Source organism: Colobus angolensis, unplaced genomic scaffold, assembly GCF_000951035.1.
Source record: "Colobus angolensis palliatus isolate OR3802 unplaced genomic scaffold, Cang.pa_1.0 Scaffold295, whole genome shotgun sequence".
In the NCBI taxonomy this organism is placed as follows: domain Eukaryota; kingdom Metazoa; phylum Chordata; class Mammalia; order Primates; family Cercopithecidae; genus Colobus; species Colobus angolensis.
Genome location: NW_012116210.1, coordinates 2,681,687 through 2,753,775, shown reverse-complemented (window position 1 = coordinate 2,753,775; position 72,089 = coordinate 2,681,687).

Genomic DNA, 72,089 nt, shown 5'->3' with positions numbered 1-72,089 from the left:
CAGAGATGGCTGGTTACTCTTCATCTCTATTAGAATTTTTTAAAAGCACAGGAAAGGACTCAATGTATAAACCTAAAAAATTTAAGCAATGCTATAAATTAAACATTGTCAATTAAATCAATTTAATTTAGCTTGAGTTCCTCACTCATACACGTACCCCACCACACTCTCTCTCTCTCACACACACACACACACACACACACACACACTCAGAGAAATAATTAATAGGCAGCATGTTTCTTACAGAAAAAGAAAAGTGGGATTAAATGAGCAATGACCATAATTTGGAGGAACTGAAGCTTGCGAGAAATATGCTGGAACTTCATTAAGGACAAGATAGGAAGAGCTTTACAATATAAAGGCGGCAGTAGTTTCTGAAATGTGGGGAAAAATTGAGGCAATAGTTTATTTAACATTAGTAACTTCTTTCTCACTCACACGGTTTGGCTTTGTGTCCTCACCCAAATCTCATCTTGTAGCTCCCGTAATTCCCATGTGTTATGGGAGATACCTGGTGGGAAATGATTGAATTATGGGGGTGGGTTTTCCTATGCTGTTTTCATGATAGTGAATGGGTCTCATGAGATCTTATGGCCTTAAAACTAGGAGTTGCCCTGCACAAGCTCTCTTTTTGCCTGCTGCCATCCACATAAGATATAACTTGCTCCTTTGTGCCTTCTGCCATGATTGCAAGGCCTCTCCAGGCATGTGGGACTGTAAGTTCAATAAACCTCTTTCTTTTGTAAATTGCCCAGTCTCGGGTATGTCTTTATCAGCAGCACAAAAGCAGACTAATACAGTAAATTGGTACCAAGAGTGGGGCACTGCTGAAAGGGTACCAGAAAATGTGGAAGCCATTTTGAAACTGGGTGACAGGCAGGGGTGAGAACAGTTTGGAGGGCTCAAAAGAAGACAGGAAAACGTGGGAAAGTTTGGAACTCCCTAGACATTTGTTGAATGGCTTTGACCAAAATGCTAATAATGATATGGACAATGAAATTCAGGCTGAGGTGGTCTCAGATGGAGATGAGGAACTTGTTGGGAACTGGAGCAAAGGTGACTCTTATGTTTTAGCAAAGAGACTGGCAGCATTTTGCCCTTGCCTTAGAGATTTGTGGAACTTTGAGAGAGATGTTTTACGGTATCTGGTGGAAGAAATTTCTAATCAGCAAAGCATTCAAGAGGTGATTTGGGTGCTGTTAAGGGCATTCAGTTTCAAAAGGAAAACAGAGCATAAAACCTTGGAAAATTTGCAGCCTGACAATGCAATAGAAAAGAAAATCTTATTTTCTGAGGAGAAATTCAAGCCGGCTACAGACATTTGTGTAAGTAGTGAGGAGCCTAATGTTGACCACCAAGGCAATGAGGACAGTCTCCAGGGCATCTCAGAGACCTTTGCAGCAGCCATTCTGATCACAGGTCCAGAGGACTAGGAGGAAAAAGTGGTTTTGTGGGCCAGGCTCAGGGTCCCAGTGCTGTGTGCAGCCTAGGGACTTGGTGCCTTGCATCCCAGCCGCTCCAGCCATTTCTGAAAGGGGCCAGTTCAGAGCTCGGGACATGGCTTCAGAGGGCGCAAGCTTCAAGCCTTGGCAGCTTCCACATGGTGTTGAGCCTGCGAGTGCACAGAAGTCAAGCACTGAGATTTGGGAACCTCCACCTAGATTTCAGAAGATGTGTGAAAACACCTGGATGCCCAGGCAGAAGTTTGCTGTAGGAGCAGGGTCCTCATGGAGAACCTCTACTAGGGCAGTGCAGAAGAGAAATGTGAGGTGGGAGCCCCCACACAGAGTCCCCACTGGGGCACTGCCTAGTGGAGCTGTGAGAAGAGGGTCACCATCCTCTAGACCCCATAATGGTAGATGCACTGACAGCTTGTACCATGTGCTAGGAAATGCTGCAGACACTCAATGACAGCCCATTAAGGCAGCTGGGAAGGAGACTGTACTCTGCAAAGCCAGAGGGGCGGAGCTGCCCAAGACTATGGGAAGCTACCTCTTGCATCAGCATGACCTGGATATGAGACCTGGAGACAAAGGAGATCATTTTGGAGCTTTAAGATTTGACTATCCCACTGGATTTTGGACTTGTCTGGGGCCTGTAGCTCCTTCATTTTAGTCAATTTCTCCCATTTGTAATGGCTGTACTTACCCAATGCCTGTACCCCGATTGTATCTAGGAAGTAACTAACTTGCTTTTGATATTACAGGCTTATAGGCAGAAAGGACTTGCTTTGTCTTGGATGACACTTTGGACTGTGGACTTTTGAGTTAATGCTGAAATGAGTTGAGACTTTGGGGGACTATTGGGAAGGCATAATTAATTTTGAAATGTAAAGATATGATATTTGGGAGGGGCCATGGGTAGAATGATGTGGTTTAGCTCTGTGTCCCCAACCAAACCTCATCTTGTGGCTCCCATAATTCCCATGTATTGTGGGAGGGACCTAGTGGGAGATGAATGAATTATGGGGGCAGATTTTTCCCATGCTATTCTTGTGATAGTGAATAGGTCTCATGAGATCTGATGGTTTTAAAAACAGGAGTTGCACTGCACATGCTCTCTTTTTGCCTGCTGCCATCCACGTGAGACGTGACTTGCTCCTCCTTCCCTTCTGCCATGATTGTGAGGCCTCCCCAGCCATGTGGGACTATAATTCCAATAAACCTCTTTTGTAAATTGCCCAGTCTTGGGTATGTGTTTATGAGCAGCATGAAAACGGAGTAATACACTCACTCTCTCCGAAAAATTAGAAATCCAAACATCAGAAATGCTGCTTCCAAATATAAGAAGAAGAGGAAAAAAAATGAATTATCAATAAAATAAAATAAAATGTAGGTAAGTTAACTGCTGAGGGAGAAAAAAATGACCTTAGTTCTCGCCAGAGTCATTCCTGCTAAGTTGGAAAGGTCAGGGTGTTCTGCAGAAGTCTCACCACAAAGGGAATCAAGGTCTCTAACTTCTTATCCTGTTTTGGATGGGCCTCCTACTCCATTTCACCGTCTTTGCCTCTCCTCAGAAAGGACGTCATCAGAGTCTGCCTTTTGTATCCAGCAAGTTGGGTAAAGCATTAAAGAAAATGAAGAAAATAACTCATTTAAGAGGAAGTAAAGATGTTAGAAAGAATCTGCATATTAAAGTAAGAAATAAATAGTGATGCTTTAGAGTTTCTTATCAATAAGAAAATAAATAAAAATAAGTTGTGTGACCAACAGTCAAAGGATAAAAGCCACAAAAACCAAAAATATCAAGTCAAAATACAGACAATGATACTGAGCTTTTTTGGCCACGTGATGAATCCTATTAGGGAACAAGGGAAAATGCTATGCTATTAGTACACTACTAAAGATAGCCTAGCTGAAGTGGTATTTATTGTATGTGACAAGACAATTACACAATGTAGATTTATTAAAAATGAAATTGTAGGAGTCACTTATCAGTTCAGGAAAGCTCCCTTGGAAGTTAGTTGATGGCACTGGTTTTATTAACACCAATATCTGTCATTTTTTCTCCCAATATTTCATATGGTCTTTCAATTGTCTTGTTTCATAATTTTAAGGGGACACATTAGTAAAAGCCTGCCTATGCTGCTGAACGGCAAAGATACTGAGAGGAATCACAACCGATAGAAAAGATTTTGTAATCATTTTTAACTGGTGAGCTGGTAACTGAATAATTTTGTGATGACAAAAGCTAAGGCAACGATAATTGAAGAACATGATTCAATGAAATTACAGCCTATATTTCAATCTGATCCTTAGTGAATACATTAAATATACAGGATAACTCCAGTGTGAAGCCACAGGCAATCTCCATAATGTTTCTACCATTGCTTGCACATCTCAATTGGGCTTGGTTCTACCACATAAAATTATTGCAGCTAAATATTTAAAAAGTAAAACATTTGAAGAAAGCCAGTTTTCTTCCTTCTACTCCCAGTAGAACTGGTATGTGGCACTTTCTGGATATTTTTGGGGAAAATGAATGGATGAAAATGGAATCAGTGAGCTAAGACTTGGAAATATTCTCAACTCATAAAGAAATCACGCTAGAGTATAATAAGCATTGTGCCAGGTACCAAGTATACAGCTATGACTAATTGTGCTCAGAAACTCATATATACATGAAACACAGTAATATAAGGAAGGTATAAACAAGGAACCATAGGAAGACCCAGAAAATAATTCCTTTGAAGAAGTTAGTTTGTGGAAGAAACTCTGTATTATAAAAGATTTGATTTGTATTTGCCGTTTAATCTCATTTAGTCGTAAATTTCTCCCCCATAAAGTGGGAGTAATATTAGTAATTGCCTAACTTTCACACAGGATTTGCAAATAACTCAAGATGAAAACTGAAAATTCTTCATAATGTGGAAAGAACTACACTCACTTCCAATTGTATTCACATGTTGTTCTAGCAAAGAAATTGTACTTATTTTGTTCTCAAGTAGGATTATGAAATGATGTGGAGGAGAATATGAAATAATTTTGAGGTAATGTGAGTCAAGGAATGCTTGTTAGATTTTTTCTCATTAGTGTTTTCAATGTGTGTTTCAAATTACTTTCACTTTGAAGGTTTTGCAATCTATAATGAAAAAAGAACTTGCTTCTTTCAGTTTCAAGAACAAAAAAAAAAAAATCATCGTCAATTCCTCGTGTGCAGCATAATGTTCTTCCTGTGTTTCCTGAAGTTTGTCTTCTCCCTTTATTCTGCGACTTTTAGATAATATTACCAGAACCACACTAACTACATAGGTTCAATAAACTCAGTTTTATTGAGAAGTAGAAACGTATGTAATTTTAAAAATAAAAATAAACCCTCGACCTAGTATTTTTTTTTGAGACGGAGTCTCGCTCTGTCACCCAGGCTGGAGTGCAGCGGCGCGATCTCAGCTCACTGCAAGCTCCGCCTCCCGGGTTCATTCCGCTTTCCTGCCTCAGCCTCCCGAGTAGCTGGGACTACAGGCGCCAGCTATCAAGCCCGGATTTTTGTTTGTTTGTTTGTTTTTGGTATTTTTAGTAGAGACGGGGTTTCACTGCGTTTGCCAGTATGGTCTTGATTTCCTGACCTTGTGATCTGCCCGCCTCAGCCTCCAAAAGTGCTGGGATTACAGGCGTGAGCCACTGCGAGTGCATGTATTTTACAGAGATATGGGGAAAGATGAACTAACAGAAACCTGTTTCACTGAAGACTATAATAGACTAGAAGTAATTGATAGCACGTTTTAGGAAAGAAGACCAACTATTTACATTAGGAAGCAATATTCCATAATGAATAATATCATGTTTTGAGTCATAGGATGATACTAAACTTCTTGCCACAATACTTAGTAACTATGATAGTGGGTAATTTGTTTATTCTCTTTAATTATAAAATTGTGATAATACTTCAAAATGTTACTTTACAGTTTACATTTATAACCTTCAACAGATACTTATTTGGCACCTATTTGTTCATTATCCTTCTAGGCACAGTACATCCAGCAATGCACAACATAGATAAAGGCTCCGCTGTCACTAGATATTCTTTCTAGAAGGAGGGGAAAGCAAAAAGCAAACACTTATTAGATGCTGCAAACATCACAATGTAAAATAAGTCCTGGTGAAATTATAGAGATGAAAAACAGATCAGTGGTTGTCAGGGATTTGAAGAGAAGGGAGGATTAATTAGGTGAAGCATAACATTTTAATTTTGGAACTGAAAATCCCAGAGATAATACTTGTCTTCACCAAAAAACTTGTCTTCACCAAAAAGCATTTGGCACAAATGTCTTTGTCTTTCTCATATCATTTGAACTTTGTATTTGTAAAGGAGAAGGTAATATGTTTTTGACTTTGGTGTTACATATTTGTATTCTAAGTATGGTGTATCTGTAATGAAATAACATGATAAATATTTAAAGTGTAGAAAATAGCAATAATAATGTATCATTATTGAATTAGAATGAATTAGAATGAATTATTATTGAATTAGAATGAAAATGTCCTTTCATTCTCTATTATCTTTCAGAGATTTTATGCAATTTTTTTTTCCTCTTTTTTTGGTCTGATATTTGACTTACAAAATTTAGGGAGTGATATGTTTTTCTCTCAGCCTCTACTCGGAGTTGTGGGCTTCCCAACCAAATGTCTTTTATTTTCTGCAATGAGAGTCCTCAAATGTGTTAATAGTTTTGTCCCTTTTTTAGCTGGATGTTCTACCTTAGCTACACATTCATTCCCCAAGCTAAGAATGGCAGTCTGGGGAGGATGTTTATCATGGTATGTAAAAATTTGTTCAATGGTGTTTGATGTACTGATCATACTAATATGATGACAATAACTTCACTGTAGCTTGGTGGTATGCTCTAGTATTTTAACATCAAGTGCTAATAAAACAGTAGGGTTTAATATAATAACATTATATTTAATTGAACTGGTTATCAATAAATATATTATGAAATAATGCAACATATCAGTTATATAATGTAATAAATTATAAGTTATATAGTTGATAGATTATATAATATAGTTGACATAAAAATTTATTTTACATATAAATTGATATAAAATATAATATATTGGTTTATATATATATAAATTGATATATAATACACATATTAATTTAATTACTATGTATGTAATAAATAGTACTGAAACAGGAAAAACTATTTCCCTTTAAGAAATATTTATTCATTATTCACAACATCACAAATATCAGGATGTGGGGCTGGGCTTTAGACAAAATTGATACATTTTATAGTTTTTCTGCCATGCAGGGGCTTACTTTGTGTAAGGGAAATGCATAAAACCTCATTAAATATAAACTGGTTACTACTAACAGATTTGATCTGGGTTCTCTGAGAATACATAGAGTCATCTTTTCCTATCAGTGGTGTAATAGAGTTCCCAGATGAAAAAGACAAGAGAAAACAGCAAAAGACACTGAGCAGTGAGCTCTGCATAGAAGAGTGAGCAAGAAGTCACGGATAAGCTCTAGGCCTCCCACTGCCAGGTGATGGATGGGGGCGCCATTCATTGAAGGGAAAAAGACAAAAGAAGGTTTGGAAGATGGATGACGAATTCACTCGGGGGCATGCTGAATTCAGGATGACTTTCGGTTAGGTTGGCTATTTAATTTGTCATCCAGACTGAAAGCAAAAGTGAAATGCCATTGATAATTGCAGTACTTTAAAAGGTGGAATTTGGGACTATCCTGGAAACTGATCTGTGTGAGCCTCAGAGGAGACTCTCCAGCAACAGTCACAAGGAGCAGTGAAACAGGCATTTAAGTTCATGGATGATTTGGAGTATAAATTTGGTGTTCCTGATAGTACTAGAAAAGATCGATGAAAATTATTAGAAAATTAAAAGCAGGATTCAAGCTGGGAAAGCCATCTGTAGATGATGATGAATGTACCAGTTGAGACAAAGAAACATAGTAGACAATATCAAAATCTTTAACACTTCAAAATAGTAAAAATCAAGGGTACAAATGGAGAGGTTGCTGTTGAAGATTAAAGATAATAACACAGGAAAGTATTTCCTCAGTTTTGTCTGATAGACATGAAGTTGAAAGTGTACATCTGATATAAGGGAAGTTGGTATATCTTTTGGAGCTTAAAGGGTATGGTAAATATCTGAATTTTGACTGAGACAAACAGGAACTGGGAGCTTAGGCTACTGAGGGGAAACTGTTAAATAATTTGGCTGTAACACAAGGATTTATTCAAAGAGAATATCTCCATATTTCTCTAAGTCCCAGCTACTTTTATGCCATATTTCTGGAAAATACAGTCAGTGGACTTTTTAAAATTTGACATGGGTACCTAATCTTCTCAATGGTTTGAGAATATAAATCCATTATCAGTAGGTATAGGAATTGCTTATGCCTTCACCCTTTCTCTTTGCAAAAACAAGTGAAATTGGAGAGTATTTCTAATAGATGGTACTTTTAGAAGCATCAATACTCAACTGAAGTTCTCTAAGGGAACATTCTAGATGCCTTGAGGCACATTGCAAAAATCATTGTACCCCTAATGCCTATCCATAGTCAGAGGGAATCTTCACTTCTTAGAAGACACAGGCCTTTAATTACATTTAAATTACATAAAAATTGTATTAGCTATTCCTAGTAGCAGTTTATCTGGAGTTTGGTAGAGAATTTTTAAGTGGCTTCTATTTCAGACTCCCAGGAGCATAATATTGGGAAACCAACTTTTTGCATTAAAAACGTCAGAATAAGAGAATAATAACTTCACAGTTGCAAGAAATGTTAAATGGAAACATATGACCCACGAAGAAGTAGGAAGTCAGATAGTTATTGGACAAATTATCTTCCCTCAACACTTTTCCATCTCTTGGTTCCTTAGAAAAAAGTTAATCAGTTGGAAGAATTTGTTTTCAAAAGTTTCTTTGCACATGTTCTTCTAAAATATTAAACATGGGTTATTACATGTTTAAACTTATGACAAAATCACCAAGCTAAATTTTAAAGTCAATACAATATCACCTACAAATTCACAGTTAATACGGAATATGTTGAGGTGAATCCCAAACCTTCAGTTGTTATATATATGATAAATGTATCTATAATAATACAGATAGGTATCTTAAATGTTCTGCAAGTTTGTGGCAAAACTTTTCAAAAAAACAGGTTGGCATAAAGAAAAAGTATTATATTTTAAAACTCTACTTGAAAATCTGATAGAAGTAGGTATATTAATACAATATAGCAAATGTATGACTCCTATTAATTGTTAAGTGCATAAAGACTATAAAAGCTACAAGATTATTTAAGCTAAGACTTGGAATTTATCCTTAACTAGGTATCTTATACTCTCAGTTTGGTCATCATAACAAAAATGATTTGAAAGGATCTTTACTTATAGCCAAAAAAGAGAAGTCAGAGCTGGGCACTGTGGCTCACGCCTGTAATCCCAGCACTCTGGGAAGCTGAGGCGGGTGGCTTACCTGAGGTCAGGAGTTCAAGACCAGCCTGGTCAACATGGCGAAACCCCATCTTTACTAAAAATACAAAACTTAGCCAGGTGTGGTGGCGGGTGCCTGTAATCTCAGCTACTTGGGAGGCTGAGGCAGGAGAATCATTTGAACCCAGGAGGTGGAGCTTGCCGTGAGCCAAGATCACACCACTGCACTTCAGCCTAGGCAACAGAGTGAGACTCAGTCTCAAAAAAAAAAAAAAAAAAAAGTCAGAAATAGAAGAGAAGATAATGAAAACAGTATCAACAGACACGAGCTTCCAAAGTTTATAATCTTAACTAAAATCCCTCATTCATGGAGAATGCTATAGAATATCTTCTGGTAAGGAGCATGTAAATTCAGTAACTTTTTCTTAATCGCAAAATACTAAAAGCTCTGAAATCAGGTACATTTTACCTATATTATTTATCAATAAAACCTGACCTGTAACTCATTTGAGGCAAATCCCTAAACTACTTAACACATTTAAAAATGTTAATCCCCCAGAACATGAAGAGTAAAACATTATTCTGATTGAATATTAAAATGAGATTATAAGAGTATTCCAGACCCTACTGGAGTATATAGTATATGCATTATATTACCTTTTGTAGTAAAAATATTATTGAATTCTAAAACCAACGTAGTACTGAGAACTTAAGCTATGGAATTATGAAGCTATTATCAACTTCTCATGGCTATACCGGGATCCAGGGAGGTTTGTGTTTTGAAGGTGTCTGTCTTGGGTGTCTTTGAAAGAGAAAAATTCTGCTTTCTTACTCCCTTTCTTTTGTATATAAAATTTTCTGTCCAACTAATTAGGAACTTCATTATTTCTTGAATTAACATTTTATAATAATTAAATTGCATGCTGGAAAAACCTTGGTGTATTTTTGGAATAACCCAAGGCTTAAAATGTTACAGAAATGAATGTACTCCTTCTGTAATACTTACTAGGTGTATGATTATGGGAGAGTGACTTAATATCTTTTAATCCCAGTTTTCTTTTCGTTCTACTTTCACCAAGGAGGGACCTAGTTATATTTTGCATAATGTGTAATACGTATCATCTCCCAGGCACAGGACCCAAACCAGAACACTAATAGCAAATTTTGATTGAACACGCCTATGTACCAGTCAACTTTCAAATATTCTGCACATATTATTCATTTAATCCTTACAAGAACTCTTAAATAGTACTGAAATAGTTATTGTGATATTATGCAAAAAAAATTGGTGTTTTTAATAATTATGCTAGGATAACTATAATAAACTGAGAGTGCCTGGAAAACCAAGGTATAAAAGCATCCTATCATATATATTACAAACTAAAGCAGAAAGCTACTAAACTGAATGACAGACCTAAGATTTTAACCCAGACGGTCTGAGTTTTGAGACTTCACTTTTCATCATAGCACTAGAATATTGCCAACACATTTAGTTAAAAGTCTTGTAAAAGGTAGTTTTTCTTCCTTTGAATATATAAAAACAGTGATCCATATTCTTTTTATAAATATATAAAAATGGAGAACAAAGAAGTATAAGTCAAAGACATAAGGCTATATACTTCTTGGCTTTGAAACCACATCCATCTGGGAAAAATACATACACACATATACCATAATGAAGCTAAAGCACTTCACATGAGACTTGAACATTTTATATCTTTAAAAATTGTTAGTTCTCATCCCCTTTCCCAAGTTTGAATATTTCGTACAAGCTGGAAACTGTGTCCTATACCTCATAAGATTATGTCATAGATCTGCACTCAATTCACTCCTGGTTGCCTCCTGTGAATCTGTTAGCTCGGTTGTGATGGTTGAAGTAAAAACCCTGTGGTCCTATGTCCACTCATCCAGACACGACTGTCTTTTGGCCAGCATTATCCATGGCTGATACATTAAAATCTGAGAATTGCCACTGGGTCTAGCAGAATCAACTGCATTACTCCGGCTTCTGTTTTGGACCCACTGGGATGAAGACCCTCAGCAGGCCTTCAGCTGTCATGTTTACAGTGTTGACTTCAGATGTGGAATGATCAAGCATTTATACATACCAATGGTGAGCGGAGATGGTTGCTGAAAAGTTAACCACAAGGTCACAAGGGGATGACAGGATATTTAAAAATATACAAAGGATAATATTCAGAATCTGAAAGCTCCCACTGTTGACTACATGTTATAGAACTTCAAAGCCCATGATTTAACACTAAAAAATTCAGCTGTAGAGTAATAGATTTTCCAGGATTGAAATGACAATCATAAAAATATATATTTAATTATGAAAATGTTTTTCTAAACTATTAAGTTTTAAAATTAAAGCATTCAGGTATTATTTTTAATCAGCCAAGTTTACTTTTCCTACATTCTTAATAACACCCTATAAGCTAGTTGCATTACTTTTACTTCACCGAGATAAACATGTTCTATTTCATAACGACAGATTCCAAAGGAGAAATGTCCCTGAGCAGGCAATTGTGTTGAATTTATACCATTGTTAGCAATTATAGTGCATGTACATTGTATTATATTACACTCAGCTCTCAGGAAATGCTGGTTTTAAAAAATATTAATTGACAAAAAATATTGTATATATGTAAGGTATACCATGTGATGGTTGTATAATGATGATCATGATCAGATTATTTAACATATTTATTACCACATATGCCATAAGTTAGTTCCCCAGAACTTCTTCATCTTTTAACTGAAAGTTTCCACCCTTTGACCAGTATGTCCCCATTTCTCTCTTCCCCAACCCTTGGTAAACACTGTTTTATTCTTTGCTTCTGTAAATTCACAATTTTTAGAATCACATATAAGTGAGATCATACAATATCTGTCTGTGTCTGGCATATTTCACATAGCATAATGTCCCCCAGGTCCATTCATGTTATTGCATGTGCTAGGATTTGTCTTTTCCAGGTATATGAAAAAGTCCTCGACAACACTAATCATCAGAGGAATGCAAATCAAAACCCTTAGACAACATCAAATGAAAGTGCTAATCTCAGTAACTATATGCCAGTCCTCTTAGTGTTGCTTAGCCAGTACTCAAAGATAATCGAAATAGTATTGAGATTAAATATTGCAATTTTGGTGAGCTCCATTCTAAAATGTAAAGACTACTTAAGAGGATCAACAGCCAGTTATACAGAGACAGTTCAGTAATTGAATACAGTGGATGAGTGCACATAAAATGAATTTATGAAGTGATATGCTTTTGTTATAAATACCCAGGGGTGCTGACAACAGGAATCTCAATAGACAGTAAACAGGGAAGGTGGAACAAAAACATAACAGGTACCCAGAGTGACAATCTGCAGGCAACAGCAGAGCAACAATGGCTCCCATCCTAGTCTACAGTAAAACTCACTAAACCATTAAAACCTATAATAAGCAGGTGTAAAACATTAGAACTTTCCTATAAGTACTGCTAACAATTCGAGTCATTTATATCCTGAGCATACAACAGAATATTCCATATATGATCACATGAAAAATGGTTATTGAGCTAGATTTGAGCTTCTTCTACTGTCAAGTCACAAAACGTATGTTTCTCACTTACTAGAATTCACATCAGTACGCTTGACAAAAAAACAGAGTTAATGATTCAGTGAATTAAATTTTAAAAATAAAAAACAAATTAAAGGAGGAAAAGAACATAGAAGGTGCGTCCATATGTTATTCCACTTGAAGTATGTGTGCTCAGGGTATTCAAAGTACCTCTCAGTAAGAGAAGAATATTAGTGAAATTAGTATAATTCTAGTTTTAAAATATGTGTTTTTGTACAATTTAGACTCTAAACTCCAGACAGCTACTCCATCTAGCACTCTACACAAAAGCAAAAATTTCTTACTACAATTTTGTGGAAATTATATAGGACTTATTGGGAGGCAATTTGCTAATCTCCAGTATCACAACTCTTTATATATTTTAAGGACTATTTTAACTACATAAGCTTTTGTACCAATGAGCTGACTGTAGAAATGTTTATCTGAATTGATGCTACCAGACTCTGCTTTTATGTGTTACTAACCATTCACAATGCTAATAGATCTTCCCTTAATACAGCAAACATACCGCCATTGAAGTTTAGCATTGTCATTTTATTTTCTAATTACTCTATATCACTATTTTTTGACATTCTTTAGGGACAGGTGACTCCTCACATTTATAAAATTAACTGGAATTTGTCAAATTATTCCTAACCTTTGTGGTTAAGTTAAATGCTCACTCTTCCCGGAAGCCAGCACTATTAACTCCAATCTTTCACATTCTTTCTCTTGTATTCAATGACTTTGGAGTAACATGTCTGAAATTCTCATTTGGCTCTATTCTCTACTGCCATGCATTGCATTTCATGTTCATATCTCTTGAACTCTCGCCAGGGCAATTTTAAAGCCTTTCATACAAGAAGCACTAAGAAGGTTATGGTTGGTTTCTCATTTACCTGGTAAGACTTACTTGTCAGAAATGAGATCACATATAGAAGTAATCAGAATAAAGCATGCTATACAGATGCCCTGTGCAAATGATTTTAGGAAATGATAATCACATATTAAGTCCCACTGAAAAAGAATGAATGTAAAACAGTAGATAATTAACAACTAAATATGTCAACCACTAGGAGATCATAAATTAATGACTAATTAATGATCTTATTTGGATATTGACTGACAATTTACAAATCATTTTATATTATTGACCACTTGCTATATTCTAGGCACCATATCAGAAGTTGTCAAGGCAGATACTACCTCTACCCTAAAAGCTTAAAATCATTAAGAGATTATTGGCATTCCATAAGTACTTAGAATTTAAGTAGCTGAAAAACAGGTTGATATATAATAGAAGTTTATTTTTCCTGTCTTTCATTGTATTCAGAATTTTTTCTTCACCATGCTGGCAGCAGCATTAGGTTTCCAAAGAACCATCTTCTAGATGGATAACATTTCTAGTTTTGAGATTGAAATAGATCTTCGTTTTAAAAATAAGTGATCTTCTGATATTCAAGAATCATGGTTTCAGTGCAAAACGTGTTATCATTTTCATTAAAAAGGCTGAGAGCGTAAAATGATTCCATGCACAGAGATAATAAAAAATCCATAACTCAGACAAATGATACATGATGAGATGAAATAAATGCAAATATTTATTGAAATGGAAAATTGAAAAAACATCTTACTAAGTGGAGAAATAGAAGCTGGGGGAAAACAAAGACAAATGAGAAGATAGCTTAGACGGCACTGCGGACCACCTACACTTTATTACCACTTCCAGGATGTACACCAGAAGCTGAGAAACTCTGCGCTTCTGACAGGACTAGGATAGAGTTTGAAGAGCAGTATAGAACAACTCCAGAGTGACAGCCTGAGACACCGCAAAAGACTTGGTGGTTCTGAAGTGGCAGGGGAAAATATCTAAAATATCTAATTGTTTTTTCTGCTTTCAGAAGTGATAACTTCACTGAGAAAGTCAGAGTATTCTCCATAATTAGAAAGACAAAGTGGCAGAGTGCTAGAATCTTACAACTAGAATCTGTGATTTAAAAACTGGGACATGAACCATTTCTGATGCAACAAAGATTAGACCTGGAAGCATATGTAGCATCTTAATTTAAAGGAAGCACTAAGGCAATAATTGCCTAGAATAGGAATCAGCAAACTGTAGTCTCTGGGTCAAATCTGGCCCACGGCCTCTTTTTGCAAATAAAAGGTTTATAGTCACACAGCCATGCCTACTCATTTACATACTGTCTATGGCTGCTTTCTGGCTGCAGTGGCAGAGACCCACAAAGCCAAATATTTACTGTATTAGGCAATTCTTGCATTGCTATAAAGAAATACCTGAGACTAGGTAATTTATAAAGAAAAGAGGTTTAATTGGTTCATGGTTCTGCAGGCTTTATAGGAAGCATGATCAGCATCTGCTCAGCTTCTACAGAGGCCTCAGGAAGCTTATTATCCTGATGGAAGGCAAAGGGGAAGCAGCCACATCACGTTGTAAAATCAGAAGCAAGGGAGAGAGTTAGCAGGGAGGGGCCACATACGTTTAAAAGATCAGATCTCGTGTGAACTCAGAGTGAGAGCTCACTTATCGCCAAGGGGATGGCCCAAGTCATTCATGAGGAATCCACCCCCAGGATCAAACGCCTCCGACCAGGCCCCACCTCCAACACTGGAGATTACATCTCAACATGAGACTTGGAGGGGACATCCAAACTCTATCATTTCCTATCCTATCTGACCCTTTAGAGAAAACTTTTACACCTCCTGGTTTAGACACATACCATTGCTCTTCCCCCACAAATCTAGATGTCTCCTGAGGGAAAAGAAAAGAAAATAGGCCGGAACGGTGGCTCATCCCTGTAATCCCAGCACTTTAGGAGGCCAAGGCGGGCAGATCAGGAAGTCGGGAGATTGAGACCATCCTGGCTAACACGGTGAAATCCCGTCTCTACTAAAAATACAAAAAATTCACCGAGCATGGTGGCAGGCGCCTATAGTCCCAGCTACTAGGGAGGCTGAGGCCGGAGAATGGTGTGAACCTGGTAGGTAGAGCTTGCAGTGAGCCCAGATCCCGCCACTGCACTCCAGCCTGGGAGACAGAGCAAGACTCCGTCTCAAAAAAAAAAGAAAAGAAAAGATTAGAGACCGAGAATTTAACCATAAGAAGAAAAAGTAACCTATATGTGCTTGAATTTAAACCAGAGGTTGCCTTGACTTAATAAGGTTAATGATTTCTTTGAAATGAAGACTTTGAAGCGAGTTCACTTTAGTTGAGAAAAATTGAAGAATGTTCCATATTGACATACCTTAATTATATGGATTATGAAAGTCCTACTTGGCAAAAGAGTGTTTTACTGGAAGAAGGTATACAATACAAAGAAAATATAAAATATAGACATCAGAATGATTGAGGGACAGGAAACAATTCCTGAAGAAATGCCATAAGAGCCAAGACCTGAATTATAAATAGAAGGTAAAAGATGCATTTGGAAGTGAAGAGAATATTCCAAGCAGAGAGAAAGAAATAGAAAATACTATAATTAGAAAAAATGGCAGTATCATTAGAGAAAGTTAAGATGGTAAACCAGGAGAAGAGAGTCATTCAAACAGATCGAAAAGGTAGGAAGGACCAGATATAGGCAAGGTTAAGAATTTTGTTTACATTTGTTTTGTTCTAGAATACATATGCAGAATGTGTAGGTTACATAGGTATACATGTGCCATGATGGTTTGTTACACTCATCAACCTGTCATCTACATTAGGTATTTCTCCTAATACTATCCCTCCCCTAGACCCCCACCCCATCGACAGGCCCCAGTGCGTGATGTTCCCCTCACTGTGTTCATGTGATCTCATTGCTCAACTCCCACTTATGAGTGAGAACATGCGGTGTTTGGTTTTCTATTCTTATGTTAGTTTGCTGAGAAGATTAAGAATTTTAAGAGGTTTTTCTAAAAGGCCTTCAGAAGTGATTAAGGCATGCTAATTATTAAAGAGAAAACACCTTATTTTGCCTTTCCTATTGAACTTCAGCAGTAAATTGAGGACAGGATTAAAGGAATACAGAAATATGAGGAGACTTAACAAGCCAATTGTTACATTATCCTGATCACAAATGATAGGTGACAGACTTGGGTGGTAACAAGAATGATAGAGAAACTTGGACCTATTCAAGAGAGGTTTAAGAGACGAATCCAATAAATTTCCATGAATTAATTATTGATTACGGAAGTTGTTGAAGAAGCAGTGTCAATATGACTATCAGCTTTTGGCTTAAATAAGTGGGTAGAAGACATTATCTGTATACATTATACATATAAATGAGTGAGTAAACAACATTATCTGAGAAAGAGACTCAAAGAAAGCAAGGTTTATAGCAGAAATGCTTAGGTTCAGTTTTGAATACATTGCCACTAGGATGCCTCTGAGACACCCTAGTGGGGAGGCTGTGTGGTTATTTGGATAGAAGCAAGTATTGCTTTGGTGACCTCTTAGCATATGGTAGGTGTATGATTAATGTGCCTTGAATGAAGTTTCTCCAGTTGCATCATGTGTCCTACCTGAACTTACATGGAGACTTTGTTCTTTTAAGGGGTGAATAAACCTAAGGGAAGGGTCAGAGGAGGAGGCAGGTCATGGACCCAAGTTTCTTACCTACCTATACAGCATTGGTCAAAACACTTTCAACACTTTTCCATGTTTATTATCCTCACCTGTAGAATAAGCCGCTTGATAGATATGCTAGGTCAGCTTTTCTTTCTAAAATGTTAATTTACTTTATTACACATTTGAATGTATGGCACATCACAGCATGCTAAATCTTAAAAGTTAATGCAATGTTATCAACCAAAAAAAAACCAAAAAACAAAAAACAAAGTAATGAGTATGTTGAAGGGTGGATCACAAACAGGTGAGCATCTTGTATAACAACTTTTTTTCCCTTAAAAGAAAATTTTTAACATGTTCATGGTAGAAAAATGTGAGCTCAGAAATGAATATAAAGAAGAAAATTGATTATGTTTTAAATGCTACTTAAAATATATAGTGAGTAGGTTTCTGATGCAAAGTATCAGATATTGCTCTTGCCTCTTAATTGTGAATGCATGAATGAGCTTGAGGTTAACATACACAAGACTGAATCCTGAGTCTTAACTACATTATTTACTTAGTAATGTCAGTTTCACAGGCACAACAAAGATTACACTATTGTTGCTCCATTTGTTCTACAGAGAAAAACGAAGTTAATATTTTGTCCATGACAAACTCAAATTCTCCCAAATACATTCATCACTTTTTCTTACTTGTGGCCACTTATTGAATGTGTTGTAAAATGTATTCTTACACTCAAATGATAGAGCCACAATTTCCACAAAATAAAAAAGTAGAAAAATCATAGCAGTTTTTTCTAATTTATTTGAAAAGCAAACGTGTCCTGACATTGGAACTTAAAAAGAAAAGACTTTAAACTATTTATAACTGTTGGAAAAGGCAGACCCACTTGCACAGTCTTTCAACCTCTGCTGATCGCTGCTCAGTTACATAAGAATGGGCTTTGAGCCTGGAACATTTCCTTACGGAGAGAGAAAGAGCCCACACTGCCTATGCCAAGTTTATCACTTTGTGTGGAAATATCTTTCCCTCTTTCAGACTCAGTGAGTGTTCCCTTGTTTTGCTTAAGCTTGTGAGTCTGTGGTCTCCAAGCAGTCCCCTAGACATCAGTGTTTCAGACCCCAGAGGGGAGGGATTGAGGTCCTACTGAGGCACGTGACGGGTACAGGCACTGTGTCTTCTGCCAGGAGAGATACCCCAGTCAAGGGGGACCAGCACACATCGTTGAAACTGATCTTGCTCTGTCTGTTCTCTACACAGTAAGTACTCACTGAACGTTCTCAATAGGTTCTTGGAAACTATGAATAAGCAAATGACATCTAAGGATACCAACGTTACCATAGACTAATTGATAACAAACAAGAGTTAAGTTCCTGTGGCATATTTCTGGTTACAAAACATCACCAAACCTCTAAAGAAAAATGAAAACACTTCTGATATTAAACATTGAAATAAATGTGAGCTCTACATATATTTAAGAAAGACTGATAAAAAACAAGATAATTACCCAGTTATTCCAGTTCATGAGTGTGGGCAGGCGAAGCCAGTCCTAAAAGCTCAGGGCACAAGGTGGAAATCCATCTTGGCCAGGACACCGTGCCCTTACAGGGCACACACACATACACACCTACACTCACACGGGGACCATGTAGACACACCAATAAACCTAATTTGCACATCTTTGAAACAGGAAAGGGAACAAGAGGACCAGAGAAATCCCACACAGACAGGGAAAGAGCATGCAAACTCCACACAGACAGCGACCCCAGTCGGGAATCCATTTTATCTCAAGGTTATAATGAAATAACACTGAACAAAACAAGGTTACTCAAGGACCTGCTGTATAAGCAAAGTGTTCCACCCAGTACCTGACTGTGTTGTGTTTTCCTTGGTGGCTTGGCCACAAGATGCAATGGTCAGAAATATTCACAGTGCTCCCCTGGGATTAATAACTAGTTCACACTGTTGTGCTCAACAATAAACTTATACTTTACCTAGTATGACTATTCATACTTTTTACCTGCATAAATATTAATGTATTTAATGGGTAAGACCTGAAATGTGGATTGATGCACACACAGTGATAAATGCATTCTGTTACCTTTCTAAAGGTAACATTCCACATTTCATAATGTATCTATATTAGTCCATTCTCACACTGCTAATCAAGACATAACTGCAACTGGGTAATTGTAAAGGAAAGAGGTTTAATGGACGCAGTTCCACCTCACAATCATGGCAGACAGCAAAGGAGGACCAAAGTTACATCTTACATGGCAGGAGGTAAGAGAAAGAGTATGTGCAGGTGAACTCCCCTTTATAAAACCATCAGATCTCATGATATTTATTCACTATCACGAGAACAGCACAGGAAATACCCATCCTCATGATTCAATTACCTCCCACCGAAATACCCATCCTCATGATTCAATTACCTCCCACCAGATTCCTCCCAAGACATGTGGGGATGACAGGAGCTACAATGTGAGATTTGGGTGGGGCACAGCCAAACCATATCAATATCTGCCCCCAGGGATTTCTGGTTTGGGATTATGTAAAGATATTACCCTTCTCACAGGGGCGTGTGGAGAATTCAATGAGATTTTGTTTAAGAATGTGTTTATCAGAAATGCCTCTCATTAAGTGCTCTGTTTAGGTTAGCTTACTTACCCTTTCCTTTTATTTCCTGTAAACTTTTCTGTCCCACTCAGTTGTCCATTCCATTATTATTTAACATTTTGCAATACTTGTATGCATACTTTATCTAGTCTACTGAAATAAATGTAGTGTATTTATAGAAAAATATGATGTTTAAAGTGATATGCAAGGAGAAAATACTCCTAGCTATACCATTTATTAGCTGTTTGAAATGAGTTCGCTTATCTTTTGTTTGTTCTTTTGTAACTTGGAAGTATATTTATCCCATACAGGTAGAGAGAGAATTGACCATTACTGGTCATTTACCAAGTACTAGCAATATGCCAGGAAAATAGTTAAATCATTAGTTATAACAAGAATAGAAATAAAAAACAAGAATATTAATGCCTATCATTTATTGAACACTTAATGCAGGGACTTTTCAAAAACACATTATGTGTATGAACTCATAAAATGTGAACATCAAGGAAAAGGCTTTAAGTAGCCCTCTAGTCAAAGCCTTCATCCCTTAAAGAATTCTAGCAGAGACTTAGGGAAGATGATAAAAGTATCAAATCAAAATTTATAAAAATTAGACTTCCCAAGATTATTTATGTGATGTAACAATGGAAGGTAGTGTGGCAAAGTAAAGGTACTGATTTTCATGTGAAGAGGGCTAGTCAGTAGTTATTTTTTCTGATATTTGCTGTAATGCATTTGAGCTGTTTAAACTCTACAGCCTCAGATATGAAGGGATTGAACCAAATGATCCCCAAGGCCCCTCCTAGTTTTCTGATTCTAGAAGTAGAAAAAGCCATGTTAATTTCAAATTGTACAGTCCACTCAACATGAAGTAAAGCAGTTCTATTGTTTCCATCAACAAATACTTTTTTGAAGACCTACTATGGGCCAGAAACACTTCTAGGTAATAAAATACAGAAATGAGCAAGGAATTTTGCTGGCCTCCAAGGATCTTACACTCCCTGGAGAGACAGAGCTAAGTAAACAGGCAATTGGAATAAAGTGTGGTACATGCTTGATAGGTGAAGAAGCAAATACTCATTTAAAATAAGAGGTCTAATTCTTCTTGTTGAAAACAAAGAGATTTCCTTCAATTCTCTTTTCTTAGAGCATTCACTTTAGAAAATTTGTATGTTCTTTATGTTTTTGAAATGTATGTAAATATTTCTAAAAGCCAAATAAGTTTCTTTAAGATCCAAGAATGTCCTTCTCAAGGATTTGGGAACTACCTCTTTGAAATGTAATAATCAAGGATGATAAAAACCCTACCTCCCAGTTTCTGTGGGAGAGTAAAAAGCTCTCTTCAGTAGGAATCCCTTTCCAAAACTACCTTCTGTGATAAAGACTAACACACACAGGTACCCCAAATACAAGGTGAACTTAGGATGAACACGTATGACAAATGGTCACATATCATCTGTCTTGAGAACACGTAAGTAATGAGTTGGATCTGCTCAGTTATATAATATGGCCTTTCTATCTTTGTAATCTGTTAGTGAAGTGTCTGTGATTCACATCATATTCTCTGGTTTAACGTTCATTCAATAATAAAATTGTTGTTTTTTCTCCTCTATCTCTGGGCAACAGAGCTCACGAGAGACAGAAGAGAGGAGAATGGGAACAAACTCATCATTTATCAGGAACCCACTCCCTGGATAACTGCATTAGTGTGTTTTCACACTGCTCTAAATAACTACCTGAGACTGGGTAATTTATAAAGGAAAGAGGTTTAGTTGACTCACCATTCAGTATGGCTGTAGAGGCCTCAGGAAACTTATCATCATGGCGGAAGGCAAAGGAGAAGCAAGGCACCTTTTCCACAAGGTGGCAGGAAGGCGAAGTGCTGAGGGAAGGGGAAAGAGCCCCTTATAAAACCATCAGATCTCGTGAGACTTCACTCACTCATAAGAACAGCAAGAAGAAAACTGTCCCTATGATTCAATTACCTCCACCTGGTCTCTCCCTTGCCACGCGGGGATTATGAGGGCTATTATTCAAGATGAGATTTGGGCGGGGATACAAAGCTTAGCCATATCAATAACTAACCCACGCCTGCAATAATGCTATTAATCCATTCAAGAGGACGGAAACCTCCTGACCTAATCACCTCTTAAAGGTTCCACCTGTCAACAACATTGCACTGAAGATTGAATTTCCAACAGATGAACTTTGGGGAACACATTCAAACCATAGCTCTGTTCAAACCCTCTACTGGCTCCTCACTTTCAATCTACCAATCAACTAACTGGTCAATCAGTAGCCATTTACAGAGTATCACCTGTCAGCAAGGCATTAAATTTGGTCCTACGAAGAATATAGCATGTGATAAGATATAATCCCTGCTTGCAAGGATTATCTGACACTCTTAAGAATTGTAACTAGAACTCTTGTGACTATTGTGACTAGAATGTAGCGTAATAATCTGTTGGAATTGGCCTAGTGAACGCAGCCCATTTGCAACCTAGATTTCATAAAGTCCCTAACAGCTGGAACCAGAAGAGAAGTTTAAGACTACCTAGTTCCAGAACCCCAGCAATGCCACTACTGCATACTCAAAATTATCTTAATTTCTTGAAATTGTAGTTATTGACTGATTTATTTAATTGTATTTTCCCATGCTCAATTTACTGACTTACTGATTACATGTCATTTGCAAGAGTAATAGTATTTTGTCATTACCTACTTTAAAGGGATTGTGACTACTTCTCCTGACCCACTATTTAAAGTTTAATCACATTCTCAAAGGAGGCTTCCCTGACTGCCCAAACATTCAATAAGTTCTTCCTACCTCTAAAAATTTCAGAATGCATGCTGTTTCACTTGTTTAGCTTGGCACGTTTTTTGGTACATGGTTTATTTCAGTAATGCCAAATGTGAAAAGAACATGGAGAGAGATAACTGAATAGTAAATACTAAACAAATGTATCTATGGATAAATTTATTCTGGGGATGCAGATAAAGTGCCCTAGCACAAAATGAAATTTCTGTAAGGACAGCACATGTTCCATTAAACATCATATACACAGATCCTAATATTACTTAAAAATATTTGTTGGCTTGAATTAAATTAAATTGAACTGATGAAGCAGAGAGCAGGGGGTAAGATTTGCACACATTGTAAAGCTAGGAGAAATCATCACTGTTTGTCTGAATCCAGATGCCTTTCTCTTTGCCAACCATCATAAAAGAGAAGCTGAGAATTCTTGAGAATTTGTTTTCTTTCATAATAGGGTCTTTTCCTAAATTAGGGTGGAGACAATTGAAAGACAAAATGTGCAAGTAAACAAATCTCACTTTACTTGGAAGGGCAGTTATACCAAATGCGCTTTCTAAGCTAGAGTGATGTTAATTAGCAAAGTGCTTTGTATCTTTTGAAGGTCAACACTCTCAGGAGTCTATTAGCATTTTGGCCATGTGGGTTTTTTGGTAAACTCACATAAATGGTAGGCCAGTATTTTGCACTTATGCCTTGATTACTTATGGAACAACCTCAATTACAGCCATAGTCAATATCTTTCTCCCAGAGACCCCCAGCCAGCTTCTAATACTTTAGAAGTAGTGGAAAGGCTGTGAGTTTACTCAACAGCTGATTTTTCTCAGAGCATTGGCTGCAATTACGGGTTTTAAGACACAAAAGCAATAACCTACACCTTGCTTAGATTGAGTAGACTATAAAATGCTAGCTGGGGCCTTTGAGTAGTTTATAATGTTAACAAGTCACTTACTTAATAACTGTTAAGTCAAATAAATATATCCTGAAAACAAGCAGTTTATATGTAACAAGTAAAGGAGAAAAGGGAAATGATGCATTGATGCCATGTAAAAGTTCTAACGCAAAGATAAAATAACTATCAAATCATATTTAATAATTACAGAAAATAGTTGAGTGTTCATTTTCACAGAGTTGTTTTCTTGTTACTTATGTGTTTTATTTCCTTATATATTTTTGATATGAGTCCCTTACCTAGTAAACAATTTGCAAATATTTTCTCTTAGTATGTGGGTTGTCTCTTCACTCTGTTGTTTTATTTACTATGCAGAAGCTTTTTCATTAGACCAGTCCCATTTGTCTATTTTTGTGTCTGTTGCCTGTACCTTGGGGTTAAATGCAAGAAATCATCGTCTAGACCAATGTCATACAGATTTTCCCCTGTGTTATCTTCTAGTAGTTTTACAGTTTTAGGTCCTACACTTAAGTCTCCAATCCTTTCTTAGTTGTTGCTTGTACAAGAGGTGAGGTAAGGGGTGAGATAAGGCTCCAGTTTCATTCTTCTGCATGTGAATAACCAATTTTCCCAACACCATTAATTGAAGAGGCTGCCCTTTTACTGTAGTATGTTTACAATACCTACAGTATGAAAACAACTTAAGTGCCTATCAACAGATGAATGAATAACAAAAATCAATGTATATACACAATAGTATACTATTTAGCCTTTTGAAAGAATACAATTCTGTCAATTGCAAAAACATGCATGAATCTAGAGGACATTATGCTAACAGAAATAAACCAAGCACAGAAAGACAAATATTACATAATCCCACTTATCTATACAATGTAAATATTTGAACTCATAGAAGTAGAAAGTAAAATAGTGGTTAGTAGGGGCTGGAGGGCAATGTTGGTCAAAGGCTACAAAGTTTTAATTACACCGGAAGAATAACTTCCAGTGATGTATTGAATAGAAAGTGACTATAGATAATAATAATGTATTATATATTTCAAAATTGCCCGAAGAGTGGATTTTAAATGTTCTCACTATAAAGAAATAACTTTGTGAGGTAACAGATATATTAATTAATCAGATTTGCTCATTCCACAATGTATACATGTATCAAAACATCACATTGTATTAGGTAAATAAATATAATTGGTATTCATCAATTAAAAATAAATACAAAATTTAAAAGAAGAAAAGCTTTTTTTTTGAACATTCTAATTTTAAAATTCCTGTTAGTATAGAAGTTACAGTATCTGTCTACTAGATATCTAATCTAATCTAGGAAATAGTGTAGGGAAATCTTAAAATTAGGATTCAACAGTCTAAAGGTGGTAACTGAGGCTATACTAATGGAAGAGATTCTAATAAAACCACATAGATAAGAATGTGACTTTGTGGAAACCTTGAGAACACTGAAGCAATCCAAATTATTGTTTTGGATGGGGGTAAAACATTACATTTATTCACGACAAGTGATTTCCTGTAGGAAGTGGTTGTTGAATCTCCCACAATTCCACCTAGCATTAAATCTTGCTCCTGCTGACTTCCCAAAGCTGTAAGATTTGAAAAAAAAATTAAAAGTCCTCCAGTTTCTAAGAATCTTTTCCTAAATTCAAAACATTCCGAAAACAACTCTGCATTAGCCATTAACATCCGGCACAGGTGAGCACACCAAATTGCCATTTTTACGTTTGAAGAAAGCTTGACTTTGTTTGGTTCTATTACCAACAAGGTGGGAGTTCATCAAGCTGGTACTGAATAATCAAATTTGCACCTTTAAGATTCAACCTGGAGTGTTAGTAATTACACATTTCCATGCCTACCTGATTTGTGCTTGACTCATTAATTTTCATATTCTAACGTTGTATTACCCGGTCCCTATCCACCTTTGTTGCTTCAGTTGGACTATTTCCCTTGTTCTGATCAATAACTTTACTCTCTCAGACACCTGCTAATCTCACCTCTATTGTTTAAATGAGACTCTTTTTTCCCTTCCTCCTCCTTCCCCTCTTCCTCCTGTTTCTCCTCTTCCTTCTTCATGAACTTTACTCATGGACACTTCTTTTTAGAAGAGACTGACCCTCCTAGCCTCTGATTTTTTGCTGCCTCAGAACTTGGAGCATGAGTGATGGAACACAGTGCCAGGGCAGAGTGAAACAGATTGCAATGCAGGACGCTGTGTACCTATGCATCCAGAAGTGGAGGAGCAGGAGGCGATGGCTGTTTGCAGGCAGAAAGTAATGAAAGGGCTATGAGTTCTTTTGTGGGAGAAAAAGCATTCAAGAGAAGCAGAAGGATTTTGAAGGGCAATAAGATGATTTTGTTCTACAGGTTCTGTAGTGAGAATCATCTCAAAAAATAATCTTTTCCACCTATGTATTGAGGAAAAGCAAAGGAGGTATGATTATGTTTAGCGGAGTAGGGATAAAAGAGCTCCAGTCCAGTGGAGCTGCTGTACCATTCTCACCTTTCCTCCATTGCCCTGAACCTCACTACATCTGATAAACTTCCCTGGTGCCCATTTAATCACTCCCACCTGATCATAGTCTATAAGGCTTCACTTGTTGCATGACACCACCGATGTTCTTGAGCCACTTTTTATGTGCCAGGCAGTCTTCTCACTCATGTTCATGCAAGATATCATTTAACATCTCAGCAACCTTGTAAGGCAAGTCGTTCTTATTTCCACTTTACAGTTGATGTAACCCATGCACGTAGAGGAAAAAAAAACTTCTCCCAGATCACAAAGCAGTCAGTGATAGACATCCTCCTTAATGTCCTCAGGTTTTCAAGCTCTCTCTTGCTTTTCCCTTCTTCCTTCTTTCTTCCCTCCAAACTTCTGTCCTGTCATCCTTTATTTCACCTTATTTCATTCAGTAAGATTTTTTGGCTGATCAAAAGCCCCATCCTTTACCCGTTCAGCTCTGATTCACAAACATCTCTTTACTTTTAACATAATTTATGTATTTGTAGTAGATAAGTTGACGTCTAAACATCATTAGTAAGATGTTTTAACTGGTTGTGTGTGCTTAGACAGGATTGATGGTCATTAAAATTATCAGTATATTCTATTACTGAGTAAAAAAAAGGCGATCTGTTTTATGCTGTCATATGATTTTTACCTGTGGCTATGAGAGGCAATATGGTACACAGATCAAGAAAAGACACAACTGGACGTGGTGGCTCACGCCTGTAATCCCAGCACTTTGGGAGGCCAAGGCGGTCGAATAATGAGGTCAGGAGATCGAGACCATCCTGGGTAACACGGTGAGACGCTGTCTCTATTAAAACTACAAAAAGTTAGCTGGGCCTGGTGGCAGGCGCCTGTAGTCCCAGCTACACGGGAGGCTGAGGCAGGAGAATGACGTGAATGGCGTGAACCTGGAAGGCAGAGCTTGCAGTGAGCGGAGATCGCACCACTGCACTCCAGCCTGGGCGACAGAGTGAGACTCCGTCTCAAAAATAAAAGAAAAAAAGAGTAAAGACACTGGAGGGTTGTTATAAGGACATAATGAGCTAAAACACGTGCGTATAAGAAATAGTTTTTATTACTATAAAGAAAATACCTTTTACTAATATCGCATTATACACGCCAGGTGACAAAATCTTGCTATCCCTCAAAGCAAATTCAGGTAGTACTTAACAACATTGTTCAATATTTGTTCACTTAGGCACACAACCAATTTATTCATTTTTGTTACTGCCAGTGATCTTTTCTTGTTTATGAAAAGTATATATGCTGATCTGTAGTTTTTAGTAGAACAGTCAAATGATCAGTGGACATAGTTTAAAATATTCAAACCATTATTTATAAGCAATTGGCTGATTGGTTTTACTTTAACATTTAAGGTCGTAAAAAGAGAGAGAAAAAACATACCTTGAGTCACTGATTTTATACAATTGAAATGAACTCTACAGATAAGCTAGGTTTTTAGTTTATTCTCTATGAGGCCTAAGGAGACCCAATGAGATACTTTAGGGAATGTCCCTAAAGTAGAGACAGTGGCATATGAGGGGCAGGCACAAGCAGGCATGATTTAAACCTCATACGACCATTTTGAGCAAAAAGCTCCACTTTTGTTTGTTTTATCAATTTTCCCTTAAAATTTTTAGAGAAGCATGGAATAGCCGAAAAGTTAAAAATGATTGTCATTCTCTTTTAGTTTATAAATGGTAAAGCAGACAAAGAGAGATGTACTATCATTCCCCATGACATACAGAAAATTATAATTAGTAGCAAATTCTAATTCTAATACCCTGGTGCAGAATCTTTCCAGTATTCCACACCACCAGCTTCATCAGTGTGTTTAAGGCTCTCAATATGGGTAGCTGCTGGTGCAGATGGGTACACCACCTGAGCGGTGCAGGGCAATAATGGAAGAATCCTTAAATTGAATCCTTGGGCATATATGGCATCCGGTACATTTAACTGAAAAGTTAAAATCTATGATCAGAAACCAAACAGAGGATGAGAAAGTTTCCTGAAAAACAGACATCAGATAGTAGTTTAAAAAATTTTATCTGCTTGACCCATCCCTCCTCACTGGGCAGGGCCTCCCTGCAGGGACTTCAGCAGCTCGAGCCAGGGGCTTAGGGACAGAACTCTAATCTCCCTGGGCCTTAACACCTAGCAGGAAGGATGGCCATGATCACAGACCAACAGACTTAGTCTTTCCCCCTGCTAGCTCTGAGGAAACTGAGTAGCCCCGATGAGTGGGTTTCCCCCCAGTGCAGCACACCCCTCCACAAAGGGACAGACAAGGTGCTTTCTTAAGCAGGTCCCAGATCCTGTGCTCCCTGACTGGGTGAGACCCTCCAGTAGGGGTCTCCGGACACTGCATACAAGAGCATTCCTACTAGCATCAGGTCTGTGCCCCTCAAGGACAGAGATACCAGAGGAAGGAGCAGGCACCCATGTTTGACGTTCTCCAGCCTTCTCAGGTAACATCTCCAGGTACCCAGGTTAATAGGACCTGAGGTGAGCCCCGAGCAAACCTCAGCAGCCCTACAGAAGAGGGGCCTGATGGTTAAAAGTAAAACAAACAGAAAGCAACAACAAGAGCATCAACAAAAAAAGTCCCCACAGAACCCCATCCAAAGGTGAGTAGCCTCAAAGACTGAAACTAGACAAACTCATGAAGATGAGAAAGAATCAATGAAAAAATGCTGAAGACTCAAAAGGCCAGAATGCCTCTTCTCCTCCAAATGACCGCAACACCTCTCCAGCAAGGGCACAGAACTGGGTGTAGGCTGAGATGGATGAATTGACAAAACTAAGCTTCAGAAGGTGGGTAATAACAAACTTCACTGAGCTAAAGGAGCATGTTCTAACCCAAAGCAAAGAAACTAAGAGCCATGATAAAAGGTTGTAGGAACTGCTAACTAGAATAACCAGTTTAGAGAGGAACATAAATGACCTGATGGAACTGAAAAACACAGCACGAGAACTTCATGATGCAAACACAAGTATCAATCACCAATCAATTAAGTGAAAGAAAGAATATCAGAGCTCAAAGTCTATCTTGCTGAAATAAGCAGGCAGACAAGATTAGAGAAAAAAGAATGAAAAAGAATGAACAAAAACTCTGAGAACTATGGGACTATGTAAAAAAGACCAAACCTACGACTGATTGGAATACCTGAATGAGACAGGGTGAATGGAACCAAGTTGAAAAACACACTTCAGAATATCATCCAGAAGAACTCCTCCAACCTAGCAAGACAGGCCAACATTCAAATTCAGGAAATCCAGAGAACCCCAGTAAGATGCACCACAAGAATATCAACCCCAAGATACATAATTACCAGATTCTCCAAGGTCAAAATGAAGGAAAAAATGTCAAGGGCAGCCAGAGAGAAAGACTTGGTCATCTACAAAGGGAAGCCCATCAGATTAACAGCAGACCTCTCAGCAGAAACCCTATAAGCCAAAAGAGAGTGGGGGCCAACATTCAACATTATTAAAGAAAAGAGTTTCCAACCCAGAATTTCATATCCAGTCAAACTAAGCTTCATAAGTAAAGGAGATAAATAAAATCCTTTTCAGACAAGCAACTGCTGGGAGAATTTGTCACCACCAGGCCTGCCTTGCAAGAGCTCCTGAAGGGAGCACTAAATATGAAAAGGAAAAACTGGTACCAGTCACTGCAGAAACACACTGAAGTACAAAGACCAATGACACTATGAAGAAACTATATCAACTAGTCTGCAAAATAACCAACTAGCATCATGATGACAAGATCACATTCACACATAACAATATTAACCTTAAATGTAAATGGGCTAAATGTGCCAGTTAAAAGACACAGATTGGCAAATTGAATAGAGTCAAGACCCATCAATGTGCTGTATTCAAGAGATCAACCTCACGTGCAAAGACACACATAGCCTCAAAATAAAGGGATGAAGGAAAATTTACCAAGCCAATGGAAGGCAGAAGAGAGCAGGGCTTGCAATTCTAGTTTCTGACAAAAGAGACTTTAAACCAACAAAGATCAAAAAAGACAAAGAAGAGCATAGCATAATGGTAAAGGGATCAATTCAACAAGAAGAGCTAACAATCCTAAATACATATGAACCCAATACGGGAACACCCAGATTCATAAAACAAGTTCTTAAAGACCAACAAAGAGACTTAGACCCCCACACAATAATCATGGGAGACTTTAACACCCCACTGTCAATATTAGATGGATCATCAAGACAGAAAATTAACAAGGATATTCAGGACTTGAACTCAGTTCTGGATCAGGTGGACCTGATAGATATCTACAGAACTCTCCACTCAGAAACAACAGAATATGCACTGAGAACTAGGGGACTATGTAAAAAAGACCAAACCTATGACTGATTGGAATACCTGAATGAGACAGGGTGAATGGAACCAAGTTGAAAAACACACTTCAGAATATCATCCAGAAGAACTCCTCCAACCTAGCAAGACAGGCCAACATTCAAATTCAGGAAATCCAGAGAACCCAAGTAAGATGCAACACAAGAATATCAACCCCAAGATACGTAATCATCAGATTCTCCAAGGTTGAAATGAAGGAAAAAATGTCAAGGGCAGTGCCACATGGCACTTACTCTAAAACTGATCACATAATTGGAAGTAATACCCTCCTCATCAAATGCAAAAGAATTGAAATCATAACAAACAGTCCCTCAGACCACAGTGCAATCAAATTAAACTCAAGATTAAGGAACTCACTCAAAACCACACAACTACAAAGAAATTGAACAACCTGCTCCTTAATGACTCCTGGGTAAATAATGAAATTAAGGCAGAAATCAAGAAGTTCTTTGAAACTAAGGAGAGCAAAGAGACAATGTACCAGAATCTCTGGGACACAGCAAAAGCAGTTTTAAGACAGAAATTTATAGCACCAAATGCCCACATCTGAAAGATAGAAAGATCTCTAAAATAACTAGCGAAAAAAGAGCAAACAAATAAAAAACCTAGCAGAAGACAAGAAATAATTAAGATCAGAGTGGAACTGAAGGAGATACAGACAAAAAAATCAATGAATTCAGGAGCTGGTTTTTTGAAAAAAATACTAAAATAGATAGACTGCTAGCTAGACTAATAAGAGAGAAGAATCAAAAAGACACAACAAAAAATAATAAAGAGGATATCACCACTGATCCCATAGAAATACAAACAACCATCAGAGAATACTACAAACACCCCTGCTCAAATAAACTAGGAAATCTAGAAGAAATTGATGAATTCCTGGACACATGCAACCTCCCAAGTCTAAACCAGGAAGAAGTTGAATCCCTGAATAGACCAATAACAAGTTCTGAAATCGAGATAATTATAAATAGCCTACCAACCAAAAACAATATCCCAGGACCAGATGGATTTGCAGATGAATTCTACCAGAAGTACAGAGAGGAGCTGGTACCATTCCTTCTGACACAATTCCAAACAATTAAAAAGGATGGATGGACTTCTCCTTAACTCATTTTATGAGGCCAGCATTATCCTGATATCAAAACCTGGCAGAGATACAAAAAATAAAAACTTCAGGCCAATATCCCTGATGAACATTGAGGCAAAAATCCTCAATAAAATACTGGCAACTGAATCCAGCAGTACATCAGACAGTTTATCCATAATGATCAAGTGGGCTTCATCCCCAGGATGCAAGGTTGGTTCAACATATGCAAATCAATACATGTAATTCATCACATAAACAGAACTAATAACAACAACCACATAATTATCTCAATAGATGCAGAAAAGGGCTTTGATAAAATTTCTGCTCTTCATGTTAAAAACTCTCAGTAAACTAGGTGTTGATGGAACACATCTCAAAAGAATAAGAGCCATTTATGACAAACCACAGTCAATATCATACTGAATGGACAAAAGCTGGAAGCATTCCCTTTGAAAACTGGCACAAGACAAGGATGCCATCTCTCACCACTCCTATTCAACATAGTATTGGAAGTTTTGGCCAGGGCAATCAGGCAATAGAAAGAAATAAAGTGCATTCAAACAGGAAGAGAGGAAGTCAAATTATCTCTGTTTGCAGATGAAATGATCCTATATTTAGAAAACCCCACCATCTCAGCCCAAAAGCTCCTTAAGCTGATAAGCAACTTCAGTAAAGTCTCAGGATACAAAAACAACGTGCAAAAATCACAAGCATTCCTATACACCAACAATAGACAAGCAGAGGGCCAAATCATGAATGAACTCCCATTCACAACTGCTACAAAGAGAATAAAACACCTAACAAGGAATGTAAAGGATCTCTTCAAGAGGAACTGCAAACCATTTCTCAAGGAAATATAAGAGGACACAAACAAATGGGAAAACCTTCCATGTTTGTAGATACAAAAAATCAATATCATGAAAATGGCCATACTGCCCAAAGTAATTTATAGATACAATGTTATTCCCATTAAACTACCATTGACATTCTTCAAAGAATTACAAAAAACTACTTTAAAATGCATATGGAACCAAAAAAGAGCTCATATAACCAAAACAATTTTAAGCAAAAGAACAAAGCTGGATGCATCACACTACCTGAATTCCAACTATACTACAAGGCTATAGTAACCAAAACAGCATGGTACTGGTACCAAAATAGACACATAGACCAATGGAACAGAATAGAGATCTCAGAAATAAGACCACACATCTACAACCATCTGATCTTTGGCAAACCTGACAAAAACAAGCAATGGGGAAAGGATTTCCTACTTAATAAATGATGCTGGAAAAACTGGCTAGCCATACGCAGAAAATTGAAACTGGACCCCTTCCTTATACCTCATACAGAAATTAGCTCAAGATGGATTAAAGACTTAAATGTAAAACTCAAAACTGTAAAAACCCTAGAAGAAAATCTAGGCAATATCATTTAGGACATAGGCGTGAGAAGAGATTTCATGACAAAGACATCAAAAGCAATTGCAACAAAAGCAAAAATTGACAAATGGGATCTAGTTAAACCAAGGAGTCTCTGCACAGCAAAAGAAACTATCATCAGAGTGAACAGACAACCTACAGAATGGAAGAAAAATTGTGTGATCTAGCCACCTGACAAAGGTTTAATATCCAGAATCTACAAGGAACTTAAACAAATTTACAAGAAAAAAAAAAACCAACCCCATTAAAAAGTGGACACGGGGCCGGGCGCGGTGGCTCAAGCCTGTAATCCCAGCACTTTGGGAGGCCGAGACGGGCAGATCACGAGGTCAGGAGATCGAGACCATCCTGGCTAACATGGTGAAACCCCGTCTCTACTAAAAATACAAAAAATTAGCCGGGCGAGGTGGTGGGCGCCTGTAGTCCCAGCTACTCGGGAGGCTGAGGCAGGAGAATGGCGGGAACCCGGGAGGCGGAGCTTGTAGTGAGCCGAGATCGCACCACTGAACTCCAGCCTGGGCGACAGAGCGAGACTCCATCTTAAAAAAAAAAAAAAAAAAAAAAATGGACACGGGACATAAACAGACACTTCTCAAAAGGAGACATTTATGCGGCCAACGAATCTATGAAAAAAAGTTCAACATCACTGATCATTAGAGAAATGCAAATCAAAACCACAATGAGACACCTTCTCATGCCAGTCAGAATGGTGATTAATAAAAAGTTAAGAAACAACAGATGCTGGCGAGGCTGTGGAGAAATAGGAATGCTTTTACACTGTTGGTGGGAGTGTAAATTAGTTCAACCATTGTGGAAGATAGGGTAGCAATTCCTCAAGTACCTAGAACCAGAAATATCATTTGACCCAGCAATCCCATTATGGGGTATACATCCAAAGGAATATAAATCATTCTGTTATAAGATACATACACGCATATGTTTATTGCAGCACTATTCACAATAGCAAAGACATGGAATCAACCCAAATGCCCATGAATGATAGATTGGATAAAGAAAATGTGGTACATATACACCATGGAATACCACGGAGCTATAAAAATGAATGAGATCATGTCCTTTGCAGGGAAATAGATGAAGGTGGAAGACTTTATCCTCAGCAAACTAACACAGGAACAGAAAACCAAACGCCACATGTTCTCACACTTAAGTGGGAGCTGAACAATGAGAGTACATGGACACAGGGAGGGGAACACCACACACTGCAGCCTGCTGCGGGGTGGGGGAAGGGAAAGCATCAGGATAAATAGCTAATGCATGCAGGACTTTATACCTAGGTTATAGGTTGATAGATGCAGCAAACCACCATGGCACAAGTTTATCTATGTAACAAACCTGCATGTTCTGCACATATATCCCAAGCTTAAAATTAAATTAAATTAAATATTTTTAAAACATTTTGTCTGAACAACAAAGGGGCATAAGGAAACTATTCAAGAAGTTGGAAATACTCTATATATTGATTGCAGTAGTCGTTATATGATTGTATACATATTTGTCAAAACCCATTGAACTAACTGTACATTTAAAACAGATGCAACCTACTCTTCGTAAATTATACCTCAATAAGGTTTAACCCCCAAAAAGAATAATTTTAAAATACAGATGATGTAATACAAAAAATGTGGTGTATATACACCATGAAATACCATTCAGCCATAAAAAAGAATGAAGGTCTGTCATTCATGGCAATATGGATAGAACCGGAGGACATTATGTTAAGTGAAATAAGCTAGGAAGAGAAAGTTAAGCATGGCATGCTCTCACTCATATGTGGAAGGTGAAGAAATTGATCTCATAGAAGTAAAAAGTAGAGCAGAAGATACTAGAGGCTGGGAAGGATGGGGGAAGAAGGTGATAGGGAGAGGCTTATTAAAAGATACAAAATTACAGATAGATAGGAGGAATAAGTTCTAGTGTTCTCTACCACAATACGATGACTACAGTTAACAATATATATAATGTAATGTCAAGTAGCTAGAAGAGTATTACATGTTCCCAACACAAAGACGTGACAGATGTTTGAGATGATAGCTATGCTAATTACCCAGATCTGATCACTGCATGTGATATGTATCAAAACATCACTATGTACTCCATAAATACGTAAAATTATTATCTGTCAATAAAAAACCTTAATGTCGGAAAAAGAATTTTGTCTGAACTGAGTTCAGTGAGTATCAGCTTAAGGTGGAAGATAAAAAGAGAAAGTGCTTTCAGGCACAAAGTCAAGATTAATTTCACGAGAGCCATATGCTATAATGAAAGGGATAGGATGCAAAATCCAATGAGAAACCTGGAAGTGGTATCCAGAATCCAACCAGGCAAAAGTGGGAAGCATGCTAAAAAGGAAATCCAAAATAATGAATGGTTCTACATCAACAACACAGCAATGTTCTGTCTGTGAGCCCAGGATCAAGGTGAGCTCCTCTCTGCTCCGTGTTGATTCAGAGCCCCAGAGGTACATCTTAGACTTCTGCTAGATATAAAGCCAGAGAGGGACATGATTTAGCCCTGGACTTCCAGGTGGGCTGAACAGCTGTGTAAGGTAGGGATTTAGCTTGTGCTGGATGCAACAATTAGTCATGATAGCAGGGAACGTCTTGTTTCCAATAAGAGCCCAGAGAATCCCTAGAGAATAATGAGTGCCTTCATTAAATCAAAACATAATAGTTTTGCTTTCCACATGTTGGCTCCAATCAGTGGTCTTCTTACTTATGCTGAAACAAGCCAACTCTCTCTCAATGTAAGTTTTAAAAGGCCAAGAAGCTGCTAACAATATCTAACATGCTTATAGCACAGAGCTACTTCAGGCAATGCCAGCCTATTTCTGACACAGGACAGCGAATAGCAGAGAATGTGTGCCCGCTATGGATAAGAAACAATTTACCCATAGCTGAATATTATTCTGGAACAATTTGGCAAGATTATTTTCTTAAGGTGAATTAATTTCCTCAATTTCGTTTGGCTTTTATTGCTTTCTCAAAATTCAGACACATAATATCAAACAGATGGCTTGCACCAGTGAATAAATAGGTCATAAAAGAATTTTGTATACTTCATTGTTCTGGTTTATGGCTAAACACAGCAATCAGATTTTGTTGAAACCCGGATAAAATTGCTAGTTTCACTTTGTTTCAGTTCCAGGTGATCTGGAAGAAATAAAACTTCTCCAGGAGCATGTGTTCTTGGAATCCCTTCTTCATGTAATTTGCCCAAGAAAGTCATTCAACCCTTCGAGGTTTTCCAAGCTGCAGCTTAAAAAAAAAAAAAAAAAAAGACTTAGGAGAATCATGTCTTTATCATTGCTCATGCAGAGCAAACATACTAACTAATGAGTTACACAGATATCACAAATAATACGTGGAGAGAGTGCAAATGATCAAGTGAGAAGTAAAGGTAAGAAAACCATGGAGAAGTGTTGTATATACTAGAAATGCAGAGCTTGAGTCTGCATTGAACAAATATAGACATGGAGCACCTCTCAGTACAAGGGCTGTTCTAGAAGGCAACAGACGACATTCAAACAAACCTTCCATAAAGGATTATATTTTCTTCTCTCTCCATTCTGAGAACCAAATTCTGCTTTAAAATTGTCAACCATGCTCCTTTCTATATGTCACTACCCAAATAAGTTTTTTACTGGGATTTTATGAAAAACCACAGAGAATTAATTGACACTTAGACCCATACGATGTATTAAGCTATGTGAGGCATACCAGTCAGATAATATGCTGAATTATAAGATATTAGGGAAGAATGATGACAGTGGTGACCAGGAGAGTTTCTGTCCATCTAAAGTGGCAGATGCTGCTCACTTCCAGCCAAAGCAGCCATGCATATTTTGCCAAGGCTTATAATTTTTTCAACAGAAACTAGAAATCTTCTTTCCCAAATTAAGATTGACAAAACCTCCTGGCTAACTTGGGGAAACCCCATCTCCACTAAAAATACAAAAACTTAGCCGGGCGTGGTGGCAGGGGCCTGTAGTCCCAGCTACTTGGGAGGCTGAGGCAGGAGAATGGCAGGAACCCGGGAGGCGGAGCTTGCAGTGAGCCGAAGCTTGCAGTGAGCCGAGATCGTGCCAGTGCACTCCAGCCTAGGCGGCAGAGCAGACTCCGTCTCAAAAAAAAAAAAAAAAAAAAGTTGGACAAAACCGTATTGACCATCCCCCGTTTTTGCGTTAAACTGCCTAATTTGCAAACAGATTGTCTGAAACCTATGATGTGTAGGCCCCACATCACTGAGTGAGCTAAGAAGCAATGAACCAAGGAGTCTCTAAATCTGAAGGGACTTGAGTGGCTCCTTGGTCTAACAGTTTCACCTATGTAAAGCCCAAATGGAATGCAATATCCCTAACAGATGGACTGCTCAGCTACTACTTATATATCTTCAAGGAAATTAACTGGCAAATTTGTGAAATGTTGCCATTTATATCAAGATAACACCTCAAAAACGATGTGGATCACTATCATGGCCTCTATTCTATTTAGACCTAGTAAGCTAGAACCAGAAAATTGATGGATTCAGTATTTGTGTGCCCCTTGAAAGCATTTTGGTTGCTATATACTACTTGAAAAGAGGTCATTAAAAGAAGTTTCCACCAAAAACTGGTAATTATACTATTATTTACATAGTTATTATATCATATACATTATATATAATACAAAAATATACAAGTATTTATTTAATGCAGTGCTGCAAACTGGATTGGATCTTGGAACACAAAAAAGACATCAATGGAAAAACTGGTAAAATCCAAAAAAAGTCTATAGTTAGTAGTAACATGCTACTATTAGTTACTTCTCTATTTGGATAAATGTGCCACGGTTATACAAGATGTTAACATTAGAGGAAGATGGGTGAAGAGTATATGAAATTTGTGTAATACCTTTGCATCTTTTCTGGAATCTGAAATTGTTACACAATAAAAATTTAAAAATATATTTGCATGTAGTTTTATAGTTTCAGATACCACATGAATTGTATTGAATGACACCAATTAAGAGAAACACAACAAAACTTAGATTAATACAGAAGTAAAAGAGGCTGTTCCAATAAAAGAACCTGAGGTAATTAATTACTAGCCAGACACCGGAAGCTGTAAACCAATCAGGTAGGTAAATTAAACAGACCACATTACAGATTTGCAGCTTTGTCGTCACTAACTGAAACATTTGTCAGGTTATTCAGTCTCTTTCTATTATTAATTCAGTGATTAATGGCAGAATGCCTGCAATTTACCAGCATTTATTCTGGGTCCTGGGAGATTCAGGGGTAAACAGTTTTAATTCAATGTGTGTATCCCCACCATTCCTGTCCCCATGGAGCTTATGGCACCTACTGGGGATACGAACACTGAATTAGGCAGCACACAAAGCAATTTCTGATGAATTCATCCCTAAAGTCAACAGTATAACCCTTGCCTCCAAATAGTCCCTGTTCATACAGATTCCAAAAGAAATTTTAAAATAGTCTCATTTGTGTTTTAATCCTACCTACCAAATCTATACATAGTCCACAAAGGAATTAGAAAATTTTGAATTGTATTTTCCACTTTATCTCATTAGCTCTTTCCCTCGACTTTTTTTCACTATTGTCTAGTGTCAATTCTTCAGAACACTCATGTAACCCTCCGTTCTCAGAGTACTCACAGAATATTTTTCCTGTTGCACCTTCTGTTGTGGGTTTCTCATTTGGGGCAAAAAGAGAAAAATGATAATATCCTGCCTATATCTAGAGTAGTACTGCTGTCTTTCGACAGTTTTTTCCTTTGTTTTGTTATGTGCAAATTTTATTTTTATTTATATATTTTTTAGACAGGGTCTTGCTCTGTCACCCAGGCTGGAGTGAAGTGGCACAAACACGGCTCACAGCAGCCTCGACCTCCTGGGCTCAAGCAATCCTCCCCTGTCAGCCTCCCAAGTAACCGGAACTATAGGCGTGCACCATAACGCCTGGCTAAGTTTTATATTTTTTGTGGAGCTGGGGCTTTGCCGTGTTGCCCAGGCTGGTCTTGAACTACTGGGCTCAAGTGATTCTCCTGCCTTGGCCTCTCAAAGTGCTGGGGTTACAAGCATGACCAACTGCGCCCAGCCTATGTGTCATTCTTATGACCTACTTTAAATTCGCTTATCCTTTTGGAATTTGTGCATTATTATAAGCTTCTTTAAATTATTTTCAGAAAAGATATCGTCTTTCCTGTATCGGTTTCTTGGGGACAAACACAGTAGCTTAAAACAACAGAAATTGATGCTCTCATGGGTCTGGAAAATAAAAGTCTGAAATTGAGGTGTTGGCAGGGCCACCCCGTTTCTGGAAGCTCTAGAGAAGAATCCTTCCTTGCATTTACCTAGCTGATGATGGTTTCCAGCAATCCTTTGGGTTCCTGGCCTGCAGCTGTATTATTCCAGTTTCTGTCTCTTTCTTCACATGAGCTTTTTCCCTCTGTGTGTGTCTGAGAGCATCAGGATTAGGCTCCATCCTAATCCGGTCTAACCTCATCTCAACTTGATTATATCTGCAAACACCCTATTTCCAAATAAGGTCAAATTCACAGGTACTGGGTGTTAGAACTTGGACCCACGATATTTACCTACCCATACGGGTGCATGAAAAACATTATGGTCTTCCAGGTTACACAGCTTTATATCCAAGCAGAAAATACTAATTTCAGTATTGTTACAGTGGGTAGCTAGTCGGGTATACACAAGGCAGGAGAGGGCTCCTCCCCCACACACAGCAGAAGTGTTGGGTGACCATCAGGTGATGGTCTAGCGGTTGTTAACTGTCTCGCTAAAGCAATAATTAGTCACAGCTGGCACCAGGGAAAGGCAGTCTCCTAATAGATAGAAAACACCTGAAATGTGACCAGCAGCTTCCTGATAAGATCTCAGGAGTTGGACAAGCGGGCTCAAGCACGCACATGCAGACAGCCCACCCCAAGGGAAGAATCAGGGGAGAAGTAACACAAGACCTCGGAATTATGCCAATGTATAAAACCCCAAGTTAAAAGGTCAAACTGTGCACTTGCCTTTCAGGTCGCCTGCTTGGCCCTCTTCCAAGGTGTACTTTCCTTCTTTTCATTCCTGTTCTAAAGTTTTTAAAATAAACTTTCACTCCTGCTCTAAAACGGGCCTTAGTCTCTCTTCCTGCCTTATGCCCCTCAGTCAAATTCTTTCTTCTGAGGAGGCAAGAATTGAGGTTGCTGCAGACCCAAATGGATTTGCCACCGTTAACATATTCCAGTGCTGTGTGGTTTGGATACCTTCTAGCAGTAACAGTATTATTCAACAATTACTCAATCTCACTGAAAAGGAAGCTCTTATTTATAATATTTTGATATGGTAGAATGAAGTAAAAATCGAAGTGGGCTTGGAAGGATAAAGAATGGGGTTCCAGCCCAATGTTCTACTTACCATTCTAAGGACCACAAAATGCAAAGCGTATGTCAATTTTGTTAAATTCGGCTTGAACTCCAAATCCACCCCCTTGCCAAAGCCCAAAGCCTTCCCATGACTATGGATTCTCAGCTAATTACTTCCCCAGGTTTCTCTCTGACTCAGCCTTCCTCCTTCAAGTTTGCTGCTTTAGTACTACCTTGAGTATGTCAGAAAAAAAATAGTGAAATACTTTGAAATGGACAAAATTATCACTGGATGTTTTGTCTAATACACCCTTCTAGGTTGTCTGTGTCCTTTTTGTCTTTGAGCTATTTTAAAATGCTATCTGTTGTAGAAAATGATAATACTACTAATGATTCCTGTTCACTGAAGCACAAATGCATTTCTTTTTGAAACAGGGTCTTGCTCTGTCTCCCCAGCTGGAGTGCAGTGGTATAATCATAGCTCACTGCAGCCTCAAAGTTCCAGGCTCAAGGAATCTTCCCACCTCAGCCTCCTGAACAGCTGGACTACAGGTGCATGCCACCACATCTGGCTAATTTTCTTTTCTTTCTTTCTTTTTTTTATTTTTAATAGATGAGTTCTCACTATGTTGCCCAGACTGCTCTTCAACTCCTGGCCTCAAGGGGTCCTCTCTCTTCAGCCTCCCAAAGTACTAGGATTACAGGTGTAAGCCACCACACCCTGCCCACAAATGCATTTTGTTTTTTTTTTTTTTTTTGATCTGTGGAAATCCAATTGGTTCCCCTCTTCCCACTGGAAGAAGCCAGTTTTGCACATGTTTGTAAAAAAAATTCTTCATTCTTGTCTGTCTTTATCATTTGAATGAATATCCTTGGAATTTCCTTTTGAACTCTTCTCAACATCTTATTTGTTCTGTCCTTAGTTAGTGAATTGTGAAATCTTTGTTACAAGTTTATTTTATTTTTGCACAAGCCATGGTTTTATTTTATTGGTTAAATTATCATTTAACAAGGTACCCACTACCTCCAATTCAAAATGAAATATATTCACCTCAGGCATTTCAAGTAAGTTTTCCAAAGCCTGGGTGGGGAGGGGAACATGGCAAAGAACCTGCTGTGAAGTCTGTCTTTATGCCTCCAGATTTTGCTTACATTGTCTCTCTCTCTAGCATCTTTAACTTGAAAACATTCATCCACAGTCTCCTAGGATTCCACAATAATCATGTTTTAGAGACCCAGTATCCACTCCAAGGGTCTTACCAAGTCATATTCTCCATAAAAATAGACCTCTTTTTGAAACAATTTCTAGTTCATTTAAAGAAATAAACTGTCTTCAAGAAGAAAGTTTTCAAGCTTTAGTCATCTCATTAGCCAAACAGAACTTACGATAATTATCTCATAGGAGTGCTTAAGATTTAAACATGATAGTATGTAGAAACGCACTTAGAATAAAAGCAAAGAGAGGAGTTGCAATAAATTTTAATTCAACCTGAAACCATTCAGGTTAGATGTGATAGGAATATATACATTTCATCTAGAGTTTAAAGTCATGATGTTCAAAGACCTTGGATGCTGACTCTTCATTATTTGTTGTCATTTTTCTAAGTCAAGAGGAGGTTATGTTTCACATCCATTTTCATCCACCAATCAAGAATTGTTCCCAAAAGGAACTTCTTTTCTCCTGCTGTCATATACACAAATCATGTGTGTCACTCATCTGCCAACCAAGGCTGCACAATTTCTGTTTAGTCTGAGAGAGGACTTGCCCGACCATCCTCTTTTGGTTATGCCATTAGGAAAGAAAATACTGCCCTTCTTCTACGTCCTCATGTGAACTCAAGGCTTGTTTTTCTCCCCCATTAAACTAGAGAAACGTTTTTAGAGAGTTGGGAGTTATAGGAGGAAGAAGAACCAGGAATATCATTAGTGACATTAAGTTCGGTTTTTAATCTGTGTCTGTATTAGTTTGTTCTCATGCTGCTAATAAAGACATACCTGAGACCGGATAATTTATAAAGGAAAGAGGTTTAGTTGTTCCACATGGCTGGGGAGGCCTCACAATCATGGCAGAAGATGAAGGAAGAGCAAAGGGACATCTTACATGGCGGCAGGCAAGACAGCATGTGCAGGGGGACTCCCCTATATAAAACCATCAGATCTCATGAGACTTATTCACTATCATGAGAACAGCATGGTGTTCATGAATTCATGAACTGTTCATGAATGTTGTTCATGAATTCAAGAGCATTATTCATGCTATTGACTAATAGACCCACCCCTATTATTCAAATTACCTCCCACTGGGTCCCACCCATGACATGTGAGAATTAGGAGAGCTACAATTCAAGATGAGATTTGGGTGGGGACACAGCCAAACCATATCAGTGTCAAATATCTAATTCTCGACAGAAATCCACTCCTCAGGTAAGTCTGTATTTGTAAGCCCTGCTATTTCCTAACAATTCATTCTGGGCAGTCTCTTTGAATATTAATATCCTCATCTTTACAATACAGACCATTATTTTTCATTCTCCTTCCAATCGCTGGGTCTCTAGTGTCACTCTTACCTAAATTTTTCATATTTCAAGAAGGCCCCAAATCGGAAGGTCAAGTGAAGTGGCGGAAGACAAGTAATTGTGGTGAAAAAAAAAAAAAACTGCAGAGGCAGAGGAAGAACAAAAAAAAAGGGAATATTTTCCAAAACCCAGAAAGAAACTTGCCATTAGGGTGAAGGTTATAGCCTTTAATGCAACTTAAGAATGTTACCAATAGAACATCCCTTTCCCCCCCCTTTATGGTGATGTTTTGGTACAGATTAACATCCCACAATAACTACTAATTAGCAACTTTGGCTTGAACAACTTACTCTAACAAAATATTAGTCCTTTGGTTATATGTATACATCATAACCAAAATTAGCTTGTACTGTCAGTAAGTAAGAAATTTTTCTAAAATAATAAAACTTCAACTTTGAGCTTGAATTTTCTCTGCATGTATCATGGGCTGAATTTTGCCCCTCAATCCAAATTCACATGTTAAAGTTCTAACTCCCAGTACCTTAGAATGTGACCTTGTTTGAAAAACAGGTCATTGCAAATGTAATTAGTTAAGATGAGATCATTAGGTTGGGTCATACTCCAACACGACTTGTATATTTATTAAAAGGGGAAATTTGGACACAGACACACATACAGAAAGAATGTCATATGAAGAAGAATGAGAAGATCAGAGTGATACGTCTATAAGTCAAGTATCGCCAAAGATTGCCAGCAAACCACTGGAAACTAGGTGAACAGCAGGGAACAGACTCTTCCTCTCAGTTCTCAGAAGAAGCCAATGCTGCTAATACATTGATCTCAAATTTTAGCCTGCAAAACAGTGAATAAATAAATTTCTATTTTTAAAGTCCTTCAGTTTGTGGAACTTTGTTACAGCAGCCTTAGCAAATGGATACAGTGTGATAAAAGTAAGCAAAGACTTTATTGTGTACATCAATGTATCACAACGGTAAACAGCCAAATCTGTGCTAATGATTTTTTTTTCCCACCTTATCTGTGCACTAGGACAACAGGATGTATTCAGCATTAGTACTACATTGTTACTCAATTACATTTTTCCATACAATCAGGCCAAATAATAAGACAGAAACCCATCTCTACTAAAAATACAAAAAGCCAGCTGGGCATGGCAGCAGGCGCCTGTAGTCCCAGCTACTTAGGAGGCTGGGGCACAAGAATTGCTTGAACCCGGGAGGCAGAGGTTGCAGTGACCCAAGATTACACCACTGCATTGTAGCCTGTGCAACAGAGCGGACTCTGTTCCCCCAAAAAATAAATAAATAAAAGACCAATGTTAAAGGCTGAATGGTCACAATGTTATAATGTTATCTTGATCACAATACAAACATAATTTGATGTGAGATTACAACATGATAATTTGATATGAGACCATTGAATGTTTAGCAGCTTTTAAGCTCTCTCTATATTAAAAAAGAGGTAGCTAAGGAATCACCATCACTATATTTTTTCTTTGGTTCATCTGCATTTTAAGTAACAACTCCGTGGTTCTTGCATGGACATTCTTAATGAGAATGTTTAGTAGATTATCATGATCAAATTATCATTATTGTCATTCACTGTTTACTGAATGGGTAGAATGGTGAATATTCATATATTCAAATATAATTATCTAATATATATTAAATATTTCTATATTTATCATTTAATCATATCAATCTACTGTGTTCTGTTTGAATGACCTATAAAAAATCTATAAACCATGCTTTGTACATCACACAGAAAACCATAAATTTCCAATGGTAAATTGATTGTGTTGGTAGCCCCAGTTAATGACTTCTCTCTATATTCACGATCTTTATCTATACCTTTGTAGTCCCCTTCCTCTCTGATTTCAGTCTTGGCGATAGGACTTGCTTTGGACAATGGAACAGTAATAAACACAAACAGATTTGAAAAGCATGTTCACATTTCCACTTCCTTACAATCCTTACATGGACACTGTTGACTTCCATGAGAATAAGCCTGAGTTGGCTTCCTAGAGGGATGTGGCATGTGAAAGAGAATTGAGTCACCGAGAAACAAATAAATAATAAACTATCATTGTTTTAAGTCTCTGCATTTTGGTATGCCTTGTTACATAACATTATAGTGACAATTGGTAACTGATACACTTTGTCTCTAGATTGTATTTTTAATAAAGACAAAGATCATGTTTATTTTGTTCACCACTGCACACCCTGGCATGCAGGAATAACTCAAAATATCAATTTTTAATAACTTGGAAGACAGTTGCTATTACTAATTTGGAAGAGCAAAGACAAAAAGAAGCAATGTTTTCCAAATATTTGAGATTAAATATGGGCTGATTTGCTCCAAAGTGTATAAGAAAAGAGAAGTACATTAAGGTTCAGAAAAGTACATATTAGTTCATCTTGGAAAAAAAAACAGTATTAAGAAATCATGAACACTGTGGCCAAGCTAGTATTTGGAATTAATCCCAGATCTATCACTTAATAATGTGAGCCATGGCAATTTATATACTCTCTATAAGCCTTAATTTATTCATCTTTAAAATGGTGCCATTAATTCCTATCCATAAGTTTTTGTAAGAAGAGAATGCTATTTCAATGTCACCATCACAGAAATTTCTTTCTTGACTATACCAAGCACATATCTTGTTATCATTGATGTAGTACTGCAATGTTTGGGTTCACAATTATGTATATATATATATGCATATGTGTGTATTAATATATATAGGTGTGTGTGGTCATATATGTGTATATATGGTTATATTTTAATGAATTTGTAGAATTTGATTGTTTACTTGATTATTACCTATGTCTTACACCTATGTTGATTTTACACATCATTCTACTCCTAGTATGCATAACACCTAGCACATAGTAGCTGTTCTACAAATCTTTCTGTACTTAGTACATTAATTAACAATATATTTATACAAAGAATGTAGGACTATTACCATAGTGCAAGTACAAAGTGCTTAATAAATAGTAATTATAATCATGATACCTCTAACAAAGGGTGAGCTATTTTGTAAGGGCAAAAATACTGAAACCAATTTAATGATCATGTTTCACAGTTGCTGTAGTAAAATATCCTGCACTCACTTGGAATTTGGACTCATTTAATAAAATTCTGGGAGCTTCTGACCATGAGTTAGTAACCATCAATAAGCAAATATACAGCAAGGCAAACTCCCAAAGACAAGCACATACCTACAGAGAAGAGGAAATATGAAGACAAAAATAATCATGAAGATAGTCCCCAACTCAGCTTCTGATTGGCACATTTGACCTCTTTTGATTTCAGCATGGCTTCCCAATGTCCCCAAGTGGAAAATTCAAGCTGTGTGAGCATCACACAAGGTCTTACATAATACAGTGACAATTCTTAGTCTCTTGTCTTACCTTGATCTGAATTACTGACATACTAAATAATTTTTAAAATGTTTAAATATCATCAACTATTTTATCCTTGAGCCTTAGCACTTTGAGTGCCTTATTACTACAATGATCTTCTCTCTTATTTGTCTGCCTAAATCCTACCCACAATTCAAGACTCCACAATGGTGTCACTTCCTATGGGAAGCCTGAACCTGACAGCCTCTTTCCAATCTAGGGTTTAGGTGCCCTGGATAGGTAAAATTGTGTAATATAATGGCTAATAATTATATATTTGCTTTCCTGGATATTTCAGTAGATTGTGAATTCCTTAAGGACAATACTTATAGTTTTTTTCTATCTATATCATCATCAGTTAGAATATCCACAAAGTGAGCTCTCAAGAGCTATGTATCAAGTGGAAATTTAGCAAGAATATTTAAAATGGTCCAATTGCATAATATGTTAAGAATCCTACCAATTACAGTCACTGTGTGACATAGCACAACTGTCAGTAATTTTGAGTTGGGGTGTGCTTCTGTGTAAGATTGAAATCATCTGTACTTTAAGTTTTGTTAAGACTCACCTGTAGAAACCTGTGGGCCTTGTGGTTTTCTTGGTATGAAAAATTTTGACTAGGTACTCAATTTATTTAAATGCAATTAGACAATTCAGGCTTTTAAATTTCTGTTTGACCCAATTTTGACAATTTACATTTTTTTCTAGGAATTTAACCATTTTATCTAACTTTAAATAAACTGACATAAATCTGGTTTTGAGTTATGTCACTTCATTTCTAATATTACTTATTTGCATTTTCTCTTTTCTTATCAATCTCAGTCAAGTCAGAGGCTTAACAATTTCATTAACCTTGGCAAAGAGCCAACTCTGACTTTGTTATCTATTTTATGAATTTATGCTCATATTTGTTATTCTAATACAGCCTCTGGGGGTGTCTGAAAGTCCTTCTTCAAAAACGATGTAGCAAGAATTACTAAGCATGTGGCTGCACCCTTGATAGTCCAAGTATAGAAAAGCTATTGGCTAAGAATAAGTCCAAGGGAGGCTATTGAAGGTATTTCTCAAAGAACAACTATGACCACAGAAGGATCAAACCAGTGGAAGCATCTCTGCCATCATGAAAAAAATCAGACTATGTGAACTAGATGTGAATAATAACAACTTTTGGAAGCAGTGAAAGCAATGTTCACAAAATTAGTGGAATAGAAAAAGGCTCTATAAGGTACTTAGTGACAGAACATTTAGGCTGGTTAAGTAAAGTGTTCTTTGGGAGGTCAAGGTGGATCACCTGAGGTCAGGAGTTTGAGATCATCCTGGCCAACATGGTGAAGACCCATCTCTACCAAAAATTAAAATAAAAATAAATTAGATGGGCGTGGTGACATGCATCTGTAATCCCAGATGCATGGCTGGAGGACAGTGGCCCTCACAGCTCCACTAGGCAGTGCCCCAGTGGGGACTCTGTGTGGGGGCTCTGACTCCACATTTCCCTTTTGTACTGCCCTAACAGAGGTTCTCCACAAGGGCCCCACCCTTGCAGCACACCTCTGCCTGGACATCCAGGCATTTACATACATCCTCTGAAATCTAGGCAAAAGTTCCCAAACCTCTATTTTTGACTTGGGTGCACCCACATGCCCAGTACCATGTGGAAGCTGCCAAGGCTTGGGGCTTGCACCCTCTGAAGCCAGGACCTGAGATGTACCTTGGCCCCTTTTAGCCATGACTGGAGTGGCTGGGATGCAGGGCACCAAGTCCCTAGGCTGCACACAGCAGCAGGGCCTTTGGCCCACCCCACAAAACCATTTTTCCCTCCTATGTCTCTGGGCCTCTGATGGGAGGGTCTGCCCCCAAGGTCTCTCACACGCCCTGGGGATGTTTTCCCCATTGTCTCGGTAATTAGCATCTAGCTGCTCATTACTTATGCAAATTTCTAAGCAGGCTTGAATTTCTCCCCAGAAAATGGATTTTTCTTTTCTACTGCATTATCAGCCTGCAGATTTTTCAAACTTTTATGCTCTGCTTCCTCTTGAATTATTTTGTGGCTTAGAAATTTCTTCTAAATTTATTCTGCTAGATACCTGAAATCATCTCTCTCAAGTTCAAAGATTCACAGATCTCTAGGGCAGGGTCAAAATATCTCTTTGCATAGGAAGGGTGACTTTTACTCCAGTTCCCAACAAGTTCCTCATCTCCATCTGAGATCACCTTAGCCGGCACTTTATTGTTCATATCACTATCAGCATTTTGGTCAAAGCCATTCGATACGTCTCTAGGAAGTTCCAAACTTTCCCATATCTTCTCTCTTCTGAGTCATCCAAACCATTCCAACCTCTGCCTGTTACCCAGTTCCAAAGTCGCTTCCACATTTTTGGGTATCTTCACAACAGCACCCTATTCTACTGGTAACAATTTACTGTATTAGTCTGTTCTCATGCTGCCAATGAAGACATACCAAAGACTAGGTAATTTACAAAGGAAAGAGGTTTCATTGACACACAGTTCTATATGGCTAGGGAGGCCTCAGAGTCGTGGCTGAAGGTGAATGAGGAGAAAAGTCACATCTTACATGGTGGCAGAGAAGAGAGCTTGTGTAAGGGAACTCTCCTTTATAAAACCATTCAGATCTCATGAGACTTATTCACTATCATAAGAACAGCATGGGAAAGACACGCCCCCATAATTCAATCACCTCCCACCAGGGCCCTCCCATGACACATGGGAATTATAGGATTGGGTGGGGACACAGTCAAACCATATCAACCTGTAAAGGCACCTGACTAACAAGTTAATAATTACAAAGAGTTTGTATAGAAAAGATTATTATCCATGGAGCACCAACTTCAGATGGCTGTCCATATTGAATGCACAAATATTTAATTTTTTTCTCACCTCAAACACAAAATAAAGCATGCATTTAAATTCTTCAAAAGCATTGAGTGCTTATTGCCTATACTGTGCTGAGCATACAGAGATGAACACACCCAGTTTACTGGAATGGGAAGAATCCTAGTGCACTGAAAGAAACACAGATAATGACAAAGTGTATAGGGTGCTAAGATGCAGGTGAGCCCTGTGTGATATGACATCCAAAAGAAAGGGGCTTAGAAGGGTTCACCATCTGATGTGTGCTCAAGGAGATTTGAGCAACTCCCAAATTTCTTTGGAGGCTTAAATTCTAAGCTCTAGGTACGTGATCATGCTAGTGACATCAACAAGCCATTTCAGGAAGGAAGGGGAAAAGAAAAGAAGAAAGGGAGGAATGGAGGAAAGAAGGAAGGAAAGGAAAGGGAAGAGAAGAAGGGAATGAGGATAAAGAAAGGGAAGGGAAGACAGAGGAAAGATAAAAGAAAAGAAAAGAAAGAAAAAGAGAGAAAGGGAGAAAGAAAGAAAGAAAGAAAGAAAGAAAGAAAGAAAGAAAGAAAGAAAGAAAGAAAGAAAGAGGGAGAGAGAAAGAAAGAAAGAAAGAGAAAGAAAGAAAAAGAAAGAAAGGAAGGAAGGAAAGAGGGAGGGAGGGAGGAAGGAAGGAAGGGAAGGAAGGAAGAAAGAGAAGGAAAGAGAGAAGAGAAAGAAAGAAAGGAGAGAGAGAGAAAGAAACAAAGAAAAAGAAAGAAAAAGGAGAAAGAAAAAAGGAAGAAAGAGAGAAAAGAGAGAAAGAGAGAGAGAGAAAGAAAAAGAAAGAGAAAAGAAAGAAAGAAAGGAGAGAGAGAAAGAAAGAAAGAAAAAGAAGAAAGGAAGAAAGAGAGAAAAGAATGAAAGAGAGAGAGAGAGAGAAAGAAAGAAAGAAAGAAAGAAAAAGAAAGAAAGAAAGAGAGAGAAAGAAAAGGAGAGTAATTTTTTCCTAGAACAGAATGTGTCCACCAGGAAGAAAATTTTAGGAAGACTTGAGTCTTCTATTTAAATGTATTTGAGTTTGCCTACGTTTTATACCACTTTGACCAATATTAGTGTCCAAATGAAAGGACTCTTGTTGCTGATTGCTGTTTGCTTTTGCCTTGGCCTTGTCAGATATTGACTTTGTCCTTGGCTATTTCACTTGCAGCTTTTTTTTTTTTTTTTTTTTTCAAATTCTGTCAACAGACTGAACCAATATTTCTTTGCAAGAATTAAACATTAATGGATTGACAGAAGTTTCTGGAAAAATCTTTCACAGCCAATGGACAGCATCTGTTGTAGATGAGCATAAAACCAAAGTGGACAAAAATTCATCTTGATTTTGTCATTGTTGCTGTTTGTTTGTCCTTTAGAGAAACACTCTATGCTTCAAGAATGCATGAAGCTGTTGCCAGGTAGGTTGAGTGTAGTGAAAGTGGTGGTCAAATCTGGAAAGGAAGATTATAAATAACTCAAAACTCGATTTTCCCATTACAAGAGTGTGAAGAGAGGAGGATTAAGTCATTGCCTAATAATAAACAAGCAATTAAGAAGAAAAATAAACATCATGTTAGAAGAAACAAAGAGTAAAAACAGAACATGAAAGGCTCCAAGAAGGACTAGAAATAAACTATCTTCACTTATTTCTTAATATATTGAAGAGAGGAATCTCTGGACATTGATTAAGAGCCAAGTAAATACACAACTGTCACTAATGTGAATCTAATAATGAGTGAAGGATCTAATTATGAGTGAAGGAGAGAGCTGCCTATAGGCTATTTCACATGAGATGCAGGGAATATAATGAACCCAGTATGTATGGCCTTGGGAGCTGGGCAGACTTGGGTTCTAATTCCAGCTCTGCCTTTAACTGGCTTAGTCACCTTGTGGGACTGGATCCCACTGGAGTTAAAACATCTACTGCTAATTGTTATATGAATTAAATAAAAAATGTCTCAAAAACACCCAATGCAGCATCTGACAAATACTCCCTGGTAATCACAGTTATTTGAGAAGATCTTCACATGACCTCTCCCTCCCTCTTCCCCAAATCTCCCATCACCAATAGAATCAATATTCTATTAAGGGCCACCCAACTTGCCTCCACTGAAAGATGACCCTTGTAAATCTCAAGGATTTCTAGCAAAACTTGGTAGGAAGTTTAAAGGGGCCATCAGTCAAATATCCAAAAGGCAAAAAAAAAAGGGGGGGGTGGAATTCAGAGACACACCCCCAAACCCCCTCCCCAACAGGCCCATTCTTTTTTTTTTTTTTTTGAGACGGAGTGCAGTGGCCGGATCTCAGCTCACTGCAAGCTCCGCCTCCCGGGTTTACGCCATTCTCCTGCCTCAGCCTCCCGAGTAGCTAGGACTACAGGCACTCGCCACCTCGTCCGGCTAGTTTTTTGTATTTTTTAGTAGAGATGGGGTTTCACTGGGTTAGCCAGGATGGTCTCGATCTCCTGACCTTGTGATCCGCCCATCTCGGCCTCCCAAAGTGCTGGGATTACAGGCTTGAGCCACTGCGCCCGGCCTAGGCCCATTCTTGTAGTACCAATAGAGAGGAAAGTTTTGGAGAAAGGGAAGTTTGGGAGTAAGTAAAACAATAGCTCAGCCTTGGGCACAGACAGTCCCTGCTACATACCAATTTCAAATAACATTTCCTGGTTACTTGGCCTTGTCAACTAATGGAATACATTTATTTTATACTCTCTCATTTAATCCTCACAACCACCATTGTGGAAGGAGAAAAAAGGCTCAGAAAGGCAAAGAAGTTTGACTTGGACAATAAAGCTATTAAGTATCAAATCTAGAATTAAAATGTAAGAATTTAGTCCTTATACTTGTTATTCTACACAACAGCTAGCTCACACAGGAACTCTGGCCTCTATCTTGCCCCTTAGCCCACGAAGTGCAGAGTTCTAGAGATTTGTGTGGGGAAGTTCTTGCCAAGGGGCATGAAAGGCTCATCAATTAAGAAAGCTGGAGAGGGAGAGCAGCTTTTGTCTCATCTCTTCTCCAAACCACTTTGCCTAGGAGAAGAGCAGTGATGTGGGATTTTGAAAGCCCCTTTCTCTTCTGAAAGTGAAAGAGACACAGAGGCCTCCAGAGGAGACAAAAAGAAATCAGAGATTTTTGACTTTATGGCCTGTCCCATATTAGTTTTCTATTTCTAATAGCCTCTCTTCTTGTTGAATGATGCTTGATAACTCCTATCTTCCAAGATGCTTTTTAGAAGAGCTGGGTCATTTTGAAATCAACAAGATAAGAGAAACAAGGAAACTAATTTTGTCTATACAGCCTTGGTCCTTTTCTTAAATTGAGTAGGTTCCCATGGTGATGGTTTAGCCATTTTATCACATTCTCAGAGGTTAGGCGAGGGGAACAGAAATATTGTGCTTTGACTCCTGGGTTTCAGTCTGTTCATGATAGCACTGAACGTAATTTACCTGCATGATTTCTATCTTCCAGGTCAGCAAGAACTTCTTCCTCACCTGCCACACCCAGTCAATCATGAAGCCCTATTGATACCATTTCTTTTCTTTATCCTGAATCTGTCAGCTTGCCTTTTGCAATACTTACCCACACTTCAGACCACTATTATTCCTTCCAGGGACTATTATGGTATTTTGCATTGTAGAATTTCCCTGCCTTAAATCTCACTAACGTTTCCCAATCTGTCTATTCTTCATAGAGCAGCCAAAATATACATCGGATCCAACATGCCTCATCACGTCCTTCCTTAAAGCCCCTCAGTAGTTTACATTTATGCTGAAATAAAATGATATGGTGGGTGGGGGAGGAATTATTCAAGTATTTGTAATAAGAAATAAAGAACATATTTAAATTAAATTATTAGTGCTTGCAATTTTCCCAACTCCACACTTCCACTGTCATTAAGATGAGAGAGGCTGTGTCTATCTTGAAAGCTGTTTTGTAAGAGTGGTAAAAATAGGCATGACAGAAAGGTTTATGGGTTATTCTATAACAGAAGAAACAAAACACAGAGTAACTTCCTGGAGTGGGATTTCAGTGGGCAGGCATGAAAGGAGAGAAAAAGGAATATATTGGGTAAGTTGAAAGAGTGTTTGGGGAAGTTTGAGGTTGGAGACTAGAGGACTTTGGTGACAGCTGCTATGTGATTAAGAGATGGTGAAGGAGGAGGTAAGGAATTTTGCTGTGGGTGATGAATGCAACCCTCACTATTGGTGTTTTGTGTTGTGTGAAGTGTAGTGAATATTTAACTATCCTTCCTTTCTTTCTTTCTTTCTTTCTTTCTTTCTTTCTTTCTTTCTTTCTTTCCTTCCTTCCTTCTTTCTTTCGTGTAGAACTGATATGAATGTAACCTTCACTATTGGTGTTCTTTCTTTCTTTCTTTCTTTCTTTCTTTCTTTCTTTCTTTCTTTCTTTCTTTCTTTCTTCTCTCTTTCTCTTTCTTTCCTTCTTTCTTTCGTGTAGAACTGATGTGTCTTTGAATGCCACACCAAGAAAAACCTAGCTGGCTTGACTTTACAAGACAATTCCATCCAAAAGTCATTATTTTCCCTGAATTTCCCAGAAACACAAGCAAAAAAAAAAAAAAAAACTTTGGATTAAGCCTCAGCAGAACCGGCTGTGGTTATAACTACAATCCATTAGGTTGTTACCCACTCACGTGGTACAATCATTTGTTACAGCAGAATTTGTTTGTTGAGTCTCATCAACAGGGGCACAAGGTACTCTGCCCCAAATTGCTCATTTATTCTCTCAGCAGCCTGATCACCATAGTATTTGCTGGAGAGAAACTAGAGCCAAGACTAATGTGGAAAAGCACATTTCTGTAACCACTTCCATATGAGGGTCATTATGATTCCAAACCACCTCTGTTGTCAGAGATTTAGAATAAAAATATATATAGCATGTTCATTATGATTTTCTTTTTCTTTTTTCTTTTTCTTTCTTTTCTTTTTTTCTGAGACAGAGTCTCGCTCTGTTGCCCAGGCTGGAGTGCGGTGACACAATCATTGCAAGCTCTGCCTCTCGGGTTCACACCATTCTCCTGCCTCAGCCTGCTGAGTAGCTGGGACTACAGGTGCTCACTACCACACCCACTAATTTTTTGTATTTTTAGTAGAGACAGGGTTTCACCATGTTAGCCAGGATGGTCTCGATCTCCTGACCTTGTGATCGGCTCGCCTTGGCCTCCCAAAGTCCTGGAATTACAGGTGTGAGCCACCGTGCCTGGCCTGTTATGATCTTCTTAGTCGTTTGATAGCACCAGTGTCCTGGGAAAAATAATTTATACTCCATTACCCATCCATACACTTACCCAGGCACTCATTCACCATATTAACTAGATAGACAAATGATGTTGTTTCTCCTGTTGATGATGGTAATGATGATGAGACAGATGGATGGATGGATGGATGGATGGATGGATGGATGGATGGATAGATAAATGGTTGGACACACAGATAGCTAGGTGATAGACAGAACAGGTACACAGAAAGCATTCAGATTTTTCTACCATGGACCCGATTTTATGTGACTGTATCAGTTTTAATAACTGTATTATTAGATAATAGTAAGTGCTAATGAGAGTTAAATGTTCTTTAAATTTTCTAACATTGTAATCATTTTAATACAAATAAATACACAAATCAGAAGATAGCCATTGTCAAACCATGTGCCCTGGGACTGTTTTCAAACCACCGTAGCCATAAGCAGCAGCAACAAGACTATGAAATTCCAATTTGAAAATTAAGTCACGGTAGATCACCAGTAAGACCCAGGGTCCTATCGCCTCAGGAACCTGGGCTGGTGAAAGCCTAGCACTGGGCTCTCTCTAGATCAGCACTGCTCCTTTCCTGTTTACCAGCAGAGAACAAAGTGGTGGAGAGCACTGGCATTGAGGTCAGAGCTGGGCTGACTCCCAGCTTGGCACTCACTAGCTCTGACCTTGGGCAATTTAATTCCCCCCTCAAAGCCTCATTGAACCAGCCTGCAATAATAGAGATAATAAACCCACCTCCTAAGGTCTTTGTGAGAATTAAATAATGAAACCCAAGCTAGAGTACTTGCAGAATACTGAGTGCAGAGCAAGTTTTTAAATGAATATTAGTTATGATTAAAATTATTAATATCCTCAAAGGCAATGCATGAGATAAGGGGTCAAAGGAAAGGACATCTTTGACTCTTGCCAAAGATATTATACGAAATGTAATAGCTCAGGGCAAGACAGCCCCTTCAAAAGCAAACACACTACTGTTGCCTTAAAATACTTTTCTTTCCTCTAATTTTCTCATATGTTCCAATATAGACTTTTTTCTCTATTCCTACATTGTTTTCAGTTTTCATCACATATGTAAACAATTGTAGAACTTAACATCTCACATTACTTCAGGTTTATCAGTGGTAAAGCTTTTTCTGGTTCTTTCTCACACATTTCTTTATTAAACCATCCATTTCATTTATCTTCATACTTTCTTAATCACTCTCATTTCTTATATTTTTTATGTTAGATTCTCATTATTAGTCCTTTGAAAGAAGAAATTTGTTGGGGGAATACAATGCCTATCTATTCAATGTGAATAACTCTTAAGGAAAAATAATATATTCTCAAGGTACACAATTCAGAAAACTCACATGTGTGATGCCTAGAATAACTTTTGCTAATTTTTCATCATTTAAAGTTATTACATTTCTGGTTTCATTTATAACTTATTTACCAATTTTTACTTTTAAATTTTTGTTCTTACTACTTTTTTTAAATTTTATGTCTTTATTCCATACATATTTGATATTAAACTCCACTTATTGTAAAATAAATTACAATAGCCAGATGTATTAGCAACCCATATGTCTAAAAAAAACCAACCTTTGATGCAGTTTCTTTCCATGTTCTCATAGGGAGTTAGAATGGAGGAGCTTTCTATTGATGACATGTAAGTGTGAAATATAAATAGACCTGCACTCTTACTATGTATATCAGACACCTCTTATATGCTACCTCACAATCTCTTTTCCCATTTCTTACTCTAGTATTACTGTGGCAACCAACTCCAGGCAAATGTGACCCAGCAGCACCTTACCACCGCCAGACTGAGTATTTCTTGCATTCCGTTAGGACATTATGGCTGCTGTGAGTGATGCCTGCAAGGAGCCACACAACCATTCAAGCACACTGGTAAACCTGCATGAGTGAGCAAGTTACTCCATGGAGTCACCCTTGAGCAATGAGGGACAGGCACAGGTGAGAAAGTCCTTTCCTCTGCTGTACGTCAGGCCGACAATTCTGAAGCACACTTCACACAGTTCTTCAGAGGATTCCTGATGGGGTGGAGCTCCAGTTGCCCACTGAAGTAACCAGTTCAATAGCAGACACTTGGAGTGGCTTTCCTTCCTGATCTGTTGCATTCTTCCCAGTTCCTTAAGAACATTTAGGGAAATAAACTGGTGAATGCTTGTCTTAGATTCTGCTCTTTCTTTTCCAAAACTTGGGCCAACATGCTACATCTGCTTGAAAATGGGAAGAAAGATGTTTTCTCCCACCTTCTACTCTTCAACTCCTGGTTCGAGTTTGTACTATCCAGAGAACTAGGCAACTGCTTCTCCACTGTGTGGGGGATGCTTTCTAAGGGATCCTAATATTGTGTATCTCCTACCTCTTCTTCCATCAATATCTCTATACATGGGTTAGAGACTATGACTCCTAAAATAATAGAAGGAATCACAGGGGGAGAACAATGGAGGGAGAAAATAGTGAGAGGAGAGGCTGACCTGTTGAGTCCCAGAAGTCTCTATAAATTTGACACTTAAGGTCAGGAGAGAGATAGAAAGAGCTTTATGTGCAAGGCATAATGGTGAATATAGGTTTTCCTGCCCAATTTCAATTCATCAGAGGCTGGCCAGGAAGACCTCAGCTGATTCAGCATAGCTGCAGTTGCTGAATGAATTCAAAACACAGAATTTGAAGTGGGTGCTCTGCAGGTCCAGCTCCACAGCTGAGATTCTTCCACACCCAGGTGGATACAGAATGAGAACACGTGAAGTCCAAGGACCTGGGCATCAGCAGATACAAGTCTGGAGAGTAGTACCTCTCCATAGTCAGCAGTGGCAGTTTTAAAACTGCAGTTTTTACTCATTATTATTTTCCTTTGTGAAAGGACTTCTAGAAAGCTTGCTGTTAATTCTGTAGCCAACATTTAGTGAGCACAGTGAAATACTTTACAGCATGAATTCCACATATGCTCCTCCTCACCAGCTTCTGCCTACCCTCTGGCATTGTATTGGATAATCAAAAGCAGCCAGTGATTTTAAATATATAATTATAGTCATATATTCATAAATACATATATATATATATGTATATAGCATCATATATGTGAGTGTGTGTGTGCACATATGTGGCTGTGTGTGTGTGATTATTGTTGAAAGTTACAGCATCCTGAATAAAGCTTCATTCATATGTAGTGAAAATAAGTGACAATGTGCTTGGAAAGTCAGACCATGGCTTGACCTGTGTATTAGTTCATTCTTAACACTGCTAATAAAGACAGACCTGAGACTGGGTAATTTATAAAGGAGGAGGCTTAATGGACTCACAGTTCCACATGACTAGGGAGGCCCCACAGTCATGATAGATCTATCGTACCTTGAAGCTAATATTTGCAAATATTTTTACATGCTTTCTCACAAAAGCACAAAGCCCACCAGTATGGGGTCCTTCACCAACACCCACACTCTTCAAAACTCTTATATCATGAGGTTTTTAAAAATCCACTTACATACACCTTGATGGGGTGTGTATGTGTGTGTGTGTGTGTGTGTGTGCATGTGTGTTGTGTGTATGTATCTTTCAAAAGGAGATATACGTCCAAGTATCCAAGCTGCTACCTTGAAGAACTGTATCTTTTTTTGGAATGAGAAAATCTCCTCCAGCACTCTGGAGGCTGAGGTAGGTGGAATGCAGGGTTTCAAGACTAGGCTGAGCAACATGGCAAAGCTCCATCACCACAAAAAAAAAAAATGCAAAAATTAGCCAAACATGGTGGCACACGCCTGTGGTCTCAGCTACTCAGGAGACTGAGATGGGAGAATCACTTGAGCCCGGGAGGTCAAGGTTGCAATGAGCTGAGATCACACCACTACACTCCAGCCTGGGTGACAGAGCTTTTGCGACAGTCTCAGTCTGTCACACACACACATGCACGCCCACACACACACACACACACAAAGAAAAAAGGACCTGATCAACATAGTGAAACCCCTTCTCTACTAAAAATACAAAAATTAGCCTGGCATGGTGGCAGGAGCCTGTAGTCCCAGCTACTCGGGAGGGTGAGGCAAGAGAATCGCTTGAACCTGGGAGGTGGAGGTTGCAGTGGGCCAAGATTGTGCCACTGCACTCCAGCCTAGGAAACAGAGTGAGACTCCATCAAAAAAAAAAAAAAAAAAGAAGAAGAAGAAGAAAAGAAAAGAAAAAAGGAAATCTCCTGTGTGTTTCCACCATGATGTTTTTCATGGAGTCATTCCTTTGAATACATTCCCTCTGAATGCATCCTCTATGTCCCTCTTAGTACCTACATAATTATCTCTTATTCTGCCTCTGTCTCTACATCTGTTTATCTGTGACCACCTCTCTTTATGTCTGTTTCTACATCTCAGTCTATCTTTATCTCTATCTCTTTCCCCAATCTTGACTCTTTCTTTTTGTTATATAGTTTCCCTGACTGTAATATACCCACACACTGTCTCAAAATCTAACCTCAAATATAGTGACTTGATGTGAATTAACTATAGACAACTTCTCCATCTTCTGTCAACTCGATGTGAAGTTTCCCTCTTTTCTATATAAGGAAGTAAACTCTCATCTTAATTTTTTATTTTTTAAATGCCAGTATGATCATCAGAAATTCGCTTTTAGCCAGATTGGTAGTATGTTTAAACTGCTTTCCAACTTACAGTACAAGTTTCCCACAGAACTAGCATGAACTACACAGTGAACTCTAGCCCCCAAGTGACACTAATATTTTTCACTTCCAAAAAACCAGAAGCTTCTATGTGGTATGTCTTTACTTTTGGAAACTGAGAACAGTTAAGATGGATTCCAAAAAAGTGATTTATGTTCTTTGGTACCCAAGTAAAATGGCAAAATCTTATTTCATTGTACAGTCTATATCAAGACTTAAGGATACATTATTTCATTAACATAAGTTCCTTAGGAGGTAGAAATCTGGAATTGGTTTAGAAATCAAAGTAGATATGCTCACTCAAGTCCTAAGCAGGGTAATAGCAGGAGGGCTAATGGGTCATTTTTGGCAAAATTCTCAGAAGAGTTTAGGTTTTCCAAAGAGTGGGTCCCATTCATACTGTATCCACATGCAAAATAGTTTCAATCAATTTAACTGATTCCCCTCAAAGTTAAATTTATTTTCTTTTTATATTGTCTTTTTATTATTAATGGATGATCTAACTCTCTCTTAACTCCTTACGAGCCGGAGGTCATAAGACCCACACTCCCTGGTGACCAACGCAATCAAGAAGTGAGAGACCAGAGATGAAAGCGCTTGAATAAATATATTGGTTTCCTTTTCCTGGAGTGCTAACCCTTAATACACAATAGAAAACCAGCTACTGTCGTTTACATGTTGCAAAATACAAGCAGCTAAAATGATGAATTGGCATCAAATACACAGAAAGCACTTTCACTTTTTAAGTTAATGTTTGGACAGTTTGTATGTGGCAAATACACATACAATATGTATTGATATGGATAACGCACTTACATGCCCTAATATCCAGAAGTTCTTCATCTTCTTTATTAATGTCCCATTCAAAAAGTAGAGATGATACTAACAGCTATGGTGGGATAGAAGGAAAAATATGAGGGGCATATTCATATCCATCATCAATCAATGAAGAATTTTTGGTGTCTATCATATGCCTAAGACTGTTAAATGCCTTAGAGAACAACAAGAACACATAAGGTGAGTTCCTTTAAAACTTAATATTTTAAACTTCTTGTGCAGGCAAGACCTACATCCAGCAAATTACTAAGAAATAAGATATAGTACAGGGGGAAAGTTGGACAAAAGTCCAGTGGTCCCCCTCTATATGTACATAGCTGTTCATTAACTTGTTATTTTTCTCAGTTCACAGATAAGATAGGAGAGTTCAGATGGCAAGAGCTTAAGACAACTATACAAGTAATTTTTAAAAAGCCAACCTATATTGAGTATTTACTATATGACAGGTACCATATTATATCATTTGCACCCATTGTTGAATTTCATTTTTACAAAAATTCATTTAGAAGATTATTCTTATTCCCATTTCGCAAGTGAGGAAGCCTGCCCAAGTTCCGCTAGTATGTGGCAGAGCCAAACCACACACCAGTCTATCTGCTTCAGAAGACAGTGTCTTCAAGTATTATATGTTTTAGACCTAGATAGTACATTTTAAAAAGTTATAAAATAAAGAAATGAATGTAAAATTTAATTTCTGACAATGTGTATGTTGGATGTGTGTATCTGTGTGCATGTGGATGCATGTATACAAGTATTATGGTTAGATGGCAAGATCAGTGATTTCATGGAGTTATATTGTCTCCGAAGCACCAAGAAACTCCTTTATCAGAAATTCTGGGGACACTAGTCCCAAGGAATTTTAAAAATGTATGTCTTTAGTGTTCCCAACATTGAGCATCTCAATGCACAAATTCATTATAATCCCTGTAGTTCTGTCCCAGGCCCCAAGGGATAACAAAACTTCAGAGAATTTCTGGGTCATTCCCACTGCCAAGTTATATTTTCACTTACTTGATTCAATACAGATGAATGTTTACTGGTCTTTATTTGCTGCCTTAAACATCTTGTTCTACAGAAACAACAACAACAACAAACATGCGAAAGAAGTCTCGTTGCTATTCTGCAGTATTCTACTAATCCACTATACAGTGTCTCTTCCTGGAAAGTTACACATGATTTAAATATCCTTTCACCCAAGCCCCAAACTCCCATTGTTCTGCAGAGAGGACTTCAATCTTGTTCCGATGAATGATCCCCATCTAGATAGAGCAACAATGGTTCAACAAACTCTCATGCCTATCACAAGTAGGTTGGTTGATTTCAGGCCTAACCAACTCACTAAGTAATCAAGATTCCCCTGCCACCTTCACAAACTAGTTATTGCCTAAAGATAAAATGCTTTCATTGGAAGATCATAGAAAACAGAAGAGATGGAGTGGAGAGTGCTGAAAAAAGTCATATATTAGAGTAAAACTGTGAAATGTGTGGTAATGACAATGGAAAGTATCCTGGGGAATTTATTTCCCTTGTGTTAGGAATAAAACCTTAAAATCCTGGTGCCCGATCACTTGGCAACTCAGGCACCTAAGTAGATTTATGATAGGACTTTTTTTTTTCTAATTCAATATCAAGAGCTATTTAGCCAGAAATGACTCTTGCACCTGATATAGGGAAGCAAAGCAGGATTCTACTCTAATGCACACTTGATAAAACAGAGAAAATGTAGTGGACTTAGAGCCACAAAGAGCCCTGGGTAGCTTATCAGATAATGGAATTCTCTGCCTCTAGGCAGGGCTGCAGCAAAAGCTGCTTGAACCCAACCTGCTTAGGGATAGATTAAAAATGCCATCCAGGGACAGTGTCTACTAGACATCAGTCACTGATGTGTTTTAAAAATTTACTCTTCCATGTTTTTTTCATCTCAAATAAACTTCTTTTTTCTATGCAGCACCTTTACCCAATTATTCCAGTGGCTTACATGTTCAAGACATTTGAATTCATTGCAACTCTGACATAAAAATTCTGCTGAAGAGAAATTTCTGTTAAAGTTATTAAGGTAAAGTTCATTTTCCCAGATCTTCAAATATCCAGATGTTTGGCATCATGTAAGAGAGAAACATCAAAATAATTGCCTACATTTTCCCTAAATAACACATCTCTTATCTAACCCACTTAAAGAAAGACCATCCGTCAAAATCTGAGATCAAACATTTCAAGCTATCTCAGAGTCTGGGGTCAGAATGACTGCTTCCATAGGGAGAAGGAACATGTGTTTATTGACAACAGGGGCTGGCCAAGTAATTCCTCCCCATTCAAAATTTTATAAAACATTAAGTAGCTATTTTTTAACCAATGGAGAGTACAACAAAAAAGAAGAAATGATAGACTTTCATGTTTTTACATTAAACGATTTGATATTGTCTCAAAATTATCAATCAGCATGAATTATTTTTATAATTTAATTTTTAAAGTAAAAACATAATCGCAAAAAAATAGCCTTCTTTAGGGGTATGCATTAGCTGTGACAGTCATCAAAGACAACCATTGGCTTTGTCATCCTTTCAGATCATGGGCAGTGGGCATCCCTTGGGACTTTTTGAGGTGCTAACACTGCAGAAGAAAAGCATACAGTCTGGAGGCTCTGGGAAGCAGTGAGTTCAGAAGTCAAATCAGAAAACTCAAGCCCAAAGGTTAAAAATTGTATGGATCAGACTACCTCTCCAATTTACTGGAAAGAAAATAACCCGGAGTAGGACATCGGACCTGCTCTGCCTTCTCATGTCCTTAGCACTATCATTCAGTCCCATTCTGTTCTTGAACTCATCTCAGTCAGGACAAGACAATTTTAGGAGTATCTACTTGTAGGTCTGAAATGTCCGATGCTGCCATTAGCCTATGTGCATTGAGCTTGGAGAAGTCCTGTATTCCCATCCACTCACTGAGCCACAATCTTCTCCTCACATCCATTCCTTCATTAACTTACCTTCTTCCTTACTTCCTGTTTGTTTAGCATATTCTTACTCTGAAAGTCAATTGACTTAGCCCAGATCTTGATAACATACTCATATATTGAATGTGAAATCTAATTCAACCCTTTTATGGAAGATGAATTTCCATGTGAGATGGTTTTGATGATAGATTGAGCTAAGGAGAGCTTCTCAACTATCACTAGCATAGCTTTAATTTTCTCTGAGTTTTCAGAGACTTCTACATCTTTATAATCAGTTTTAGACAAGTGTGAAATTTTAAATAGAAAAAATTATTTTATACAACTCACCACTTGATACTTAACCATGACTCACTCAAGGTCAGCCGTGGGCTTCAGGTTCTACCTCCAGGTCTCTGCCTATAACTGAGAAAGACTTTTTGGTTTGTAGAAGCTGGAAGGAGTCATTCTTTCCTCCCAACCACCAATTCACTCAATTGTGACTTTCAGCAATTAATTATCCCCAGTTTTGCTTCTTATCTAGGATGACCAACAGTCCTGATGTATCCATAGCTGGCAGGTTTCCTGGAATATAGAACTCAGAACTAAAACAGGGATAGGCCCTTTTCTGTGTCATCTCAGCTAGGGTTTTGAAAATTACCTCTGACACATTCTTACTACAAAATTGGCCAGATATATTTCAATAATTAACTTTGCCACATGAATGTAGCCAGACTCTGAAATATCAGGCACCATTTCTGAATTGGTCCCTGCAGATTTCATAGTTAGTTCAAATTAAATAGAAAGCAAAATTTCTTTTCTTTTGATTTGTTTTGTCATGTTTTTAGCACTTAAAAAGTTATCTGTAATAGTAAGCCAGTGTTTTAATTTGCTTTTCTAATTACCAATGAGGATAAGGTGTTTCTGTGTTTGAAAAGAAGTCTTCTAAACAGAAGTTGAGTTTCAGTAGGAGATACTGGGGTGCACATCCCAAAAACCCCCTTTAGGATGAAGGCACTCATTCCCCCACCATCTGGGAGTATTGGCTATTGATGGTTTACAGCTAAATCCACCCCCAGGAGTTGACCTAGACCACAGAAATATGACTCACCCATCGTTACACCTCCTCCACAGAGGCAGCACACATTTAAGAACTGCTTAATGCAGAAATACAAAGGCCTATCCTCCTTGCTTCAGTTGAGGTCAGCTCTGAAGGGCCATTTATGGTCCAGAGCTCCCAATAGTATCAGCTGATGCCACTGCTGCAACTGCATCATAATTCAACTTATTTACTTTGTCCTTTTCTCTAGTTTTTTTTTTAATAGATGTTGAGCTCCACAGCATCCTATAATAAAATTTCTGATAATTCTCTGTCTCAGACTCTTCCCATGAATCCCAATTGAAGACAGTTTTCCTAACACATCTTCAGATTCTATTTACGTAGTGGTAAGTGGTGGTCAGCTGCCTAGGGAGCATTTTAAAGATTATAAACACTTCTATCCACTTTACTTGATTGACTTCCCATGGACATCATGAGGAATAGATATAGCAAGTCCATGACATTTGCAAAACCTAACACAAATTACACATTTGCAGATTGGTATATTATAATTAAGAAAAAATTGATGTACTTTGGTGAGAAGATAAAAGTCCAACACCAGAATTATAAATAATTGTATAGGCCACATGTGGTGGCCCACACCTGTAATCCCAGCACTCTGGGAGGCCGAGGTGGGCAGATTACCCGAGGTCAGGAGTTTGAGACCAGCCTGGCCAACGTAGTGAAACCCTGTCTCTACTAAAAATACAAAAGTTAGCCAGGCATGGTAGCACACACCTGTAATCCCAGCTACTCAGGAGATTGAGGCAGGAGAATTGCCTGAGCCTGGGAGACAGACGTTGCAGTAAGCCGAGATCATGCCACTGAACTCCAGCTTGGATGACACAGTGAGACTCTGTCTCAAAATAATAATAATAATAATAATTGTATATCAGTAGGGTAATCACTGTCATGCTTTGCCCACATAATCATAATTTACACCTGTTGTTTAAAAATAATTATTAATAGTGTCCCTTTTAACTCTCAAAAATTCCCAATTTGGACCACAAAATAAAATATATGCTTACCTTGTTGTAAGAGGTTCTCCTCATTTTACAGGTTACTAAGTATGAGCATCCTATTTACTATGAGGAGACAGATAAATATGGGGAAAAAAATACACCAACAGTCAAAAAAGTATGCACCAACAGTCAAATCACAATATGTTGCTAAGGAACACTGCTTTCCTTTCTATGAACATCAGCAAATGGAGAAGGCAGAGTAGAATAAACTCAAAATCTATTTAAAGTGAAGATTTCCAGATACACATTGAGTCATGGGTTTGGAGTCCCTTGCATGCCACTGATATTGCTTATTATTAATTCATGTTTTATCATTGCTTCTCTGGCAGAGAATCCTATCAATTGCCTGTGACTTTAATAACAGTACTGGAAAGCTTTTGTTACTAGAGCAAGTACACCATTTGAAAGCTATTAGTGTGTCATCAATACACTATAACTTGTGAAGCTGTTCTTAGAAGTTCTCGGAGACACTAAATTCTTCCATGGAGTTAGCTGTTGATTCTCTTGACTTTACAATGATTGAGTTCTTCATGAAGTTAGATATTGAAATCAAAGAGAGGAAAATTTTATATCACTAAGGGGAAAAAGCGGATCACATAAAACAATGTCACTCCGCAAAAGTGAGTACAGATGACTGTGCAATATATGAGACCAGATAGATGAAAAGATGGCAGCTGTAAAATAAAAATCCAGCCTAGCTCTAATATCTTACAGAGCTTATTTCAGCAAGTTGTAATAAAAATCTTCCATAAGCAAAAAATAAAATAAAATAAAAGGATCATTTTCTGCACATTGACTCAATTCCCCTCATTTGACTACCTGATTGTTTCTTAAAAGTTGTAAAAATAAATTTATCATAAGATTCTGAGCTTTTCTGGCAAGGTCACAAACTGACCTGGAAGAGGAAAAACAGTGCTGAAGAAGAGATAAATCAGCCCACAAAGATGTCTTCAGTTGCCTCTACCTGTCAACTTCATACCCACAGAAAGTGATGAGACAGAGTTATGTTCACCACAGTGAAGCATCCGGAAGCACTGGACACATGAATTCCAGAGCAAGAGCATTGAGAGAAAAAGAAAAAAGAAAGTTAATTTTTTGGACTCTAAAAGAGACTCCAGCAAAATAAATGGTATGGGATGGGGAGATGTACAAAGAGTTTGGAAAATGCAATTTACTCAAGGAGGTCAAACTCAAAATGTTTGTCAGCTGTGAGAGAAGGAAGCTGTGAGGTTCTAGCTGAAGCCGACCCCGCTGGTGCCCAGAATACAATATTATAATTGCAAAAAGACCACGATCCCTTTTTCCTAGAAAATTGAACCCAAATAATGGTACTACACATAGTATGACAACATCCAATAAGAGAAACACCCTAAAGGATGCAGATACCTGACTTTGTAATAATTGCTGTGAGAGATGAAGAAGACACAACCTGGAGGTGTTTGACTCTTCCGGAGGAAGGAGCCCCTGGTTTCAGTGAGCAAGGAAGTATAGGAGGAAGCCTTTGCGAAAATTAATCTGGAGTTCTTAAGTCTAAACTTACATTTTCCACTGAATAGCAATGTAGGTATTTGGGACACCATAGAAAGAAAGAAACTGGACATAGAATGGTGCACCCTTTAGGAAAACTGGAGAAAGTGTTAGTAAGTGCTGCTATCCAGTGAGACTCATCTGTCCATTCAAGTTCATGTAGTGACAGCTTTAAGGATAAGTTCCTCTGAACCTGTCCACAGCCACAGAACCCACACACTCTGCAGCAGCAGGAAAAGAAGCTTAAAGTTTGGCAGTCATTAAGGCTAGTTCCTGGTACAGAGTTTAGTAGTCTTTTCAGAAGACTCACAAGAATCTATGGCTATTATTGATGAGGCTTTTGGCAGATTGTATAAACTTTCTGTGCCTCAGCTTCCTCATGTGTCAAATAATGAAGATAATGCTACTTTATAGAATTAAATGAGATCACATGCATAAAGCACTTTATTCCGGGAACATAGGGCTTCTATGTTCTCCAGATGGACTAGCCTCCATTTCTGAAAACTTCATGGTTTTCTTCTCTGGATATTTGCCATATGTTTTGCCACACAGAGACCCAAATCATAATCCAGAAAATAGAAAGTCTTGAATTCCAAAAGATGAGACCAAGTGCTATGCTAACATTTTCATTTGAACAAATAATAACCAAAATGCTTTTTTAAGAATTTTTTAAATTTAAAAAATAAAAGATTTCTGAAGAAAGGACATAGGAGATTAACTCTGCAACCCTGAGGTAAAATATTTCATGGAAAAGACCCCAAAAGCACTAACCATGATATGTATATGTATACACACATACACATATTGTACATCATAAAAATTTAAAATTACTTTTAAAAAAGATACAATAAAAAAAGAATAAGCAAGCCATCGACTAGGAGAAAATATGAGGTATACATATATGTCACAAATGGCTTGTAACTAAACTATACACAGGACCTCTACAACTCAATAATAAAAAAGGAAAACAACCCAATAAAAATGAACAAAATATTTAATAGACACTGCATAAAGAAATACAAATGGCCAAAACACTATATGAAAAAGTGATCAATATCAGTCATGAGAAAACTACAAATAAAAAGCAAAATGTGATACTACTACAGATTCACTAGAATTGTGAAAGAAAACTTTTAAATACCCTGACAATAGTAAGTGTTGTCAGGGGTATGACAAAACCAGAATTCTCATAGACTTTTTGTGGAGCGCAATTGGGATAACCAGTTTGCAAAATGGTTTGGTAGCTTCTCATGAACCTGTATATTTACCCAACATAAATAAAAATATATTTTGACTTTATTTTGAAATGTTTGTAGCAACTTTATTAGTAGTAGACAGAACTGGAAACAACCATAATGTTTATGTATCAGAGAACGGGGGAAAAAACAACCTAGTACATTGATATAATAGAACATTATGGAGGAATTAAAAGGAATAAACTACTGATACATGAGACCACATGAATTAATCTTAAAAACACTATGCTAAGTAAAATCCCCAGACACACAAGTGTACATACTGTATGGTTCCATATATATAGATATCTAAAAGAAAAATATGAATTTATGGTAATAGAAATTAGAGCAATGCTTATCTCTAGTGGGGAGGCAACTGACAAAAGTGGAACCTAAGAAAGTTTCTACAGTGATATAAATATTTTTTATCTTGATAAGTGTGTTGGTTACATGTATTCATTTGTCAAAACTGACAGTTCTATTAAGATCTGTGCATTTCACTGTATGTAATGTAAGAGAGTAATGATAAGGTACATGGAAATAGTGGTATAAATTAAGTGGATTTTGAAGAAATAGAATTTTTGATCACTTCTGAGGAATTAGTACTTTTATGATGAATTCTCATGTCCCAATTTGACAGAGGAAATGAGTCTAACACCAAACTGAGTATGTTGGAGGATGAGACATGCCTTTGAAGTAATTATGAATTTCCCAGACAGATGAGGGGCAGGGTTTAAAAGGAAATGAAGTCCCAGTTTTGGAATCCTCATCTGCTCCCCAGTTGGTGTCCCCCAGAAGCATAAGAGGGGACTTGGCATCAGACTCGCACACAGATGGGAGGAAACCCCTGCAAATGCTCTCAGCTCTACACACATGACTTCTATGATAAACCACAACCTCATCAGCCAAGTTTCGCCCTTAAAAGGCTTCTTTTTTGCAATCTCTCCTATAGGGTATGATTCATGATGGCCTCAGTCTATGACTCTAGTCTTCATGATGACTGTATGAACTCCATGACTCTGGGTTATTGCCTAATGGGCCAGATTCTCATGCTGTATCATAACTCTTGGGGAATCCAAGATGGAATGGAGCCCATGTTAGCAGTGCTGATAGCTAGCTGCAAATCTTCATCCAAATGCCTATGTCAATTTCGGCGCCCCCACAGAATGTGGGTGGCCAGAGATACATTTCTCTGTGGCTACTACGCCTACTGACTGCATAATTTCCTATTAAAAGTTATTTCCTTATTGACCCTGAATTGGACAGATCTACAATAGACTAAACTACTGTAAAGAAGCATAGTTGGTCTTGCCTACTGAAGATATGTTGTTGGTGGTTTCTATAGAAATTCTGTAACATAGGATAGGGGCTACTTGCCAACTCTAATTCATTGGCTGTAGCTTTCTGGGTTGCATTATGCCCAGGTTTAGAATAAAGGAGATTAGTTCACAGTGATTTCCATGAGGTGAAGCGCTGAAGAGAATAACAGTACACCATGCTACCAATTTGCCATCTCTCATGCTGTTAAGAGAGATAGGAACTGGCTGAGAAAAGACCTGAGCTCTGGTCCTACATCTAACACTGAATACCTCTGTGACAGGTGAATATACTTCATCATTGTGGTTCTTACTTATTCTTAGGAATAACAAAGAGGTAAACTCACTAATAGTTTATCTCTTAACACCACTCCACTTATGTTGTTCTTTGAATCATCAAATATGCACCACTTTCCTCTTAGGTAGGCTCATGTCTTCCTGCATTTTCACTCATCCCAAAATACCCTTTAAAAGTACAGAAGAATATACACAAAGAATCAAAATAAAAACAAATATTTTTCTATCAATTGCCACTTTTTAAAATTCTCTCCATTTAAAAGCAACATGTTTGAGTCAAAAGTTTGGCTATATTTTAAATCAATTATTTATCTGACCCACCAGGGATTGTAGGCTGTAAATTAATGCTATCATGCAGAACTTTTGGCCAGGTGCAGTGACTCATGCCTGTAACCCCAGCACTTCGGGAGGCTGAAGCAGGAGGATTGCTTGAGCCCAGGAGTTCAAGATCAGTCTGGACAACATAGCAAGACCCCACCTCAACAAAAATAAAAAAATTAACTGGGAATGGTGGTGCACATCTATAATCCCAGCTACTTGGGAGGCTGAAAGAGGAGGAATGCTTGACCCTAGGAGTTACAGGTTTCATGTCACTGCACTCCAGCCTGGGTAACAGAGTGAGACTTTGTATCAAGAAAAAATTATATATATATATATATTCACTATTCTATTATGTTTCCTGAAGGAGTATCCTATGAATATTTTCTCCATGATAATATTGTCATATGCTTTCCAGTTTGCAAACAAATTTATCTTCATTCTTTTATCTGAACCACACAAATCTATAAAGTTGGTGGTAGGTTATTACCTCATTCTACGGGTAAATAAGGATTGGGAAAATGAAGCAACTTGCAGTGAACCAGCAAATGGAAGTACTGGGATTGAAATACACATATCCTGGCTAATCTAATATTTTCTGCTGTTGGAGAATAGGATTTCAAGTCTTCTACTTTCAAAGCCAATGGTCTTTCTACCTCTCGAACTGTACTAATCGGTTTATAACCTAAAACTACTGGCCATATATCTGGAGTGATCAGAGGCTAAGGAACAATTTACCTGGGTAGGGATATGATTGAGTAAATTCAAGCACTGAAAGACTTTTTTTTTTTTTTGAGACAGGGTCTCACTGTGCCACCCAGACTGGAGTACAGTGGCACAATCTTGGCTCACTGCAGCCTCGACCTCCTGCATTCAAGAGATCCTTCCACCTTAGTCTCTCAAGTAGCTGGGACTACAGGTGTGTGTCACCACATCTGGCTAATTTTCTGTTTATTTTTTATAGGGATGAAGTGTCACTATGTTGCCCAGGCTGGTCAGAATTCCCAGGCTCAAGCAGTCCTCTAACTCTGGCCTCCCAAACTGCTGGGATTTACAGGTGTGAGCTACTGCACTTAGCCAGAAAAGATCACTGTTAGGGTTTATTCAAGGCCTAAAGTGTTAGGAACAGCTGAATGACAAAAATAAATATGTTTTCTTTCCACTGTGTTCAAGTGATTTTTAAAAAATTTTTTGCAGCCCTTCGTTGTTGTTCTTTCTTTCACAGCATTTGTTTGATTTTTATACAAGGCAGGTAAAGAAACAATTAGGGATTCACATGTGAAAAAGCTTGGATTGCCACAGCAAAGCACTTGCATTGATCATTCATGGGAAACAGTTCCCCAAACATATCAAGAAGATTTTGAAAACTTTGTGCCACCAGCTATCGTTCGCTGCCACCATCTGCATCGGAGCCTCTACTCTCCTGGGTGCAGAAGCAATAGATTCATAGAAGAAATATTTTTGTTTATATAACTAAAGAATAGAGGGACATCATTTAAAATTAGTTATCAGCACAAGAATACACAGGAGAAAAAAAGAGAGTCAATATTAGAAGAGTATCCAATCTTTTATTAGCATTTTCTAAATACTAGGCCGTGACATTTCTCTGGACAAGGTTCCATCACTATTAAGAGGATGGCTGGGACAAATGAACATCTTTTAATGACTATTGCAACTCTGTGTTTGTGTGTATGTTCACGGGTATGGATATGTCTACGCATGTGTGTATTTTGGTACTTTAAAATTTTCTGCCCACACAAATAAGTTATCAAATGGAAGCATCAATTATTTCGAAGACATACAAATCAACTCTGAATAAGCTGCCATTCTTCAAACGTTGGCTATGATAACAAAAATAACAGTTAAGACAGGAAATATTAAGTCTGAAAAGAATTATAAACCTAGGAATGTGCTTTCCAAAAGAGGAGTCACTCAGACTGGAAAGAGAAGAAACAATCTCTTCCAGAAAAATATAAGAATGAAAAGACAGGAAATCCACAAAGACTAATTTATAAGACCAATGGAATAAGACCAAATGTGTTCAGATCAATGACCATTCAGCTATAATGTAGGAGGAGGTAAGCAGACATTCAGGGGCAAAAATCTTCAATTCTTCATTATTTTTATTTCCCGCAAGTATAAATGAAGTCAATGTCTATACAACCTCTGAACTTAAACTGACTACAATTCTGTCATGATAATAGGTATTGTCATCACACATGCCAGCTTTCATAGACAAACCCAAGCTTAAATATTATGTCACATTGAAGGAACTAATATAGAAATATCAGTATCTCAGTAAAATGTGGCTGATCACGTTAATGCAGCAAACCTTTAAATGAAAATAAACCTAAATCAGAAAAAAAATGAGAGCCACAAAAAATGGAGATACATAAAAGTCATTTCTATTATTCATGGAAATGTTTTCACAATGCACAAACACACACATACACTAAATAGCTATATTCTACATGTCTCTACTTATAAGTATGTGTAGGTAGGCTGGGTGCGGTGGCTC